Genomic DNA, 72,089 nt, shown 5'->3' with positions numbered 1-72,089 from the left:
TGATTTTTGAAAGCACCTTGAGTCGCCCATCCAAAAAAATGCGAAGCCCAAGTACGAGATGATCCCCTAGAAGTGCATGCCGTCAAATCACTATATCGTCACCATGGTGTCGATGAAAGATTTCATCTCAACAAAGAACCAGAGCAACAAAAAAGGCTTGACACAACAACATAAACTCATCAGATCTACGTGGACAAAAAACTCTTTAACCTCATGGCACCGCCAAAAGAATGAGAGGAAATTTATTCTCACAAAACTATGATGACCACTAGACGATGGCGAAAAACGTAGAGGTCTTGAAGATCCAAGGCCCCCCTCACCTCTCAGCGCAAAGATGGCAGCCGGAGGCGAGGGAACCTAAATTTCTCAGATGACGGCAGGGCCGGCACGAGAAACCATACATATGCCTTTTTTTATGAGAGCGTAGATATTTGACGCTTCTTTGAGTGAATTCAATTTATAGATGTTGCCTAAACGGTGACTTTAGTTTAACTTTTGTATTACTTTGTAAGGTCTTGTGTGAATAATAAATAAAATGGCTGCATGCATCGTCTAGATGCAGAGGCCGGGGGTCCTCCTCCATTTTTTCTAAAAAATGTATAGCATTATTGCTAGCATTCTCTATTTGGCCCCCGATGTTCAAATCCTCGCTCTGCACCAGTGTGTATCTTATATTGCATCTTGTGAGTTGATTTGTGCTTCTTATTACAAAAAAGGGTTTCCCCCGCTTTATATTATAAAGCATCCAACACCGAGACAACCGAGAGCTGATACAAACACACACCATCACTACACACACTGACAGTGTCCTGGACTAGGGGGTACTCACCATGTCGTCTCCCGATCTGTTAGATTGGGCCGAGGACCCCCATGGCTGTATAGTCATGGGCCAGTTCGGACAACTGCCGCATACATGGAAGATTCCACAAGACTTGGTGATCAAGACAAGGACTCCTCCCCACCGGAGTATTCGGCTAGGACCCTTGTTATCCTAGGCCTCTGGTGCATTATATAAACCGAGGCCAGGCTAGTCGATAGAACATACAATCATACCATAGACTAGCTTTTAGGGTTTAGCCTCTCTGATATCGTGGTAGATCAACTCTTGTAATACTCATATCCTCAAGAATAAATCAAGCAGGACGTAAGGTTTTACCTCCATCAAGAGGGCCCGAACCTGGATAAAACATCGTATCCCCTGCCTCATGTTACCATTCGCCTTAGACGCACAGTTCGGGACCCCCTACCCAAGATCCGCCAGTTTTGACACCAACATTGGTGCTTTCATTGAGAGTTCCGCTGTGTGTTCGGCAAAAGGTTGATGGCTCGCCTGCAGATCAACTGCGACTTTGACATCTTCGTTACCAGCTCGACTGGTCACCTTGGTTTGACCAAGGACTGCGCCCTACCTCCGATCGTCATGTTCGGATGAGGGCCATTATAAACATCAACTCCGATCTCTATCAAGATCATGGAGGAATCATCCAGGGAGCCCGGGGGCTCAACGTCAACATTGCCCTCGGGCGACCGTGCTGTTTTTCTGGACAGCAAACTTGTGTCCACCGCCACCGCCTGCTCAAGTGTCTTTTTAACGATCGCTTTGGTGGAATTGTGCAGAATTGAGTCTACAACAACCCTGGAAAATTTCGTCGAGTTCCGATGGAGGAATCTCTGGCAATCCACGATATACCGGAGCCCTGTCAAATCTGGACGGGATCTGGATGAGTTTAGGGCGTGGTGTCCAGCTTCTAGATCAGACGTCCTTTGGAAGATCCAACCGTTGATCAGCTGAGGAATTCCTATATCTACCACCTCTCAAAATTTCAGCTCGATTCGACCGTCCAAACTTCGGAAACCTTCCGATTAGTGCATCACTTTTCGGATCTGTTTTCTGCGCGAAAACGAATCCGAGCCGAGTTCATCTTTTTTACGAACGGGATTTCGGACATCCCTTTTGAGGGAAGTTTTGTATGGGGTATTATGTTTTGTTCCCGAACACATCCCACTAACTTTAAGATCTTTTGAACATGATCTTCAACATCATGCTGGTGTCAAACCAGCCCGACAATATTGCTCCATGGCTGCCGACTTGCGCTAGACACGTCATCACTTTGTTGAGGCGAGCTCAACTTCTTCGGATCATCATCTCGGCAAGCTGAACAAAAGGCTGGCATCGCGAAGGATAAATCATCACCAACATCGCCGCCCCATGGATTACACGGAGCGGGCATACCGGCATCGCCGCACGGTCGCTTCATCAAGCCGGCATCGACCACGTCACGACCTGCATCGGCAGGGCCGCACTATTGCTTCTTCAAGCTGGTGTCCATCACGCCGACCTACTTCGACTCATCGGCTGACATCGAGGCTTTGACATCTCGGCTGGACCGGGGGCTTCGCCATCTCTTCATCAACCTACTCCGAACACTTCGGCGTCACTAGCCGACCAGCTCTATCATGTTAGCTGGACCGAGGGCTTTGCCTCGGCGAGCCAACCTTTGCCAGCATTGCCATGCCGTTGTTTTATCGCCCATCAGGCAATGGGTGTGCGGATCGAGTCCCAATTTTGGGAATCACCTTTCTTCGGATTGCTACAACAAATAAACCAGGTGCTATTAATCCCAGTATTTTTTGCTTGTTTGGGTTTATTTTTCCCAAGGAATTATTACTCTGGTTTGTCCATCATATGTACACAGGTCTATCAAATGATGGCTGCATTAACGACGGTCGCGTGGTGGTTCGGTCAGTTTTCGTACATAGTCCGGCGAACGCCGCATCCGGAACTCGGACCGACCTGTGAATTCAGGCTTTGCCATGCCTTTACCGCATCACGCCGACGCCCTGCATCAACATTGACTTCGGTGCCAGGCCATATTTCTTTTATTACTCACTTTGCATAAATTATTTATTATGCAATGATTTTTTTAATTATTATTATTACTATTATCTCCGGTTTGCACTATTTTTTGTGCACAGGAAAATGATCCGGGGACTTCGTCATCACTCTGCCGGTCTGCATTGACCGTGCTATGTCACCACTTCGGCGTGTCGAGCTCTCCGCTCCGCCACCTCGGGACCGGCTTGGGGGATGGAAACTTGTCCCGCATCAAGCTCGGACCGCGTCATAAATGCCGAACACATTAACCAGCTAAGTCGCTTTCATGCTCAAAGTTTTAATTTTTAATTTGTGTTCGGTTCGACCAAGCATTATACTTTTTTGGAAAAAAGTTGCTTGTAAAAAATTTCCTTGTCCAAACTTTGTTTGTGACACACATATTCAAATACCCCGTTTATTTGGGGGCTTCTTTTATGAAGCTTTTCCTCTTGCATATGATTATACTTGTACGGCTTCATTCCTTGTTCGTGTATTATGCCACAATATGCACCATATTGACTTAAGCGATTTGCAAGCTGGGTTGCCTGGCTCCTGTGTTTACCCCTACGTTCCCGATTTTTCGGCTAGGGAGTAAAGGGAGCACCTCTGCGATTGTCATGACCGGGTCCTCCGAGCTCTGACCTCAGACTGGGTGAAGCCGAAAGCTAGCGCTCTTATTGTTTTCAATCATGGTCGGCACACAACGGAACTCATGAGTACAAAAAATCCATTGGACAAGTCTCATAGCAATAATGAGCACCGAAGAAAGGTATCGGTGGGGGTACTATTTTCTTCGAAGATGCTTCTTACACTTCATCTGTAATATAGCATAAGTTCCCTGAGCGCGCTTTGTCTGTTACAGTCTTATCGCCCGGTTGCCTGGTTATCGAAAACACTGTCGATATTCTCGACAGGTGGAGTACATAACACTTTTCGGTCCTTGACCGAAGAGGGAGAAGCCGACGGTCGGTTAAGACGCGTTTAAAGTTCGGTTGAACAAAGATATGATATAAGTACTTCGGTACATACAATCATTATATATAAAATTCTTTTACCCAAGTCACTTGGGGGCTCTTAAAATTTATATGAGTTATTTTATAGTAAATGTGTTTTCTTCTTGGTCGTTGCAAAGTCTTTTTCTATTGCTCCTTTTTCGACGTGAGTGTGTGGTCAATAGCTAGATAACCCATTTTCTCTCTAGTGACCGCTCGAGTTTAGTTTGCTAAACTGGTCTAACGAGAAGTACTCCGCCTTCGGGATAGGAGGCTGCAGCCGTAGGCTGACCCGCTTGAAGTCTTGAGATCGGATGTGTAATATTAATGCACGAGAAAAGCACATTTTTTCCCCAATTTTCGGATTGGCACCGAACACTTGATCTTGTTCGGACGTCAAGTTTTTACTGACATTTTTTTTGGTTTTCCAAGCTTATGGCACTTTTAAACTATTTGTGTGTTTCTAGCACAAGTCTCACAGTGCAATGCTAGAGACCTTTATAGATTCGGCAAAAACATTCTCGGATCTCACTATATATGCATTGGTTTCGAATTGTGTCTTCGGTCAATAGTTGGGTTGCCCGGCTCCTGCGCTTGCCTCCTACATTCCGCTTTGTTCGGCTAGGTGTGCAAAGGGAGAACCACTGCGATTGTGCTTCCAGCTCACATGGTTAAGCACCTCAGAGGAGAAAGCCGAAAACTGACTGTCACAATAAGCGTAAACTGGTCAGCAATCCGATGACAGTGTTAAATGACTGGCCATTCATAACATTGGCCGAAGTGTTTACGGCTTGACCTCGACTGTCGCCGAACACTACCGGGGGCTAGTAACTGGCCTCCCAAACTAAATTCTCAATATTTTGCTCTTACATTAGAGCTGAGGTTTCATGATCATGCTCAGCATGACAACCCAAAGAAAGGAACCGATAGCGGAATTATTTTCTTTGGAAGAAATTTATTATGTTAAACAGTGATATAACATATCTCTCTGCGTACCTTTGTTTATAAAACCGTATGCCAGATTGCCTTGTTTGTCGTAAATCTTTGCCCTCATAAAGGCTTTATAAAGTAGGACAAACACTCCTCGGCTATTGGCCGAGGAGGTGGAAGCCGATGGTCGGTCAACAAAGTTTTGTACAATGCGGATCCGAGCATTAATGATGTAAAGTACTTGGATACATAGAATCATTACACATAATTTATGATTTTACTCTGGATATCGATCCTTAATTCGGCCACCCGTGCCCGCATTAAGGCTCGGGGGCTACTGGGCTTCGGGCTTATCATTTACTAATATTAAAGGGGCGTATCGATCCCCTGATCTGGTGTTTCCATCCGACCAGTGTCTCGGGGGCTACTGCATTGGCAATCCAGTGCAGAAAATTTAAGTGCAATATAGTTTTCGAGGAGATTATGATCCTCAGGTTGGTCGGCCGCACCCAACCCGAGTCTCGAGGACTCTGCACACCGCTTTTTGTGTCCCGAAGTATTCTGCCGAGCTAGGAGTTAATCCTCAGACCGATTTTGCAAATCAACCTGAGTCTCAGCAGCTACTGGGATCAGCGGTCTTATGTCATCCTTCAGGTGCATCTCGGGTTTTAGACCGATACACACCTTGAGGGCTACTAGCTATATATCTCGGCAGAGAATAAATTGCACCAATAAAAAATATAGACAAAAAATCGGCCCACAGTCAGGGTGGTGCACCACCTCGGAAGCAGTCCGGCATAAAGCTCGGGCGCTAGTGGCTGGCTCCATAGAGGGCATTTCCGGCATTAAGCTCAGCTAAACTACTTCAACCTTTTTGAACCAAGGTGATTTATGACACCTCGGATATAGTCCGGCGTTGGAGCTCGGATACAGTCCGGCGTTGGAGCTTGGACATAGTCCGGCGTTGGAGCTCGGATACATTTCGGCGTTGGAGCTTAGAAGCAGTCCGACATTGGTGCACGGCTGCAAAAGATACCTCGAATGCAGTCCGGCGTTAGAGCTCGGACGCAAGAGGACACTGCCTCCCGGGAACAACTTCAAACCCGAGGTGTGGCATAAAAATAACAAGGCATTGATAATGGCCGGAAACTTAAAGGGGCTCCTCGGATACCCGACGTGTAAACTCGTCGAATGCATTTCGGCGATCCTCAAGATCGAAGATGAGAAGATTTGTTGAACCAATTTTCAAGACCGACAACTGAAGATGAAGAACAGTTCAGAAGAATCGAGGAGCATCCCTAACTTCAAGACTGGTTCAGGGGGCTACTGACTGTATCCTGGACTAGGGGGTACTCACCACGTCGTCTCCCGATCTGTTAGATTGGGCCGAGGACCCCCATGGCCGTATACTCATGGGCCAGTTCGGACAGCTGCCGCATACATGGAAGATTCCACAAGACTTGGTGATCAAGACAAGGACTCCTCCCCACCGGCGTATTCGGCTAGGACCCTTGTTATCCTAGGCCTCTGGTGCATTATATAAACCGAGGCCAGGCTAGTCGATAGAACATACAATCATACCATAGGCTAGCTTTTAGGGTTTAGCCTCTCCGATCTCGTGGTAGATCAACTCTTGTACTACCCATATCATCAATATTAATCAAGCAGGACGTAGAGTTTTACCTCCATCAAGAGGGCCCGAACCTGGGTAAAACATCGTGTCCCCTGCCTCCTATTACCATTCGCCTTAGACGCACAGTTCGGGACCCCCTACCCGAGATCCGCCGGTTTTGACACCGACACACACCAAGCACCCAAGGCAAGAAAACACACCCAGGACGAGATACAAGGGTGCCGGGCACCGAGACACCACTCCAGCGAACTACAAAGCACACTAAAGATGAGCAAAGAGGCATCGCCTTGAGCCGACGGAGATCACCATGAGCAATCACCAAGGAGAGGTGAGACGACCGACGACGGAGCAAGGACTCCAAAATGGTGCCTCCAACAAGGGTACGACCATAGCCGCCACCGTCCGATCACGCAGATCAGGTTTTCACCCGGAGTAACCCGAAGGGAAAGGAAGTGTTGGGGAACGTAGTAATTTCAAAAAATTTCCTACGCACACGCAAGATCATGGTGATGCATAGCAACGAGAGGGGAGAGTGTTGTCTACGTACCCACGCAGACCGACTGCGGAAGCGATCACACAGCGTAGAGGAAGTAGTCGTACGTCTTCCCGATCCGACCGATCCAAGCACCATTACTCTGGCACCTCCGAGTTCTTAGAACACGTTCAGCTCGATGACGATCCCCGGGCTCCGATCCAGCAAAGCGTCGGGGAAGAGTTCCGTCAGCACAACGGCGTGGTGACGATCTTCATGTACTACCGACGCAGGGCTTCGCCTAAGCACTACAACGATATGATCGAGGTGGAATATGGTGGCAGGGGGCACCGCACATGGCTAAGGAACGATCTCAAGGATCAACTTGCCTGCCTCTGTATATAAAGGAGCCAAGGGGGAGGGGGCCGCCGGCCAGGAGGAGGGCGCAGGAGGAGTCCTACTCCTACCGGGAGTAGGACTCCCCCCCCCCAATCCTAGTTGGACTAGGATTCCCCGAGGGGGAAAGAGAGAGAGGGGGGTCGGCCACCTCTCCTAGTCCTAATAGGACTAGGGGAGGGGGGAGGCGCGCAGCCCACCTTGGGCTGCCCCCTTCTCCTTTCCACTAAGGCCCACTAAGGCCCATATGGCTCCCGGGGGGTTCCGGTAACCTCCCGGTACTCCGGTAAAATCCCGATTTCATCCGGAACACTTCCGATATCCAAACATAGGCTTCCAATATATCAATCTTTATGTCTCGACCATTTCGAGACTCCTCGTCATGTCCGTGATCACATCCGGGACTCCGAACAACCTTCGGTACATCAAAATGCATAAACTCATAATAACTGTCATCGTAACGTTAAGCGTGCGGACCCTACGGTTCGAGAACAATGTAGACATGACCGAGACACGTCTCCGGTCAATAACCAATAGCGGGACCTGGATGCCCATATTGGCTCCTACATATTCTACGAAGATCTTTATCGGTCAGACCGCATAACAACATACGTTGTTCCCTTTGTCATCGGTATGTTACTTGCCCGAGATTCGATCGTCGGTATCCAATACCTAGTTCAATCTCGTTACCGGCAAGTCTCTTTACTCGTTCCGTAATACATCATCTCACAACTAACATATTAGTTGCAGTGCTTGCAAGGTTTATGTGATGTGCATTACCGAGAGGGCCCAGAGATGCCTCTCCGACAATCGGAGTGACAAATCCTAATCTCGAAATACGCCAACCCAACATCTACCTTTGGAGACACTTGTAGAGCTCCTTTATAATCACCCAGTTACATTGTGACGTTTGGTAGCACACAAAGTGTTCCTCCGGTAAACGGGAGTTGCATAATCTCATAGTCATAGGAACATGTATAAGTCATGAAGAAAGCAATAGCAACATACTAAACGATCGGGTGCTAAGCTAATGGAATGGGTCATGTCAATCAGATCATTCACCTAATGATGTGATCCCGTTAATCAAATAACAACTCTTTGTCCATGGTTAGGAAACATAACCATCTTTGATTAACGAGCTAGTCAAGTAGAGGCATACTAGTGACACTCTATTTGTCTATGTATTCACACATGTATTATGTTTCCGGTTAATACAATTCTAGCATGAATAATAAACATTTATCATGATATAAGGAAATAAATAATAACTTTATTATTGCCTCTAGGGCATATTTCCTTCAGGAAGCACCGCGACGGAGCCTGCAGGGAGGAAACGACGTCCGTGGACGCCGCCACCGTCGGCCAGTACAAGGACTGGGCAAGTGATGTACCCCGGTGCACCAACCCTTTGGCATCCCCAGCTCCACCAACCACCCACATCCATGCCGCCCGCGCGGCCATGTCTGCTCGCCCACACCCGAGTGATACGTCTCCGTCGTATCTATAATTTTTGATTGTTCCATGCCAATATTCTAAAACTTTCATATACTTTTGGCAATTTTTATACTATTTTTGGGACTAAGATATTGATCCAGTGCCCAGTGCCAGTTCCTGTTTGTTGCATATTTTTTGTTTCGTAGTAAATCCATATCAAACGGAGTCCAAACGTGATAAAAACTGATGGAGATTTTTTTAGAATATATGTGATTTTTGGGAAGAAAAATCAACGCGAGACGATGCTCGAGGGGGGCACGAGGCAGGGGGCACGCCCCAGGGGGGCAGGCGTGCCCTGGGCCCTCATGGCCATCCCGTAAGGCGGTTGATGCCCTTCTTTCGTGGAAAGAAAGCTAATATCCGGATAGAGATCATGTTAAAATTTCAGCCCAATCGGAGTTACGGATCTCCGGGAATATAAGAAACGGTGAAAGGGTAGAATCTGAGAACGCAGAAACAGGGAGAGACAGAGAGACAGATCCAATCTCGGAGGGGCTCTCGCCCCTCCCATGCCATGGAGACCAAGGCCCAGAGGGGAAACCCTTCTCCCATCTAGGGAGGAGGTCAAGGAAGAAGAAGAAGAAGGGGGGCCCCTCTCCCCCTCTCTTCCGGTGGCGCCGGAACACCGTCGGGGCCATCATCATCACCGCAATCTTCACCAACAACTTCACCGCCATCATCACCAACTCTTCCCCCCTCTATGCAGCGGTGTAACCCCTCTTTTACCCGCTGTAATCTCTACTTAAACATGGTTCTCAATGCTATATATTATTTTCCAATGATGTATGGCTATCCTATGATGTTTGAGTAGATCCATTTTGTCCTATGGGCTATTTGATGATCGTGATTGGTTTGAGTTGCATGTTTTATTATTGGTGCTGTCCTATGGTGCTCTCCGTGTCGCTCAAGTGTGAGGGATCCCCACTGTAGGGTTTGCAATATGTTCATGATTTGCTTATGATGGATGGCGTGAGTGACATAAGCACATACCCGAGTAAGTAGGTTGTTTGCATATGGGATAAAGAGGACTTGATACTTTAATGCTATGGTTGGGTTTTACCTTAATGATCTTTAGTAGTTGCGGACGCTTTCTAGAGTTCCAATCATAAGTGCATATGATCCAAGTAGAGAAAGTATGTTAGCTTATGCCTCTCCCTCAAATAAAATTGCAATAATGATTATCGGTCTAGTTATTGATTGCCTAGGGACAAATAACTTTCTCGTAACAAAAAGCTCTCTACTAAAATTAATTTAGTTGTTTCTTTATCTAAACAGCCCCTACTTTTTATTTACGTGCTCTTTATTATCTTGCAAACCTATCCAAGTACACCTATAAAGTACTTCTAGTTTCATACTTGTTCTAGGTAAAGCGAACGTCAAGCGTGCGTAGAGTTGTATCGGTGGTCAATAGAACTTGAGGGAATATTTGTTCTACCTTTAGCTCCTCGTTGGGTTCGACACTCTTACTTATCGAAAACTGTTGCGATCCCCTATACTTGTGGGTTATCAAGACCTTTTTCTGGCGCCATTGCCGGGGAGCCATAGTGTGGGGTGAATATTCTCGTGTGTGCTTGTTTGCTTTGTCACTAAGTAATTTTTATTTGCTGTTCTAAGTTGTTCTCTATCTTTAGTTATGGATATGGAACACGAAATACCAAAAAAAATTAGGTTTACTTGCTACTCATGGAGATGGGGAACCTCCTAAAACTCTCGATGCACATTATGTGAAATATATCATGTACTACTTTGATAATCTTGAGAAAACCCTATTCAATTATATAATGGGAGACACGTTGGATCAACGTGAATACTTTAGGGATTATCGCTTGACACAAAAAGGAAAACTATTATGGGATCAAGTTCATATGTTGCATTGGTATGCTCGGCAACTTTGCTTGAGATATGACTATACTTGTTGCTCTAGGATGAAGGCTCCACACCTTCCCTTTTCATGCAAATTTAATGATTATAAAACCTTGGCTTCTTATGCTAATGGTATATATGATTACTATGATGTGGAACAAATAGAAGAATTTGTTGCTTTTATGGGTGCTTATGAAATTGAATCTTTGTTTAAAGAGTGTGAAAATTTTGATGATTCATTTTATAGACCTGAAAATTTAGCTACCCTTAAATATTCCTATGAGAATTATGAATTCAATTCCGATATTGATGATTTTATTGAGAGAGTCTCCGCTGTCCAAGAAGAGACTAATATTTTGCAGGAGTCTATGGAAAAAGAAATTGATGAAACTGTGAGCTCATTGGATGAAAAAGATGCGGAGGAGAGCGAAGAACAAAAGGAGGAAGAGCGGATTGAGCACCTGTGCCCACCTTCTAATGAGAGTAACTCTTAAACTCATACATTGTTTAATTTCCCTTCATGCTTACCGAAGAATGATTGCTATGATGATTGTTATGATCCCGTTGATTCTTTTAAAATATCCCTTTTTGATGATGCTTGCTATGCTTGTGGCCAAGATGCCAATATGAATTATGCTTATGGAGATGAACTTGCTATTGTTCCTTATGTTAAACATGAAATTGTTGCTATTGCATCCACGCATGATAGTCCTATTATCTTTTTGAATTCTCCCAACTACACTATATCGGAAAAGTTTACCCTTATTAAGGATTATATTGATGGGTTGTGAAAGGGCATGTAGCCCCTAAGTGTGGTTTTGGTAATTAAATGACAATCTCTATGGACTAATGTTTTCAGTGAGATATATTTGAAGGTTTTGTCCATAGAAGGTGCCACAAGGATATTGGATGGAATCATGGATGAAGTCCATATATATGAAGATAGTGCCTCAAGGATATTGGACGGAATCAAGGATGAAGTCCATATATATGAAGATATATTTGCCCTATGCTTTGGTATTAAATGACAATTCCTATGGAGCATTAAGTGCATTGAATCTTATATAAAGATATGTTCCATAGTGATGCTTGAAGTGCATTGGGTTGTTTTGTGAAGTCTGCCATCAAAGCATCCGAAGAAGTCCTCATGGTATCCTTCTCTGGATACCCTGTGCACACGGGCTTGTACCGTGCGCATAGGGCCGAGTGTCAACTCTCTGGATACCCCGTGCTCACGGGGCCTAGGTGTTGGCTCTCGAGATCCCATATCCAGTGAGGTTTCAAGGTGGTCTTCGGGTACTTCTATTGACGCCATCAAGATTGGTTTCAATGCCTAATCTAATTATGTTCATGATGGAGTTCATTGGAGGATCTCAAAGATTGATATATTTGGGCTTCTGAGGATCAAGGCTTGAGAGAGTAATCAAAGAGAAGAATTCAAGTTATGGTTTCAAGACAAGATCATGGTGAGCTCATGTGTTGGGTTTAGGTTGATCAAGTCTTGAAGCAAACAACTAGAGTGAAGAATTCATTGTGCCTCTCAAGATATTATGATGGAGGGCCTTTAAGGATCAAGGGCTTGAGAGAATAATCAAAGAGAAGAATTCAAGTTATGGTCTCAAGACAATATCATGGTGAGCTCATGTGTTGGGTTTCGGTTGATCAAGTCTTGAAGCAAGCAACTAGAGTGACGAATTCATTATGCCTCTCAAGAGATTGTGATGGAGTTTTTTTAGAAGGGCAAGTGGTGACCAAGATGATATTCATAGTGGAACTTGATATGGTCATGGAAGAGTCTTTGGTGATATAGTCTTGAAGCAATGAAGGGAAATGAGGAGATCATTGTGGCTTTCAAGAAACCAAGATGGAGCTTGGAGTAAAGATGTTGGTTGACCAAGATGAAGCTCGAAGATTATATCTAAGTGGTCAACTCTCAAAGCACAAACATTGTACCACGTGAGACCAAGTGATCTAGTGGTATGGTAAGTAATTGTGAATTGTGCTTTGTTACCTAACCCATGCTATATGTTTGGTATGTCTATGTGGGTTAGATGTTTCTCATGGGCTTGCATCAAAAGGAAATATTTCAAGTAGCCTATGTGAGGATGACATCAAGTGGTGATGGTCGTCGGGTTCGAGGTGTCCAAGTGCAAGATGAGAAGCCGGAGGTTATATGCTTTGAAGCTTGCGGTCCACATCATGATAATGCACATGTGAAGATGGGCTTAAGTTAAGGCTTCCCTCATTGCAATATGAGGAAGCAATTCAAGTATCTTCACCAAGTGGTTGTGGACAAGAAAGGGATTCCAACTTGAGGCAAGCATTAAAGTCATCATCAAGCTCAAGTTGAATATGCAAGGCAAAGGTATAACTTAGCTAGGTTTTTCTAGTTTTGCCGATCTCATAGTGCTTGGTGGGAGACCGGATTATAGGTTTGATAGCCGTACTATCAAGAGGGACTCCCGGGCAAGTAGCTTGATCACGTCGCATGTAGAGAGCTCAAACCTTTGCATTACTTGCATCATACTTTCTTGTTGATCTTGGGTGGTTCTCTATGTGAGGACCTTGGGCTTTTCCCTAGCTTCAAAACGAGCCCAAGATCATCAAATTCGGAGTTCATATGCCAAAGTTATGCATGTTTTAGTGGGCTGCTGCAGGCTGTCCTGGGTACCCCGTGGGCACGGGGTTTTTGACCCCCGTGGGCATGGGGCCCCGTGTGCACGGGCTTGTACCCTGCGCACGGGACCCCGTGGGCACGGGGTATAAACCCCCGTGGGCACGGGGTGTCCAGGAACTGCCCGTTGAGCCCCAACGGCTAGTTTTGGGTTTTGGCTATTTAAGGGCTCCTTCCTCCCACCGGTTGGGGGGTTGTTGATTCACATTTAAAACATCATTTTGGGCCTCTTACCACCTCTCCCAAACCCCTATCTCACCTCTAAGTGAAGGGGGATTTGTGGATGGATCTTGGAGTCATTTGTTGATTTCCTCCATTGCATCCCCTCTCTTCAATCTCCCACTTTCTTGAGTTGCATCCTGTGAGATTGAGAGAGTGAGTTGAGCATTTGTTGCTTGACCTTGCATTGCATTTGTTTCATTGGTTTGAGCTCCACGCATCGATTTGTTCGAGTGAGAGCCCGTGGGTTTATTACTCTTGGAGGCTTCGCCTCCTAGACGGTTTGGTGATATCATTGAGAAGATTGTGAAGAGGCCTATGTGGCCAAGGTTCCCCCAGAAGCTTCCATTTGTGGTGTGCTCCAGGGAAGGGTGTTCAAGTGGCCTAGGTGGTCAAGTTCCTCCGGAAGCTTCCGTGGTTGTGGTGTGCTCCGAAGAAGTTTGTAAAGGTGTGGTGGTCGCCTTCAAGACCAACCCCGAGTGAACCGAGGCTCATCCGTTGGGGGTGACTCGAAAGGGAGAATACGATGAGTCACTTGGTGACGCCCCGGAGCTTCGGCTTCGGCACCGCTCTAACGGAGATTAGCACTCTCACGAGTGTGAACTTCGGGATAAATCCACGTCCCCGACTCACTTGTTGTTATCTCATACCCACACCCTTTACTTTCCGCAATTCATACTTGCTCATATTGAGATATCTTGTAATAGTTGAATTGCTTAGTTGCTCCTTCATTTCCATATCTTGTGATATAGTTTGTGCTTGCTAGTTTTCTTAAGTGCCTATCTTGTTTAGCATAGGTTGTTGGTGCACTTAGTTGAGCCTAGCATATTTAGGATTTGTGCTTGGAAAGTATGTGTTAGTTTAATTCCGCATTAGGATAAAGCCAAATCCGTAAAAGTTTTAAAACTCCTATTCACCCCCCCTCTAGTCGTCATCTAGATCATTTCAGGTTGCATTTTACTATTACACATGATGATTTTGATAGATATAATATGCATGTGCTTGCTGCACCTACTTGCAATTGTTATGAGAGAGGAACTACATCTCCGCCTCTTTATGTTTCCAACACGAAAAAATTGCAAGAAACTGTTTATACTATGCATTGGCCTTTACTATGTGTGCATGAATTGTTCTTTTATGACATGCCGATGCATAGGAAGAGTGTTAGACTTCGTCATTACATGATATATGTTACTTTGTGCTCACTATTAAATTACAAATCATTGTTAATTAAAATTGGCTTTGATATACCTTGGGATCCAGGTGGATCTATTACTTGAGCACTATATGCCTAGCTTAATGGCTTTAAAGAAAGCGCTGCCAGGAAGACAACCCGGAAGTTTTAGAGAGTCATTTATTTCTGTTGTGTGCTTTTATTTAGTTTAAAAACAAAAAAAATAAAGAGGGGAACCTAAAACTTTTCAAAAAGAAAAGTGAAAGTGAGATAGACGAGCATTGTGAAAGTGGGGGACGTCCTTGAACTTTGTTCATGCCCATGAAAACTTTGTGAATCTCAATTACAGAAAATTTTCAACAAAAATAATTATCCCCTTGTACAATTCCATTGTATTATAAAAATAATGTGCCAAGGTTTGCCTTTGGGATGTTTTAGATGCTTGTTAGTTTGTACGGTGCAGGACAGAAACTTTGGCTGTAGTGTGTGATTTTACATTTTTTTTCTGGAACGTCAAACGGTTCTGAAAATTTTTGCACTGTCTTTCTATACAAATTTTTTATTTTTCATAATTTTGGTAGAATTGTTGGAGTACCAGAGGTATGATGAATGTTCAGATTATTACAGACTGTTCTGTTTTAGACAGATTCTGTTTTTGATGCATAGTTTGCTTGTTTTGATGAAACTATCAAATTATATCAGTGGATTAATCCATGGAAAAGTTATACAACAGTAGCTATAATGCAAAAACAAAATATGAATTGGTTTGCAACAGTACTTAGAGTAGTGATTTGCTTTATTATACTAACGGATCTTACCGAGTTTTCTGTTGAAGTTTTGTGTGGATGAAGTGTTGGAAGATCGAGGAGGTCTCGATGTGAGAAGAAGGAAGAGAGGAAAGATCTCAAGCTTGGGGATGCCCGAGGCACCCCAAGTAAATATTCAAGGAGACTCAAGCGTCTAAGCTTGGGGATGCCCCGGAAGGCATCCCCTCTTTCTTCAACAAGTATCGGTATGTTTTCGGATTCGTTTCGTTCATGCGATATGTGCAATCTTGGAGCGTCTGTTGCATTTAGTTTTCATTTTTCTTATATGCACCATGCTGGTATGAGATAGTCCTTGTTTGATTTATAGAATGCTCTATGCACTTCACTTATATCTTTTGAGTATGGCTTTATAGAATGCTTCATGTGCTTCACTTATATTATTTGAAGTTTGGATTGCCTGTTTCTCTTTACATAGAAAACCGCCATTTGTAGAATGCCCTTTTGCTTCACTTATATTTGTTAGAGCGTGGGCATATCTTTTGTAGAAAGATTTAAACTCTCTTGCTTCACTTATATCTATTTAGAGAGATGACAGAAATTGGTCATTCACATGGTTAGTCATAAAATCCTACATAAACTTGTAGATCACTGAATATGATATGTTTGATTCCTTGCAATAGTTTTGCGATATAAAGATGGTGATATTAGAGTCATGCTAGTGGTTAGTTGTGGATTAGTAGAAATACTTGTGTTGAGGTTTGTGATTCCCGTAGCATGCACGTTGATACGTCTCCAACGTGTCTATAATTTTTGATTGCTCCATGGTATATTATCTACTGTTTTGGATATTATTGGGCTTTATTATCCACTTTCATATTATTTTTGGGACTAGCCTATTAACCGGAGGCCCAGCCCAGAATTGTTGTTTTTGCCTGTTTTAGGGTTCCGAAGAAAATGAATATCAAACGGAGTCCAAACGGAATGAAACCTTCGGAAACGTGATTTTATCATCAGATAAGATCCAGGAGAGTTGGACCCTCCGTCAAGAAAGCCATGAGGCGGTCACGAGGGTGGAGGGCGCGCCCCCTCTACCTCGTGGGCCCCTCGAAGCTCCACCGACGTACTTCTTCCTCCTATATATATCCACGTACCCCCAAACGATCAGATACGGAGCCAAAAACCTAATTCCACCACCGCAACTTTCTGTATCCACGAGATCCCATCTTGGGGCCTGTTCCGGAGCTCCGCCGGAGGGGGCATCGATCACGGAGGGCTTCTACATCATCATCCAAGCCTCTCCGATGATGAAGTGTGAGTAGTTTACTTCAGACCTACGGGTCCATAGTTAGTAGCTAGATGGCTCTTCTCTCTTTTTGGATCTCAATACAATGTTTCCCCCTCTCTCGTGGAGATCTATTCGATGTAATCCTTCTTTTTGGCGGTGTGTTTGTGAGACGATGAATTGTGGTTTATGATAAAGTCTATCTATGAATATATTTGAATCTTCTCTGAATTCTTTTATGTATGATTGGTTATCTTTTGCAGTCTCTTCGAATTATCAGTCAGTTTGGTTTGGCCTACTAGATTGGTTGTTCTTGCCATGGGAGAAGTGCTTAGCTTTGGGTTCGATCTTGCGGTGTCCTTTCCCAGTGACAGAAGGGGCAGCAAGGCACGTATTGTATTGTTGCCATCGAGGATAACAAGATGGTTTTTTATCATATTGCATGAAACTATCCCTCTACATCATGTCATCTTGCTTAAGGCGTCACTCTGTTTTTAACTTAATACTCTAGATGCATGCTGGATAGCGGTCGATGAGTGGAATAATAGTAGTAGATGCAGAATCGTTTCGGTCTACTTGTCTCGGACATGATGCCTATATACATGATCATACCTAGATATTCTCATAACTATGCTCAATTTTGTCAATTGCTCAACAGTAATTTGTTCACCCATCGTAGAATACTTATGCTCTTGAGAGAAGCCACTAGTGAAACCTATGCCCCCCGGGTCTCTTTCTCATCATATCAATCTCCATCACTTTACTATTGCTTTGCTTTTACTTTGCTTGTACTTTATTTACTTTGCATCTCTATACCAAAAATACCAAAAAAATATTATTTATCATCTCTATCAGATCTCACTTTCGTAAGTGACCGTGAAGGGATTGACAACCCCTAAGCGCGTTGGTTGCGTTGAGCTATTGTTTTTGTGTAGGTACGAGGGACTTGAGCGTAGCCTCCTACTGGATTGATACCTTGGTTCTCAAAAACTGAGGGAAATACTTACGCTACCTTGCTGCATCATCCCTTCCTCTTTGGGGAAATCCAATGCAGTGCTCAAGAGGTAGCAAGAAGAATTTCTGGCGTCGTTGCTGGGGAGTCTGCGCAGAAGTCAACATACCAAGTACCCATCCCAATCCCTATCTCCCACATTACATTCTTTGCCATTTTCCTCTCATTTTCCTCTCCCCCACTTCACCCTTGCCGTTTTATTCGCCCTCTCTCTCTCTATCTTCCCTCTCTATTTGCCTCTTTTGCCCGTTTGCTCTTTGTTTGCTCGTGTGTTAGTTTGCTTGCTTGTCGTTATGGCTAGTTCTTTACCTTCTGCCTCTATGTATGAAATTGGGGATACTATTGTCGATAATAATTTTTATGCTCCTACTAAAGAACCCACTATCTCACATATACAAAGATTTCGTGTTGGTAGCGGTAATATTATTGGAAAAGGAGTTATTCAAGATTTATTTACTTGTGCCGGTGCTTTACCTTCTATGGGTAGTTCTATTCTTCATAGAACTAGTAGTATTGCGGACGCTATTGCCATGCTTGTAGTTGAACTTGAGAGGCAATTCATGCACTTGCATCCTTCTATACAAAGGATTTTCCTAGAATTTTCTAATATTGAGCATTCTTCTGTTAAGCGTGCCATTACTATCTTTTTGGCTCATGAGTTTCGATTCATAATTAAAGAGGCCAAAGAAATCTTTGCGCATTATAGGGTGGATGCTTGCCGTCCTCCCATAGAGACTATCCTCTTTGATCAAGAAGAAATAATGTGTTTTCAATCTCTAGACTATGTTGCTTTCAATGAAAATCTTAGAAAAAGGGTTCCTACCAATGTTTTAGTTGATAGAATTTCTGAACTTAATGATGATTTAGCTATTCGAGATAATGAATTGGGATATTCTCTTGAATATAGGCTCACAAAGTTCTGTCAAAAGAAGGCTTATAATGATGAATTGGTTGTGCAATATGAAGGACCAAAGGAGGAACCTATACCTCCCAAGGTTGATCTTGGAGACTTTTGTCCCAACAAATTTAGCCCTTTTGATTACTTTTGCTTGCCTCAAAGAAAACTTTCTTCTGAACGTAGAGAATATGAAATGATTTTTAACAATCTATCTTATTATTATGGCAATGCCTAGATCTATTCTTGCTTGTTATGCCTAGCTAGGGGCGTTAAACGATAGCGCTTGTTGGGAGGCAACCCAATTTTATTTTTAGTTCTTGCTTTTTGCTCCTGTTTAGTAATAAATAAATTATCTAGCCTCTGTTTTGTTTGTGTTTTTTGTGTTAATTAGTGTTTGTGCCAAGTAGAACCGTTGGGAAGACTTGGGGAAAGTCTTGTTGAACTTGCTGTAAAAAACAGAAACTTTAGCGCTCACGAGAACTGCTTTAATTTTTATTTAGAAAGTGATATTTAGTTAATTCTTTTTGCAGATGATTAATAGATAAATTCCTCATGTCCAGCAATTTATTTTAGAATTTTTGGGGTTCCAGATCTTGCGCTAGCTGCAGATTAACACAGACTGTTCTGTTTTTGACAGATTCTGTTTTTCGTGTGTTGTTTGCATATTTTGATGAATCTATGGCTAGTAAAATAGTTTATAATCCATAGAGAAGTTGGAATAAATTAGGTTTAACACCCATATAAATAAAGAATGAGTTCATTACAGTACCTTGAAGTGGTCTTTTGTTTTCTTTCGCTAACGGAGCTCACGAGTTTTCTACCTTAAGTTTTGTGTTGTGAAGTTTTCAAGTTTTGGGTAAGGATTTGATGGATTATGGAACAAGGAGTGGCAAGAGCCTAAGCTTGGGGATGCCCATGGCACCCCCAAGATAATCTAAGGACACCTAAAAGCCAAAGCTTGGGGATGCCCCGGAAGGCATCCCCTCTTTCGTCTACTTCTATCGGTAACTTTACTTGGAGCTATATTTTTATTCACCACATGATATGTGTTTTGCTTGGAGCGTCTTTTATGATTTTAGTCTTTGCTTATTAGTTTACCACAATCATCCTTGCTGTACACACCTTTTGAGAGAGCCATACATGATTTGGAATTTGATAGAATACTCTATGTACTTCACTTATATCTTTTGAGCTTTATAGTTTTGCTCTAGTGCTTCACTTATATCTTTTAGAGCACGGTGGTGGATTTATTTTATAGAAACTATTGATCTCTCATGCTTCACTTAGATTATTTTGAGAGTCCTAATAGCATGGTAATTTTCTTAAAATCCTAATATGCTTGGTATGCAAGATTAATAATAAAACTTTCGTATGAGTGTGTTGAATACTAAGAAGAAATTGATGCTTGATAATTGTTTTAAGATATGAGGATGGTGATATTAGAGTCATGCTAGTTGAGTAGTTGTGAATTTGAGAAATGCTTGTGTTAAAATTTGGTGATTCCCATAGCATGCACGTATGGTGAACCGTTATGTGATGAAGTCGGAGCATAATTTATTTATTGATTGTCTTCCTTATGAGTGGCGGTCGGGGACGAGCGATGGTCTTTTCCTACCAATCTATCCCCCTAGGAGCATGCGCGTAATACTTTGCTTTGATAACTTCTAGATTTTTGCAATAAGTATATGAGTTCTTTATGACTAATGTTGAGTCCATGGATTATACGCACTTTCCTTCCTTCCACAATTGCTAGCCTCTCTAATACCGCACATTTTTCACCGGTATCATACACCCACCAAATACCTTCCCCAAAACAGCCACCATACCTACCTATCATGGCATTTCCATAGCCATTTCGAGATATATTGCCATGCAACTTTCCACTGTTCCGTTCATTATGACACGCTCCATCATTGTCATATTGCTGGCATGGTCATGTAGTTGACATCGTATTTGTGGCAAAGCCACCATTCATAATTCTTTCATACATGTCACTCTTGATTCATTGCACATCCCGGTACACCGCCGGAGGCATACATATAGTCATATTTTGTTCTAAGAATCGAGTTGTAATTCATGGGTTGTAAGTAAATAAAAGTGTGATGATCATCATTATTAGAGCATTGTCCCAGTGAGGAAAGGATGATGGAGACTATGATTCCCCCACAAGTCGGGATGAGACTCCGGACGAAAAAAAGAGGCCATAAAAAGAAAGAAGAAAGGGCCAAATAAAAAAATGAGAGAAAAAGAGAGAAGGGACAATGTTACTATCCTTTTACCACACTTGTGCTTCAAAGTAGCACCGTGATCTTCATGATAAAGAGTCTCTCATTATGTCACTTTCATATACTAGTGGGAATTTTTCATTATAGAACTTGGCTTGTATATTCCAATGATGGGCTTCCTCAAAATGCCCTAGGTCTTCGTGAGCAAGCGAGTTGGATGCACACCCACTTAGTTTCTTTTGAGCTTTCATATACTTATAGCTCTAGTGCATCCGTTGCATGGCAATCCCTACTCACTCACATTGATATCTATTGATGGGCATCTCCATAGCCCATTGATGCGCTTAGTTGATGTGGGACTATCTACTTCCTTTTTGTCTTCTCCACAACCACCATTCTATTCCACCTATAGTGCTATATCCATGGCTCACGCTCATGTATTGCGTGAAGATCGAAAAAGTTTTGAAAATGTCAAAAGTATGAAACAATTGCTTGGCTTGTCATCGGGGTTGTGCATGATTTAAATGCTTTGTGTGGTGAAGATAGAGCATAGCCAGACTATATGATTTTGTAGGGATGGCTTTCTTTGGCCATGATATTTTGAGAAGACATAATTGCTTTGTTAGTATGCTTGAAGTATTATTATTTTTATATCAATATGAATTTTTGTCTTGAATCTTTCGAATCTAAATATTCATACCACAATTAAGAAGATTTACATTGAAATTATGCCAAGTAGCACTCCGCATCAAAAATTCTGTTTTTATCATTTACCTACTCGAGGACGAGCAGGAATTAAGCTTGGGGATGCTTGATACGTCTCCAACGTATCTATAATTTTTTATTGCTCCATGCTATATTATCTACTGTTTTAGACATTATTGGGCTTTATTTTCCACTTTTATATTATTTTCGGGACTAACCTATTAACCAGAGGCCCATCCCAGAATTGTTGTTTTTTGCCTGTTTTAGGGTTTCAAAGAAAAGGAATATCAAACGGAGTCCAAACGGAATGAAACCTTCGGAAACATGATTTTCTCATTAGATAAGATCCAGGAGACTTGGACCCTCCGTCAAGAAAGCCACGAGGTGCTCACGAGGGTAGGGGACGCCCCCTTAGGGCGCGCCCCCTGCCTCGTGGGCCCCTTGAAGCTCCACCGACGTACTTCTTCCTCCTATATATATCCACGTACCCCCAAACGATCGGGGACGGAGCCAAAAACCTAATTCCACCGCCGCAACTTTCTGTATCCACGAGATCCCATCTTGGGGCCTGTTCCGGAGCTCCGCCGGAGGAGGCATCGATCACGGTGGGCTTCTACATCATCATCCAAGCCTCTCCGATGAAGTGTGAGTAGTTTACTTCAGACCTACGGGTCCATAGCTAGTAGCTAGATGGCTTCTTCTCTCTTTTTGGATCTCAATACAATGTTCTCCTCCTCTCTCGTGGAGATCTATTCGATGTAATCTTCTTTTTGCGGTGTGTTTGTTGAGACCGATGAATTGTGGGTTTATGATCAAGTCTATCTATGAATAATATTTGAATCTTCTCTGAATTCTTTTATGTATGATTGGTTATCTTTGCAAGTCTCTTCGAATTATCAGTTTGGTTTGGCCTACTAGATTGGTTGTTCTTGCATGGGAGAAGTGCTTAGCTTTGGGTTCAATCTTGCGGTGTCCTTTCCCAGTGACAGAAGGGGCAGCAAGGCACGTATTGTATTGTTGCCATCGAGGATAACAAGATGGGTTTTTTTATCATATTGCATGAAACTATCCCTCTACATCATGTCATCTTGCTTAAGGCGTTACTCTGTTTTTAACTTAATACTCTAGATGCATGCTGGATAGCGGTCGATGAGTGGAGTAATAGTAGTAGATGCAGGCAGGAGTCGGTCTACTTGTCTCGGACGTGATGCCTATATACATGATCATACCTAGATATTCTCATAACTATGCTCAATTTTGTCAATTGCTCAACAGTAATTTGTTCACCCACCGTAGAATACTTATGCTCTGGAGAGAAGCCACTAGTGAAACCTATGGCCCCCGGGTCTCTTTCTCATCATATCAATCTCCATCACTTTACTATTGCTTTGATTTTACTTTATTTACTTTGCATCTCTATACCAAAAATACCAAAAAATATTATTTATCATCTCTATCAGATCTCACTTTCGTAAGTGACCGTAAAGGGATTGACAACCCCTAAGCGTGTTGGTTGCGTTGAGCTATTGTTTTTGTGTAGGTACGAGGGACTCGAGCGTAGCCTCCTACTGGATTGATACCTTGGTTCTCCAAAACTGAGGGAAATACTTACGCTACTTTGCTGCATCATCCCTTCCTCTTTAGGGAAATCCAACGCAGTGCTCAAGAGGTAGCAGGAGCATGATTTATTTATTGATTGTCTTCCTTATCAGTGGCGATCGTGGACGAGCGATGGTCTTTTCCTACCAATGTATCCCCGTAGGAGCATGCGAAGAAGTATGTGAGTTCTTTATGACTAATGTTGAGTCCATGGATTATACGCACTCTCACCCTTCCACCATTGCTAGCCTCTCTAGTATTGCGCAACTTTCGCCGGTACCTTAAACCCACCATATACCTTCCTCAAAACAGCCACCATACCTACCTATCATGACATTTTCATAGCCACTCCGAGATATATTGCCATGCAACTTCCATCATCATCATATACATGACTTGAGCATTCATTGTCATATTGCTTTGCATGATCGTAAGATAGCTAGCATGATGTTTTCATGGCTTGTCCATTTTTATGTCATTGCTACGCTAGATCATTGCACATCCCGGTACACCGCCGGAGGCATTCATATAGAGTCATATCTTTGTTCTAGTATCGAGTCGTAAGTAAATAAAAGTGTGATGATCATCATTATTAGAGCATTGCGCCAGTGAGGAAAGTATGATGGAGACTATGATTCCCCCACAAGTTGGGATGAGACTCCGGACGAAAAAAAAAGAAAAAGTAGCACCATGTTCTTCATATAGAGAGTCTCTTGAGTTATCACTTTCATATACTAGTGGGAATTTTCATTATAGAGCTTGGCTTGTATATTCCGATGATGGGCTTCCTCAAATGCCCGAGGTCTTCATGGTCAAGCAAGGTTGATGCACACCCACTTAGTTTCTTTTTGACCTTTCATACACTTATAGTGTTGGGGAACGTAGCAGAAATTTAAAATTTTCTATGCATCACCAAGATCAATCTATGGAGTCATCTAGCAACGAGAGGGAGAGGAGTGCATCTACATACCCTTGTAGATCGCGAGCGGAAGCGTTCAAGAGAATGGGGTTGATGGAGTCGTACTCGTCGTGATCCAAATCACAGATGATCCTAGCGCCGAACGGACGGCACCTCCGCGTTCAACACACGTACGGAGCGAGGATGTCTCCCGTGCCTTGATCCAGCAAGGAGGAGGGAGAGGTTGAGGAAGAGGGCTCCAACAGCAGCACGACGGCGTGGTGGTGGTGGAGCAACAGTACTCCGGCAGGGCTTCGCCAAGCTCTCGCGGAGGAGGAGAGGTGTTGGGGAGGGGAGGGGCTGCGCCTTGGATGTGGTATGCAGCCCTCCCCTTGCCCCTCTATTTATAGGGGAAGGAGGAAGGGGGGGCGGCGGCCAAGGGGAGGGGGCTTGCCCCCCAAGCAAGGGGGGCGCCCCCCTTAGGGTTTCCCCCCAACCCTAGGCAGATGCGCCCAGCCCATGTAGGGCTGGTTCCCTTTCCTCTAAGACCCATTAGGCCCTCCGAGAGAGGTGGCCCCTCCCGGTGGACCCCCGGAACCCCTCCGGTGGCCCCGGTACAATACCGATATGCCCCCGAACCTTTCCGGTGACCGTATGACAACTTCCTACATATAAATCTTCACCTCCGGACCATTCCGGAACTCCTCGTGACGTCCGGGATCTCATCCAGGACTCCGAACAACATTCAGTAATCACATACAAGTCTTCCTAATAACCCTAGCATCATCAAACCTTAAGTGTGTAGACCCTACGGGTTCGGGAACCATGCAGACATGACCGAGACAACTCTCAGGCCAATAACAACAGCGGGATTTGGATACCCATGTTGGCTCCCACATGTTCCACGATGATCTCATCAGATGAACCACGATGTCGAGGATTCAAGCAATCCCGTATACAATTCCCTTTGTCAATCGGTACGTTACTTGCCCGAGATTCGATCGTCGGTATCCCAATACCTCATTCAATCTCGTTACCGGCAAGTCACTTTACTCGTTACGTAATGCATGATCCCATGACCAACTACTTAGTCACACTGAGCTCATTATGATGATGCATTACCGAGTGGGCCCAGAGATACCTCTCCATTATACGGAGTGACAAATCCCAGTCTCGATTCATGCCCACCCAACAGACACTTTCGGAGATACCTGTGGTGCACCTTTATAGCCACCCAATTACATTGTGACGTTTGGTACACCCAAAGCACTCCTACGGTATCCGGGAGTTGCACAATCTCATGGTCTAAGGAAATGATACTTGACATTCAGAAAAGCTCTAGCAGACGAACTACATGATCTTGTGCTATGCTTAGTATTGGGTCTTGTCCATCACATCATTCTCCTAATGATGTGATCCCGTTATCAATGACATCCAATGTCCATGGTCAGGAAACCGTAACCATCTATTGATCAACGAGCTAGTCAACTAGAGGCTCACTAGGGACATGTTGTGGTCTATATATTCACACATGTATTACGATTTCCGGATAACACAATTATAGCATGAACAATAGACAATTATCATGAACAAGGAAATATAATAACAACCATTTTATTATTGCCTCTAGGGCATATTTCCAACAGTCTCCCACTTGCACTAGAGTCAATAATCTAGTTAATTACATTGTGATAAATCGAACACCCATAGAGTTCTGGTGTTGATCATGTTTTGCTCGAGGGAGAGGTTTAGTCAACGGATCTGCGACATTCAGGTCCGTATGCACTTTACAAATATCTATGTCTCTATTTTGAACATTTTCACGTATGGAGTTGAAGCGACGCTTGATATGCTTGGTCTTCCTGTGAAATCTGGGCTCCTTGGTAAGGGCAATAGCTCCAGTGTTGTCACAGAAGAGAGTCATCGGGCCCGACGCATTGGGAATAACTCCTAGGTCGGTAATGAACTCCTTCACCCAGATTGCTTCTTGTTCTGCCTCCGAGGCTGCCATGTACTCCGCTTCACATGTAGATTCCGCCACGACGCTTTGCTTGCAACTGCACCAGCTGACTGCCCCACCATTCAAAATATACATGTATCCGGTTTGTGACTTAGAGTCATCCAGATCTATGTCGAAGCTAGCATCAACGTAACCCTTTGCGACGAGCTCTTCGTCACCTCCATAAACAAGAAACATATCCTTAGTCCTTTTCAGGTACTTCAGGATATTCTTGACCGCTGTCCAGTGTTCCATGCCGGGATTACTTTGGTACCTTCCTACCAAACTTACGGCAAGGTTTACATCAGGTCTGGTACACAGCATGGCATACATAATAGACCCTATGGCTGAGGCATAGGGGACGACACTCATCTTTTCTCTACCTTCTGTCGTGGTCGGGCATTGAGCCGTGCTCAATCTCGTACCTTGCAACACAGGCAAGAACCCCTTCTTTGACTGATCCATATTAAACTTCTTCAATATCTTGTCAAGGTACGTACTCTGTGAAAGACCAATGAGGTGTCTCGATCTATCTCTATAGATCTTGATGCCTAATATATAAGCAGCTTCTCCAAGATCCTTCATTGAAAAACACTTGTTCAAGTAGGCCTTTATGCTTTCCAAGAATTCTATACCATTTCCCATCAATAGTATGTCATCCACATATAATATGAGAAATGCTACAGAGCTCCCACTCACTTTCTTGTAAACACAGGCTTCTCCATAAGTCTGCGTAAACCCAAACACTTTGATCATCTCATCAAATCGAATGTTCCAACTCCGAGATGCTTGCACCAGCCCATAGATTGAGCGTTGGAGCTTGCACACCTTGTCAGCATTCTTAGGATCGACAAAACCTTACGGCTGCATCATATACAATTCTTCCTTAAGGAAACCATTAAGGAATGCCGTTTTGACGTCCATTTGCCATATCTCATAATCATAGAATGCGGCAATTGCTAACATGATTCAGACGGACTTCAACTTCGCTACGGGTGAGAAAGTATCATCGTAGTCAACCCCTTAAACTTGTCGATAACCCTTAGCAACAAGCCGAGCCTTATAGATGGTCACATTACCATCTGCGTGTGTCTTCTTTTTAAAGATCCATTTATTTTCTATGGCTCGCCGATCAACGGGAAAGTCAGTCAAAGTCCATACTTCGTTTTCATACATGGATCATATCTCGGATTTCATGGCTTCCAGCCATTTGTCGGAATCTGGGCCCACCATCGCTTCTTCATAGTTCGAAGGTTCACCATTGTCCAACAACATGATTTCCAGGATAGGGTTGCCGTACCACTCTGGTGCGGAACGTGTCCTTGTGGACCTACGAAGTTCAGTAGCAACTTGATCTGAAGTTTCATGATCATCATCATTAACTTCCTCTCTAGTCGGTGCAGGCACCTCAGGAACATTTTCCTGAGCTGCGCCACTCTCCGGTTCAAGAGGCAATACTTCATCAAGTTCTACTTTCCTCCCACTTACTTCTTTCGAGAGAAACTCTTTCTCTAGAAAGGATCCATTCTTGGCAACAAAGATCTTGCCTTCGGATCTGAGGTAGAAGGTATACCCAATAGTTTCTTTAGGGTATCCTATGAAGACGCATTTTTCCGATTTGGGTTCAAGCTTTTCAGGTTGAAGTTTCTTCACATAAGCATCGCATCCCCAAACTTTTAGAAATGACAGCTTAGGTTTCTTCCCAAACCATAATTCATATGGTGTCGTCTCAACGGATTTCGACGGAGCCCTATTTAAAGTGAATGCGGCAGTCTCTAAAGCATAGCCCCAAATGACAGCGGTAGATCGGTAAGAGACATCATAGATCGCACCATATCCAATAGAGTGCGATTACGACGTTCGGACACACCATTACGCCGAGGTGTTCCAGGCGGCGTGAGTTGTGAAACTACTCCACATTTCCTTAAGTGCGTGCCAAATTCGTGACTCAAATATTCTCCCCCACGATCTGATCGTAAGAACTTGATTTTCCTGTCACGTTGATTCTCAACCTCACTCTGAAATTCCTTGAACTTTTCAAAGGTCTCAGACTTGTGTTTCATTAAGTAGACATACCCATATCTACTCAAGTCATCAGTGAGGGTGAGAACATAACGATAGCCACCGCGAGCCTCAACACTCATTGGACCGCACACATCAGTATGTATGATTTTCAATAAGTTGGTTGCTCGCTCCATTGTTCCGGAGAACGGAGTCTTGGTCATTTTGCCCATGAGGCATGGTTCGCACGTGTCAAATGATTCATAATCAAGAGACTCCAAAAGTCCATCTGCATGGAGTTTCTTCATGCGTTTGACACCAATGTGACCAAGGCAGTAGTGCCACAAGTATGTGGGACTATCATTATCAACCTTACATCTTTTGGTATTCACACTATGAATATGTATAACATCACGTTCGAGATTAAATAAGAATAAACCATTGACCAGCGGTGCATGACCATAAAACACATCTCTCATATAAATAGAACAACCATTATTCTCGGATTTAAATGAGTAGCCATCTCGTATTAAACGAGATCCTGATACAATGTTCATGCTCAAAGCGGGCACTAAATAACAATTATTGAGGTTTAACACTAATCCCATAGGTAAATGTAGAGGTAGCGTGCCGACGGCGATCACATCGACCTTGGAACCATTCCCGACGCGCATCGTCACCTCGTCCTTCGCCAGTCTCCGCTTATTCCGCAGCTCCTGTTTTGAGTTACAAATATGAGCAACCGCACCGGTATCAAATACCCAGGAGATACTGCGAGTACTGGTAAGGTACACATCAATAAAATGTATATCACATATACCTTTGGTGTTGCCGGCCTTCTTATCCGCTAAGTACTTGGGCCAGTTCCGCTTCCAGTGACCACTTCCCTTGCAATAAAAACACTCAGTCTCGGGCTTGGGTCCATTCTTTGGCTTCTTCCCGGCAGCTTGCTTACCGGGCGCGGCAACTCCCTTGCCGTCCTCCTTGAAGTTCTTTTTACCCTTGCCTTTGTTGAACTTAGTGGTTTTATTCACCATCAACACTTGACGTTCCTTTTTGATTTCCACCTCCGCTGATTTCAGCATTGAATATACCTCAGGAATGGTCTTCTCCATCCCCTGCATATTGAAGTTCATCACAAAGCTCTTGTAGCTAGGTGGGAGCGACTGAAGGATTCTGTCAACGACCGCATCATCCAGGAGATTAACTCCCAGCTGAGACAAGAGGTTGTGCAACCCAGACATTTTGAGTATGTGCTCGCTGACGGAACTATTCTCCTCCATCTTACAACTGTAGAACTTGTCGGAGACATCATATCTCTCGACCCGGGCATGAGTTTGGAAAACCATTTTCAGCTCTTGGAACATCTCATATGCTCCGTGTTGCTCAAAACACTTCTGGAGCCCCGGTTCTAAGCTGTAAAGCATGCCGCACTGAACCAGGGAGTAATCATCAACATAGGACTGCCAAGTGTTCATAACGTCTTGGTTTGCTGGGGGTGGTGCTTCACCTAGCGGTGCTTCAAGGACATATGCTTTCTTGGCAGCTATGAGGATGATCCTCAAGTTCCGGACCCAGTCCGTATAGTTTCCACCATCGTCTTTCAACTTGGTTTTCTCTAGGAACGCATTGAAGTTGAGGACAACATTAGCATGGGCCATTTGATCTACAAGACATATTGTAAAGATTTTAGACTAAGTTCATGATAATTAAGTTCATCTAATCAAATTATTTAATGAACTCCCACTCAGATAGACATCCCTCTAGTCATCTAAGTGATACATGATCCGATTCAACTAGGCCGTGTCCGATCATCACGTGAGACGGACTAGTCATCATCGGTGAACATCTTCATGTTGATCGTATCTTCTATACGACTCATGTTCGACCTTTCGGTCTTCCGTGTTCCGAGGCCATGTCTGTACATGCTAGGCTCGTCAAGTCAACCTAAGTGTTTTGCATGTGTAAATCTGGCTTACACCCGTTGTATGCAAACGTTAGAACCTATCACACCCGATCATCGCGTGGTGCTTCGGAACAACGGACCTTAGCAACGGTGCACAGTTAGGGGGAACACTTTCCTGAAATTATTGCGAGGGGTCATCTTATTTATGCTACCGCCGTTCTAAGCAAATAAGATGTAAAACATGGTAAACATCACATGCAATCAAATAGTGACATGACATGGCCAATATCATTTTGCTCCTTTTGATCTCCATCTTCGGGGCGCCATGATCATCATCGTCACCGGCATGACACCATGATCTCCATCATCATGATCTCCATCATCGTGTCTTCATGAAGTTGTCTCGTCAACTATTACTTCTACTACTATGGCTAACGGTTAGCGATAAAGTAAAGTAATTACATGACGTATAAGTTGACACGTAGGTCATAAATAAATTAAGACAACTCCTATGGCTCCTGTCGGTTGTCATACTCGTCGACATGCAAGTCGTGATTCCTATTACAAGAACATGATCAATCCCATACATCACATATATCATTCATCACATCCTTTTGGCCATATCACATCACACGGCATATGCTGCAAAAACAAGTTAGACGTCCTCTAATTATTGTTGCAAGTTTTTACGTGGCTGCTATAGGTTTCTAGCAAGACATTTCTTACCTACGCCAAAAACCACAACGTGATATGCCAATTTCTATTTACCCTTCATAAGGACCCTTTTCATCGAATCCGATCCGACTAAAGTGGGAGAGACAGACACCCGCTAGCCACCTTATGCAACTAGTGCATGTCAGTCGGTGGAACCAGTCTCTCGTAAGCGTACGTGTAAGGTCGGTCCGGGCCGCTTCATCCCACGATGCCGCCGAATCAAGATAATACTAGTAACGGCAAGTAAATTGACAAAATCGACGCCCACAACAACTTGTGTTCTACTCGTGCATAGAAACTACGCATAGACCTAGCTCATGATGCCACTGTTGGGGATCGTAGAAGAAATTTAAAATTTTCTACGCATCACCAAGATCAATCTATGGAGTCATCTAGCAATGAGAGGGAGAGGAGTGCATCTACATACCCTTGTAGATCGCGAGCGGAAGCGTTCAAGAGAACGGGGTTGATGGAGTCGTACTCGTCGTGATCCAAATCACCGATGATCCTAGCGCCGAACGGACGGCACCTCCGCGTTCAACACACGTACGGAGAGAGGACGTCTCCCGCGCCTTGATCCAGCAAGGAGGAGGGAGAGGTTGAGGAAGAGGACTCCAACAGCAGCACGACGGCGTGGTGGTGGTGGAGCAGCAGTACTCCGGCAGGGCTTCGCCAAGCTCTTGCGGAGGAGGAGAGGTGTTGGGGAGCGGAGGGGCTGCGCCTTGGATGTGGTATGCAGCCATCCCCTTGCCCCTCTATTTATAGGGGAAGGAGGAAGGGGGCCGGCCCCCCAAGCAAGGGGGGCGCCCCCCTTAGGGTTTCCCCCCAACCCTAGGCGCATGGGCCCAAGGGGGGATGCTCCCAGCCCATGTAGGGCTGGTTCCCTTTTCTCTACGGCCCATTAGGCCCTCCGAGAGAGGTGGCCCCTCCCGGTGGACCCCCGGAACCCCTCCGGTGGCCCCGGTACAATACCGATATGCCCCCGAACCCTTCCGGTGACCGTATGACAACTTCCTACATATAAATCTTCACCTCCGGACCATTCCGGAACTCCTCGTTACGTCTGGGATCTCATCCGGGACTCCGAACAACATTCGGTAATCACATACATGTCTTCCTAATAACCCTAGCGTCATCGAACCTTAAGTGTGTAGACCCTACGGGTTCGGGAACCATGCAGACATGACCGAGACAACTCTCCGGCCAATAACCAACAGCGGGATCTGGATACCCATGTTGGCTCCCACATGTTCCACGATGATCTCATCGGATGAACCACGATGTCGAGGATTCAAGCAATCTCGTATACAATTCCCTTTGTCAATCGGTACGTTACTTGCCCGAGATTCGATCGTCGATATCCCAATACCTCGTTCAATCTCGTTACTGGCAAGTCACTTTACTCGTTCTGTAATGCATGATCCCGTGACCAACTACTTAGTCACACTGAGCTCATTATGATGATGCATTATCGAGTGGGCCCAGAGATACCTCTCCGTCATACGGAGTGACAAATCCCAGTCTCGATTCATGCCCACCCAACAGACACTTTCGGAGATACCTGTAGTGCACCTTTATAGCCACCCAGTTACGTTGTGATGTTTGGTACACCCAAAGCACTCCTACGGTATCCGGGAGTTGCACAATCTCATGGTCTAAGGAAATGATACTTGACATTCAGAAAAGCTCTAGCAGACGAACTACACGATCTTGTGCTATGCTTAGGATTGGGTCTTGTCCATCACATCATTCTCCTAATGATGTGATCCCGTTATCAATGACATCCAATGTCCATGGTCAGGAAACCGTAACCATCTATTGATCAACGAGCTAGTCAACTAGAGGCTCACTAGGGACATGTTGTGGTCTATGTATTCACACATGTATTACGATTTCCGGATAACACAATTATAGCATGAACAATGGACAATTATCATGAACAAGGAAATATAATAATAACCATTTTATTATTGCCTCTAGGGCATATTTCCAACATATAGCTCTAGTGCATCCGTTGCATGGCAATCCATACTCACTCATAATGATATCTATTAATGGGCATCTCCATAGCCCATTGATACGCCTAGTTGATGTGAGACTTTCTCCCTTTTTGTCTTCTCCACACAACCTCCACCATCATATTCTATTCCACCTATAATGTTATATCCACGGCTCACTCTCATGTATTGCGTGAAAGTTGAAAAGGTTTGAGAACATCAAAAGTATGAAACAATTGCTTGGCTTGTCATCGGGGTTGTGCATGATTTGAATATTTTGTGTGGTGAAGATGGAGCATAGCCAGACTATATGATTTTGTAGGGATAACTTTCTTTAGCCATGTTATTTTGAAAATACATGATTGCTTTATTAGTATGCTTGAAGTATTATTATCTTAATGTCAAATGATAGACTATTGCTTTGAATCACTCGTGTCTTAATATTCATGCCATGATTAGATTACATGATCAAGATTATGCTAGGTAGCATTCCACATCAAAAATTATCTTTTTTATCATTTACCTACTCGAGGACGAGCAGGAATTAAGCTTGGGGATGCTGATATGTCTCCGTCGTATCTATAATTTTTTATTGTTCCATGCCAATATTCTACAACTTTCATATACTTTTGGCAACTTTTTATACTATTTTTGGGACTAACATATTGATCCAGTGCCCAGTGCCAGTTCCTGTTTATTGCATGTTTTTTGTTTCGCAGTAAATCCATATCAAACGGAGTCCAAATGGGATAAAAACTGATGAAGATTTTTTTGGAATATATGTCATTTTTGGGAAGAAAAATCAATGCGAGACGATGCCTGAGGGGGCCACGAGGTAGGGGCACGCCCCAGGGGGGCAGGCGCGCCCTGGGCCCTCGTGGCCACCCCATAAGGCGGTTGATGCCCTTATTTCGCCGCAAAAAGCTAATATCCGGATAGAGATCGTGTTAAAATTTCAGCCCAATCGGAGTTACGGATCTCCGAGAATATAAGAAACGGTGAAAGGGCAGAATCTGAGAACGCAGAAACAGACAGAGACAGAGAGACATATCCAATCTCGGAGGGGCTCTCGCCCCTCCCATGCCATGGAGACCAAGGACCAGAGGGGAAACCCTTCTCCCATCTAGGGAGGAGGTCAAGGAAGAATAAGAAGAAGGGGGCCCCTCTCCCCCTCTCTTTCGGTGGCGCTGGAACACCGCCGGCGCCATCATCATCACCGCAATCTTCACCAACAACTTCACCGCCATCATCACCAACTCTTCCCCCCCTCTATGCAGCGGTGTAACCCCTCTTTTACCCGCTGTAGTCTCTACTTAAACATGGTGCTCAATGCTATATATTATTTCCCAATGATGTATGGCTATCCTATGATATTTGAGTTGATCCGTTTTGTCCTATGTGCTATTTGATGATCGTGATTGGTTTGAGTTGCATGTTTTATTATTGGTGTTGTCCTATGGTGCTCTCCGTGTTGCGCAAGCATGAGGGATCCCCGCTGTAGGGTTTGCAATATGTTCATGATTTGCTTATGGTGGGTGGCGTGAGTGACAGAAGCACATACCCGAGTAAGTAGGTTGTTGCGTATGGGATAAAGATGGCTTGATACTTTAATGCTATGGTTGGGTTTTATCTTAATGATCTTTAGTAGTTGCGGACGCTTGCTAGAGTTCCAATCATAAGTGCATATGATCCAAGTAGAGAAAGTATGTTAGCTTATGCCTCACCCTCAAATAAAATTGCAATAATGATTACCGGTCTAGTTATCGATTGCTTAGGGACAAATAACTTTCTCGTAACAAAAAGCTCTTTACTAAAACTAACCTAGTTGTGTCTTTATCTAAACAGCCCCTACTTTTTATTTACTTGCTCTTTATTATCTTGCAAACCTATCCAAAAACACCTACAAAGTACTTCTAGTTTCATACTTGTTCTAGGTAAAGCAAATGTCAAGCGTGCATAGAGTTGTATAGGTGGTCGATAGAACTTGAGGGAATATTTGTTCTATCTTTAGCTCCTCGTTGGGTTCGACACTCTTACTTATCGAAAACTGTTGCCATCCCCTATACTTGTGGGTTATCACCGAGTTGCGCAATCTGCCCAAGATCCACGCATCTCCCACCGCCAGGGCCGCCGCCCAGCATCCAGACCGTCCCGGTACCCTCAAAGGAGGCGGCTTTGGACGGAGCCAACTCCCACCATCGCTGCAACCTGCAAACCGTCCCGCCTCGGACATCGCATGGGACAGCAGCCACGAAGCCTCAGGCAGGGGAAAGGGGAAGGGGAGGTGCGCCACACGGCCACTCCCGGCACCCACGGTGCCGGTGACGGCGGCTCGACCACGTCGAAGCCCCATCCCTCCAACCACCCCCCCCCCCGAAGCACCTGCTTCGCCTCGGCCCTGCTATTGGCACAACCCAACGCGAGGCCACCGACGGCCGCTCGTCCGATGAAGGAGGGAGAAGATCCACCGCCGCCGCCGCCAGGGAGAGATCCAGGGACAGCCCGCCCACGCCGCGCGCCGCCGACCATAGCCGAGAAGGACGCCCAACTGTACTCGGAGCCCGCACGCGTCGCCGCCACCAACCGTCACGCCACCGGCTCCACCACCCCTATGCATGGCGGCGCCGGCCGCCCGCGGCCCTGCTGCACCCAGCCCGCGCCGCCGAAAGAGGCGCCGGAGGCAGATCCGGCCGGATCTGACCGGAGCCCACTCGCTCGCACCACCTGAAGGACCAGCCAACGCGAGATCCCAAGAGCCCGCAGCCGCCACGCCGCAAGCCACCGCCCAGACCGCCGGCGCGCCACGAGAGGACGCGCCCGCCGCCGCTAGACCGGTTGCCGCCGCGCCGCCGCCCCCGCGCAAGGCCGGGGCATGCGCCCGATCCAGCCGTCCTGCGCCGGCCCACCATGGAAGAGCGCAGGGGAGAGGAGAGCCCCCCCCCCCCCCCGTTGCCACGCCGCCGCCGCCAACGCCGGCCGGGCTTTGCCCGGCGGCGCTTGCTAGCGGCGACGGGGGAGGAGGGACGGGGAGGGGAGGGAGTTTGGGTGGCGGCTAGGGTTGCCCCCCGGGTTGCTCGCGGGAGCGACCGGGAGGGGAGAGGGGAAAAGTATCGCTCCGAGGACCGAAGGATTCTCGAAGAGGCGGAAGAAGAAAGCAATGGCTGTTAGTTTGTGCTTCTTTCCCGTGTGTTGCCAGTTGTTTTACTCCGTTCTTTATCAAATTCCCCTATCATTCGTGACGATCGGACCACCCTACGGCTTGCCCCATATCATCTTTGTTTCGCTTTGTTGGTCTTTGTGGATGTCTCTCAATAATTTTACTATTGAACATTTCGTCCCTTACTGGCCCGCTGATTGCCTATTGAAAATGCTTGGCAATTTGCAGTTGTGGAGACCGCTCGTTGTAGCCGCGGACGACAGCTCCGTTGACCTGATAATATCCCTCTGTTTTGTTTGAATGATTTTGTTATTATGGCACTATTTATAAAGTAAGGCATAACGAAAGAAAAGTCAATTACTCCAAGAGTGAGCGCTGACCAAGAGTAGTTTACTTGGCCGGGCAATTGAATACTTAGGTCATCTTAGCAGGCAGAGCGTGTTATTTTGTTGTTTTGCCAGCAGAGTACTGCCTTTTATATTAAAAAAAAGCACCTTGTCCCGGTTGGACCGGGCTCTAACTTTGGAAGATACTACTACCTGTTGCAGTACACTAGATGACCCGGTTGCGCCAATGGCGCAAGAAGCTAGTTAGAAGCAATGTAAGTAGTGAGAAGAAAGTGATGTTAGTAATCCATACGCAAAGATAAACTAATGTGGAGATAGCATAAGACCATTATAAACATAAGTCTGGTACACAAGGCATATAGGTGACACTGAAGGTTTATGATGATGTCCTCATAGGCGGACACACTTTGCCTTGTGCCTGAAGGTGAAGGCATGCATCGTTCATTGGGAAGCTGAGATAGCATTATATACAACAGTAGCAAATAATTCTGCAATATGGATTCCAAATTCATACATAGCTGACATAGGGTTTATAGTGCCTGGACTTATTAGAGTCGTAGTGTATCATCATATAGAATGCAGCATGCAATAAAACCAAAGGATTAGCCAACAATAAAAGAAGACGCTTAATTAGTTCATTACATTTAGTTAAAACTGCTTCTATGAAGCGCGGGACTAAACCATTTAGTTAACACACCAAGAAGTGCCAATAAGGATTAGCGCAGGACTTTGTCATTTATGTGGGTTAGCATAGTATACTACTGGACATGTAGTAAAAGCACCAAGAAGCACCAAGAATCTTCTGGACCAACAACAGCAACAACCAAGAAGCACTCATTTTTCAATTCACAGGGCTAAAAATATATTTATCTGAATGGCACTGACATCAACCTCTTTATCTATCATTACAAGGTCAGTATGCTTGATAGGCCCATTATGAGTCACCCCACGCCCCACGGTAATGCCACAGATGAGACAAAGGACGCACACATCGCTGTAGACATTGGCAAGGCAGGAACCAACAAAATGGTGCTTGCCATCTGCAAGGAGAAAGCAGAATACCAAAAAGGTTAGGAAAAAATATAGAATGATAAAACAAAGAAGAGATGCACCCACTCATTAGAGAAGTGGCATACCCAAAAAATGTGAAGCAAAATAGGCTATCAAGAAAGCATATTGCTGTAGACATTGGCAAGATAGGAACCAACAAAATGCAACAGACTAAAACCAAACTTTATACAGCAGGGAATGATTTACAATAACCTAAAGATTTTGCACAACAAGCAGTAAATAGGTAGTAGATATTAACACCCGTGACATAGGACCAGCATGAAGAAAGAGCATCAGGGTAGAACAGGCGTATAGTCAGTGTAGTCAGCAAAAGATAGGGGGAAGAGAAATTGAAGAACCCAAAAAGAGCATTCATATATGAGGCACTAAGCTGTATGAACCAAAAGACTATTGACATCAGCTAGCAAAGAAATGGCAGTTGGCACCACACATATCGGACGACCACATGAATCAGCTAGAACAGACTGGCCGGCCATAGCGAACAGGGTAAATGGAATAATGCATGTATTGTAAAAGACACCACCAGCATGGATTATAAGAAATGGAGTGGAAGTGCTCAGGAAACACAATGTTCCTGGTCTGAGAATCAGTAGTACCATCTTCATGTTCAATCAGGATTTTCAAAGCCTTTTTTGATGTCACACGCGACACTGCTACATAAAGCTGGCCATGCGTGAACACAGGTGCATTAAAGTATAGACCAACACTGCATAACACAATGGTCAGTACGTCCAGACAACAACTTCTGTCCAAAGGAAGTGGTGAGTGTAACCAAATAATCAGTTTCAGTAGGCTTTCATAAACCTCTCCCCATATGTAATAATAACACTAACCTTAGGTATATCATCGTCACAAGCTAGATCTTCAGTTGAGGTATATCTTCAGTGGCAGTAATACAGACACAACATGCAGGAAGATCCGTGAAGCAACAGAAGAATTACCCAACTGTTTTTACCAGAAACATAAAAGGAATCATGGCATTAGTAAGCAAAGGGAAATTAGTGTGTTGCCTAATAAACAGCAAAATAACGTAGCAAACCAAAAAGGGACCTGCCACCAATTGGTAAAATTTTCTCTGCCTAATTTTAAAAGCGTATGCAACAGATTTGTAGCTATCCCGAGATGCCTAATCTTTAAAACATATGCAGCAGATTTGTAGCTATCCCAAGATGAAAGACAACAAAAAATGGCAGAAATTCTTGCTTCTTGAACAATAAAGGCACATTTATACAATACTTCATGTGTGGCACATATAATCACCACAGAACACAACAACTACTATTAATGCAATTAACAAGCACCAACCATTGGTTCTTTCTAACCAGATCAAGTTAATTGCATGTGAGAATAGCACATCAGTTATGAAAGTAGGATCTTCTGTGTAAAGAGATAACACTAATGAACTAAGGATTCATAAACTGATTGAAGAGAAATAATATTAAAAGAAGCAAGAACTTGTCAATTGATTGAAGGAAAGACAATACAACTGAAATATAGCAGACATACGAATAAAATCCATTTTGTAGCCTAAATTACAAATATAAATATGCCGTCTCCCCAAGAACTATCTAAAGAGGGACATATAAGCACAACCCTGCTAATATATAATTTAGAAGGGGTAAGTGTTCTGAAATAATTAATTCCAGTAGGCCTTCATAAACCTCTCCGCACTAAACCGTCCTTCTATGTGTACGGAGTAACTACCACTTAATACGTGTGTCAACCATGGCTGTAGGCACAATATTCATAATGAGCAGCTACAACTACTACTTGCTGCACACATTTCGCCCACAGCACTAATCCGAAGATGTACTGCCGAAAACAGGGGACACACATGTTTGCCCAAGCAGCAAACAGAAAGCAAATCACCAGGGTAAACATAATCAAACAAGAACATGCTGCAAGAAGCAATCAAGCGTGGCAATGAGAGCACATCTAACCTTGCTGGCTAACGACACAGAAGACGAACAACTTGAACAGGAAGGGAAACAAACAAACAAGAACCTTTCAGCTCACAAGCATTTGATTGGAGATGAGCAAGAAAGACCATACCTCAACAACAACAATAAAAGAAAGAACAACAGTTAGCAAACCCACATGGCTAATCAGTGTATCGTAGATAGCCATGAGGCCACTCTGGCCGACGGCAGCGCATGCCTTCCCATCCAGGTCGAACTATGGGTTCTGCAGATCGGCGAAACTGCAAGCAAGGAGAATTATCAGCACACAAGCACTGACGATAACCAGAGGCAATGACCGTCAGTAAATTGCTGTGAGAAAAAATGGTCTGCAACCTGCTGTTGATGAGCTTTCCGTACTTGAGCCTCTGCCTCGACGCCGACGGCGCGGGAGGCGACCAGAATCACCTCATACCCCTGGAAATTAAGCTCCTTCACCTGAAACAGTTCCACATATTTACCGGTCAACAACTGTCAGAATGATTTTTTTACAGGTTTAGAAAGCTCCTTGGTCAGAAAATTCAGTTACCTGCTCGCAGAGGACTCCGAGCCTGCCGATGGCCAGTCGGCCATTCTGCCGGTGACAACAGCGGTGCCGACCTGGATGCACGAGAAAGTGATTAGATGGACCCGACGAACAAAACACTGATTTACTTAGGGAATAAGCAAACTATTTACTTGTTTTTTTACTTTGCAAGACAACCAAAATTGGCTAAGAAGTTGTAAACTAACTTTAGAAATCTCGTGCTGCCTAAACATATGAAGTAATTCCTCCTCTCCTCTTCACCTCCATTTTTTCACTCAGGAGAAATTCACATGTTTGTCAAGAAACCAAAAGGAATCTAACCCAAGGCAGAAAATAGTTTGCAGCCACACAAGCATTTTATCGAGCAGGTAAGAGCATGGGAAAAGGAGAGAGGCTCACCTAGGAACAAACACAGTGAGCAAACGAACAGCACCCAGATCCTTACCCAAATCACACGCAGAAATTACCCTCTAGACAGGGTGGATCACATCACGACCCTGCATCAAGAAGAGAAAGAGAAGTGAGAACAGGAGGGGTGGATGGAATCAACCACAGAATTAAGCCCTCCCAGCGACCAGAGCCACTACATGGCCACCGAGATGCCGGATGCGCTCCCAAGTCGACCTGTGCCACGCCCCCGTCGCGCCATCCAGCTCGATCTGAGAAACGCCACCGTGGCCGCAAGAAACCAACGGGACGGGAGAGCGGCTAGCAAGAGCCCCACCCTCTCGCCCATGCGCCTCCCCTCGCCGCACCGCTTGCTGCCGCCCAACTCTCCCACCGGCCACGGCGAAGACGGTCCCGCCGCCGGGCAAGCGCCGGTGCCGGGTCGCCGGCCGCAGCTCCGCCTTGTGCCCGGCCTCGTCCGGACGCCGTCGCAAGGGTCCGTGCTCGAGCAACCAGCGGGACGGCTCGGCTAGTCACCACCACACGCTCCCGCGCCAGATGCAGGATGCGGCACGGGCGGCCATAGCTAGGCCTCGTCCGAGAGGGAGAGGAAGGGGCATAGAGGAGGCCGGCGGTGAGGCGAGAGAGGAGGCGGCGGTGGATGGGGAATCAAAGAGAGGGGAGTGAAGTGGGGAACGTGCACTCATGGACCCACCCACCCCGGTACAGAGAACGTGGGGAGAGGAGGACCATCTTTCCTGGAAAGAAACGTCTCTACGACTCTCCCTCACCCGAAACGAGCCACCCATTACACTTACATGTGGGACCAAAAGAGAAGAGAGACAACAACGCAGCGGGGTAAGTGAAGAGCGAGTAGAAAAGCAAAATTACACCCCCACATGACCCACCCCACGCCGCGTCACACGGTACCTGCAGGCAACACAAGCAAGCACACGCCTCCCACACACCCAACACGCTGCCATGCGGGACCATCCTAAAGCAGGGGCCATCAACGCAGCTGGGTATAGACACAACGGATAAAAAAGCAGCGACGTACCATCCACCCACCCATGTCGCGTCGCCTGGTCCGTAGGCACGCACGAGGCGCGCGACCCCAGCCTATCACGCTGTGCGGAAGGAACGGTAAAAAATATTCATCACACCCGGCGCCCCACGCCTTGCCACCCACGTTCACCACTGGCGCACGCGCGCGACAGCTACTGCAGCCGCATTACCCGCTGAATTGGTGGCCCCGCGCACAAGGGTGGCTCAGCCGTCATTCAGTCCAATTCAAGCAACCGACGTATGAAAAAATGGACGTAGGGATGTTTGCCAGCGAGATTAAAAGGACAACCAGATACAGCACAGGGTAAAATGTGCGCGCCGGATTCATCCGAGACCGCGATGGCGCTAGAACGGCGGGTACCCTAGGAGGCTTTATATGTTAGATAGATATCTTGTCTTCATATGCTCGTCCCTTGTGCTTCTCCCCTCGTTGACTCACACCAAGAACATCTGCAGCCGTGGTATCCTGCAAGCTGAAGGCCGCATCCTTGATTGCAGGCTGAAAAACTGCAGATCTCCTCTATTACCAACGAACAGGTAACCGTTCCTTATTTGCTCTTGATGGGATTATGTATGTACCCTTGCTATCCACACTCACTATTTCGGGGTGGTGGTTCCTCGATGAATTGCCTCTTTTCCGTTGTGGAGTAGATTTGCTTCTCTGAGAAGCAGACGATGGATTCGGGCCACTTTTTCTTATATAAAACTAAAATCCGGAAACTTTAGGCCTTTGCCCCAAATTTTCATCTCACCTCAGCTCTGATGCAATTGCTCGCGTGGCTTGATTCGTTGTATTCCGCCCAAAACCAGTGTTTTTTCAGGGAAAAAATCCATTGTAAACCCTGAATTTGTAGATGTTAGATGAAATGAACCCTCAAATCAAAATCCTTATTGATTGCATCCTAAATTATGCAATTCCGGTCTAAATCGAACCCTTCCAACCGTGATTTGTCTAGCTGGTGTGCTCAAGGCGCGCACCCGTCCTCCTCATTGGGCTGGACCATTCGCTTTTTTTGTCTGCTCAATTTATTTTGTCTTTTTTTTTTCTGTTACACTGCTAAAAAAAGTTGCGCACAAGGTGATTCAAACTCGTGCCCTCCTTTTTATTCTATTTCTTTTTCTTCTTTATTTTATTCATGGAAGCTACTTATACATATTTTTTTTCTTTTTATTTAACGCTTGAACCTTTTTTCAGTTCTGTTTTTTTTTCAAATTGGGAACTTTTTTTACAAAACTCGTGGAATTTTTTGAATCCGTGAACTTTTTTCAAATCCATAAACTCTTTTTCAATTATATATTTTTTCCAAACCGCGAACTTTTTCCAAATAGGTGGACTTTTCTTCCGAAAATCCGTGAACTTCTTTTCAAAATCGTTTAACATTTTCTAAATCCGTGTTTTTTAAAAAAAAAATTGTGAACGTTTTCTCTTTTGAAAATCTGGTCCATGAGGTTCTTCTCTTTTTGTTTACTATTTAATATTAATATTTTTTTTTGAAAGGAGGCTTGCCCTCAGCCTCTGCATCGGAACGATGCATGCAACCATCTTATTAAAAAGTCTTGAAGTAGCACAAAGTCATAAAAGTATTACAGCTCACGAACGGAGCAAAAAGGAAAAGAAATGTGAATGCTCCATACCACAACCGGTATGACAATGTAAAGGACAAGCTTCCTAGACTCCTATCCTGTTATGCGACCGTCATCCAAACCGGTTGAATATTGCCCGTACTATCATCTCCCACTGGTTGCACCCAGTAACCAATGGCTCCCAGGAGTCCGTAGGAGTGAGGAAGGACCACGTATGGATCCATGCGGTAGCTCTGAAAATGACCTGCAAGAAAGTTAAAATATGTTATCTGTTACAAATCATATCATTCCTACAATTCCATATAGCCCATATATGCGCACATATTCCAATCCGAATACGAGCCGCAGTAATATGATCAACCCAGCTAACCACGTCCCAAATAACATTTAGTTTAACTGGAGGAGTAATGTTAAAGGCTATATGGATCGTTCTCCAAAGCAATTTCGCGAGTAGGCACTCTATGAACAAGTGTTGTATTGTTTCATCATGATCACAAAAACAACAACGTGAACTACCTACCCACCGCCTATTTAATAAGTTATCGTGGCGAGGATCACTTGCTTGTGTACAAACCACATAAATTTTTTAATACACATGGGAACCTTAACCTTCCAAATATGTAACGATCTCGAGATTGAGCCAGAATTAATTAGATCCATGTAAAAAGATTTCACCGTAAACACCCCATTTCTAGCTAACTTCGAGTGCATCGAATCGGGTTGGTCGGATAATTGAACATCTATCAATCTCTGTACCAAGTGCATTCAGGCATTCCATCGCTCACCAGCAAACATTCGTCTGAACTGAATATTCAAGGGAATCAATTGAAATACTGTGCCTACGTAATCCTCCTTACGTTGCACAATGTTATATACAATGGGGTATTGTATGGCTAGTGGCGTCTCCCCTAACCACGTATCCTCCCAAAACTTTGTTGACATCCCATTGCCAACCAAGAATTTGATCCTACAAAAGAACAAAACTTTCGTTCGCATGAGTCCCTTTCAGAATGGCGAGTTAGTTGGTCTCGTGGTGACCTAGGCTAGCGTTTTCGATTCTAGATACTTATTGTGTAGTATCTATGCCCACATACCCTCCACCTCTGTCTCTAACCTGAAGAGCCATTTACTCATAAGACATTTATTCTTAATTTCCAGGTTTTCAATACCGAGACCCCCCTGGTCCTTGGGTCGGCATAAAATATCGCATCGTGTGAGAGGTGTTTCTTCTTGGCCTCATCTGACTACCAGAAGAATCAAAATCGAAAGAAATCTAGTCTCTTCCGCACCCCTTTTGGTACCTCGAAGAAAGATAGTAGGAATATCGGCATACTAGTAAGTACTGAGTTGATCAACACTAGCCGACCTCCATACAACATTAGCTTGCCCTTTCAGCAACTAAGCTTTTTTCCAATTCGATCTTCGATGCACTTTCATTCTTTATTAGATAGCTTACGGTGATGAATCGGTATGTCCAAATAATTGAAGGGCAAAGAACCTAATTTACAACCAAACAATTGTCTATATGTGTCTTGCTCTTCTTTGGCCTTACCAAAGCAGAATAACTTGCGCTTGTGAAAGTTTATTTTTAAACCAGACAATTATTCGAAGAGACATAATATGAGTTTCATATTCCGCGCTTTTGCAATGTCATGTTCCATGAAAAGGATAGTGTCATTAGCATACTATAAAATGGAGACTCCCCCATCGACCAGATGAGGTACAAGCCCATCCACTTGACCGTTTTCCTTGGCCCTTCCTATAAGAATGGTCAACATATCGGCCACTATACGAAATAGGAGAGGAGACATTGAATCTCCTTGTCTCAATCCCTTGTGTGTCTGAAAATAGTGACCGATATCATCATTAACCTTGATTCCGACACTATCTTTTTGGACTAGAGAACCCACTTGGTTCCGTCATGCCTCATTAAAACTTTTCATGCGCATTGCCTGCTGAAGGAAAGGCCATTTAACTTGATCATATGCCTTCTTGAAATCCACTTTAAAAATAACCCCATCTACTCCCTCCGTTCCAAATTACTCGTCGCAGAAACGGATGTATCTAGAACTAAAATACATCTAGATACATCCATACATGCGACAAGTAATTTGGAACGGAGGGAGTAGCTTCTTCGAATGAAGATCATGCAGCGTCTCATGCAGGACGACGACCCCTTCAAGAATGTGTCTCCCAAGCATGAAAGTTGTCTGGCTCGGTTGCACCACCGAATGGGCAATCCATGTCAATCTATTGGTGCCCACTTCCGTGAATATTTTGAAACTCATGTTGAGAAGACATATTGGCCTGAATTGCTCGATCCGAACTGCCTCTTCTTTCTTTGGCAACAACGTAGTCATGCCAAAGTTAAGATGAAACAGTTCTAAATGACCGTTAAAAAAACTTGAAAAATAGGCATAAGATCATCCTTAATAATATGCCAACATTTCCTATAGAATTCCGCGGGAAACCCATCCGGTCCCGGTGCTTTATTCGGTTTCATTTGTGAAATTGCATCTAGAACCTTTTTCTCAGTAAACGGTGCAGATAGAATATCATTTTAAGTTGAGAAATATCTCCAATAACAGACTCATTAAGGGACACCGTGCTCGCTTCCAGAGGCCGAAAAGTTGTTTATAATAATTAGAGATATAAGCTTTCAGATTCTCATGAGCCACAATTGTCCCTGTTCAAGCTGTATTATTTTCTTCTTCCTATGTTTCTCATTCGCAATCATGTGAAAGAATTGGGTATTGTCATCCCCTTCGACAACCTTAAGCACCTTAGCATGCAATGCCTAGTTGAGCTCCTCTTCTCTAAGAAGAGCTCGTAAGCATTGCCCGGCTTCAGATTTCGAGCTCCGCTCGACTAAATTAAGAATGTTTACTTCTGCTTTTAAATCCAGAGCATCTATTAACTGGGTGAGTCGCTCTTTTTCTTGTTTGTATATCCCACTCTCGTTTCTGGCTCAACCCCGTAAGAATTGTCTCAGATGTCTAATTTTGTTTTGCCATATCTCAATACTTGATCGTCCACTAACAGGCTTCGCCCATTCTCGTGCAATGATCTTCATGAAGTTTTCTTTCTCGAGCCAACCTAGTTTGAAAAAGAAAGTGTTCTTGTTCCCAATATGGGCTGCGTCTTCTGAGTCCACTAGTAATGGTGTGTGGTCTGAAATCGCCCTCTGCATTGTATGCACCGACACTAATGGGTACTTTTATTCCCATTCCACACTAACAAGCACCCTGCCAACTTCTCATATGTTGACCATCGGTTTTTATATAGTTTAAAATAATTTGACAACACACACGCCAAGTGCCCGGTTATCTTGTCATTTCCCTCACACGACAACTAAAGAAGAAGTTCGACACATGGTAATTTACCATGCACTCGTGGCAGTGCTTCTCTGAACGCGGCTGTATTTTAAACTCAGTGAGCGCTTCCGTGGCGAGGACGGCAGAAAGAGCAGAAACAAGTACATATCCAAATCCAACCACTCGGAGTAACAGTACCGTACAAGCTTAACAATAATCAAACTGTTTTTCGGCACCATTAATAATAATCAAACTATTTTGCCTTGCGTTGATCGACAACAAGACTCCGAGTCACCCCGCGCTTTTACTTTAAACGAAAAAAGGAAAGTAAAGCGAGCCGGCCCAAAAGGGAGCAGGGTGTGCCCTGTTTGCGCTTATTTTTAGCGTTCTAATGCAAAAAAAAAAGCGGGCTGGCCCAGCGGGGAGCAGGCCGTGCGCCATTTGTGAAAAGGAAAAAGTCCAAAACAAACCTTGAATTTACAGGCGAAAGCTAAATCAAACCCCGAACTCTCAATCCCGGAAATCGGCACACCAAACTTTCTAATCCCGGTCTATTTTAAACCCTGAGAGGACTTCGCCGGTATTTGCTGAATTAGGCCGGCCCAGTAGCACAGTCGCTCATGCGCGCGCACTAATTTGTTTTTTTCTTAGTGTTTTTCTTTTACATTTTCTTTTTTTTTCATTTTTACACATGTGTAATCTTTCTCAGTACCCAATATACATTTTTAACGCACACATTAAATATTTGATAAACTTTTGATATTTTCAAATACATGATGGAGATTTTTAAATTAAACGTTTTCAAAACTTTTTTGAGTACATGGTCATATTTTTCCAAATACCTGTTTTACATTTTCTTATTGACAATAAACATTCTATAAAACTACACGAACACTCTTTTACATGGTTCAACATTTTAAAATTTGCATGCACTTCTTTCAAAACACATGTCACGTATATTCTGTTAAGGTTATGATACATTTTTTTACAACACGTAAACATTTTTTTACATTGTACAAAAAGTGTCCACACATTAAAATTTTGTTCCGGTTTCAGAAAAAAATTATGTTTCAAAAAGTGTTTGCACTCTAAAATTTTGTTCAGGTTTAAGAAAATGTTTATGTTTCAAAATGTGTTCTCTTTTTGAAAGTTGTTGGTTTTTTAAAAGTATTCAAAATTTTCAAAAACGCACTTTATAACGTTCGAAGATTTCAGAAATAAATACGTGTTCAATACTTTTTTGCCCCTAAAAAAGTTTTCAAAGTTTGACACTTTGGTTTCTAATTAAATATTTCCAGCCTCTTATTGTGTAAGTCATAGTCGTCTGCTGTAGTGGCTAGCAAAATCAGGTCAACTCTGCCAGGTCCAAAGTTCGACTCCACAACATGTTTTTCTCTTTCGGATTTATTACGTCGCGCGTTAAGAAAAAGAAAGAAGGAATTTTTATGGCGCGTGATAAGAAAAAACACTCACTTTATGTCTGTTGGGCCGGCCCAGTCGAGTCCGCAGCCAACAATCCGAAACATTTTTCAAAAACATTATTTACGAGATAATTTATGAAATTCCAAAACATATATTCAACAAATGCGACACAATTCTGAAAATCCGAAAGAAAATTCATAGGATGTGAAAAACTGTTGTAATTCTGAACATGTTTTGACAAATGTGATTTTCTTAAATAGCGAACAGTTTTTTAAAATGCGAACAAAATTTCAGAATTCCAAATATTTTTCAGAAAACACAAAGTGAATTGAATTCTTGCCAAAAATATAAAACAGGAACATTGTTTTAACTTCTGAAAAAATTTAGAAATGTGCGAACATTTTTTAAACTTCATGAATTCTTGTTGTGTTATAGTGGGCCGGCCCAAATTCTGGTCCGTTAGAGTAGCTGGTCATCCCGGCCGGGATTGTTTTATTCCCGGTGTGCCAAATAGGTCTAGTGTCTAAAATAGACCGGGATTACAAGTTCAGAGTGTCAATTTCCGGGATTCAAAGTTCAGGGTTTGATTTAGCTTTTGTCTACAAGTTTATGGTTTATTTTGGACTTTTTCCTTGTGAAAATGTCACCAATCCCGGTCATCCTTTGCCACATCGACAATCTCCATTTGTCAAATGACCCCAGGATTTAGACCGGGATTGTATAGTTTAGGTTCAATCGATAGGAATTTTTACTTGAGGGTTCATTTCGCCTAATCTCTACAAGTTCAAGGTTTAACATAGACTTTTTTCCTTTTACGGAGACATAAATTTTTTCACCTGACACCCAAAACAACGCTTGTTTCGGCTCGGAGCAAAGGAGGCCCTACTTCATTCGCGAGCAAAACAAGGCACTCGGTGTGCCGCCTGCCGGAGAAGGAGACCCGCCGCCCATTTCGCACATCTCGCTTGCTTTCCTCCTCCAGCCAGCCGAGCAAGACAAGGTACCAGACTAGCTCCTAGCGGCGCGGCGCATACGTGGTTGCTATACTTGTCTTAGATCCATGATCCATCCATCCAAGCTTCACGGCGATGGTGGCAACATAAGTGTTGTTGCCTCTCTCATCCTCGTTCATCGGTTCTTTGGTTGGTTTCTTGAATCAGAGACGGAGGTAGAATGAAATTGCTCTGTTCTTCACTTCTTCTGCTCTAATATCCAAACACCAATTTACGAGGGAATGAAATTGCAGCAGGGTCACTCCAGAATTTTTATGCGAAGGCCTCGCAGATTGGGCTACTCTCTCCTCTATGGCCGAGGGTTGAGAACTTTCGAAGCAAGACAGGAACCGGCTAACGTGGTTTTCTCCTTGAGTAGGCCTTCAGGGCTGCTTCGCGCGAGGGATAGCCCTGGTTTTTTCACGTTTCTTAATTATTCTTACCTTTCTGTGCTATACGTCTTCGGTTTAGCTTTTTCTGTAGGCTGTGTTAGCTGATGTGCAGTTTTTCCCTCTACTTGAAGAAAAAGCAGAGCACCTGCTGGTTTGGGTCAAAAACAAAATGCAGCTGTATTTAGGCGGTATATTACAGGATACAAAAAGTAAATCTATAGCTCTTCCTAGCTGCAAAATTCAAAATAATCATGTTTTTTTTACACTTTTTATATGGAAAAATGAATCGCTTACACATATTTGGAAGATGAAGCTATTTTGTAATGCCAGTGACAGCCACTTATTCAGTTACATATGTAAAATTCCTTCTTGCAATAAGTAACGATAGATTTTAATCTCAAGGACACTGATATTAGTTGGCATATCATGATGCAGGCAAGCTGCCACTACCTGTTCTACAAATCTTGTCTTCATATGCTGCTTGCACATGGATTACCAAGGAAACAATCTTAGTGATTTCTTTCAAGCTAATGGGCATTTGGTACTTAAAAGAGTGGACAACAACTATAAACTGCGGCCCTTCACTGAAAAGGAGATAGAGCACATTACAGACAGATATAGCACTTCGCTTGGTAGTGGCTCGTTCGGTGATGTCTACAAAGGAAGATTAGACGATCAACGTCCAGTCGCAGTAAAGAGGTACAAAAATGGAACCAAGAAAGAGGAGTTCGCCAAGGAGGTGATAGTGCATTCCCAGATAAACCACAAGAATGTTGTCAGATTGTTAGGCTGCTGCACGGAGGAAAATGCCCTTATGATTGTTATGGAGTTTGTCTGTAATGGAAACCTCTACAACATCCTTCACTGTAGCAATGCTGATGGTCCTATACTCTTCCCTTTGGACAAACGTTTGGACATCGCTATTGAATCAGCTGAAGCACTATCATGCATGCATTCAATGTACAGTCCTGTCCTTCATGGTGATATTAAACCTGCCAATATACTGTTAGATGAAAAGTGTTAGAATAAGTATATGTATCGGACATGGAGTTCTAGTTGTATACAGGCAATTGACTTGTACGTCAATTGTCCCAGCCGTGTCCTACTCTGTAACGATCTCTGATCGATCTATTGTGATATAAATATAAGGCAGGTGATCCCAGGAGATCATCACGCCTCAACCAATCGATCCTTGATTTATTACATGGTAACAGAGCCTTCTCTTCTATATCGCATCTAGATGTCTCTCGTTCCCTTCGGCGGTTCCCCAGGAGCTTCTTCCTCGATCAGCCAGCCCATGGCGACGCTTGGCGACACCTCCCGCGAGAAGCTTGGCCGTGACAACTTCCTCCTGTGGAAGGCGACGGTCCTACCTCCGATCCGAGGCGCACAGCTTGATGGATACCTGGATGGCTCAATTCAAGCTCCGGCCAAGACCCTTGATGTTCAGAAGGCCGACAAATCAGGCACCGAGACGGTGCCAAATCCCGAGTACGCTCGCTGGATAGCCCAAGATCAGCAAGTTCTTGGATCGCTGCTGACCTCTCTTTCGCGTGAAGTTCTAACTCAAGTCGTCTCCATGAAGACGTCCGCGCAGGTCTGGACAGCTCTTGAGGAGATGTACTCCTCCGTCTCTCGGTCACGAGTTATTCAACTTCGGACCCTGTTCGCCGGCACTCGGAAGAACGAGATGACCGCCACCGCATACTTCACGAAGATGCGGGGCATTGCGGACGAACTCACAGCAGCAGGGAAGAAGATAGAAGACGATGATCTCATCTCTCAGATCCTTGCTGGATTGGATGCAGAATATAATCCGTTTGTCTCATCCATTGGTGCCAGAACCGATGCCTATTCCTTGAGCGAAATTTATGCTCAGTTTCTTGCGTTTGAAGCACGCTTGGAGTCACAAAATTCTGGGTTGCAACAATATAACTCGTCAGTGAATCTTGCTGCACGAGGAGGACATGGCAAAGGAAATTGTGGAGGCAAAAACAGTAGTGGTGGCAACCGCGGTGGCTACGGCAACAACAATCGTGGAGGCTACAACAACTACGGCAATAATTACAGCCAGGGGAACAACTATAACCATGGGAACAACAGTTACTCCAACAATAATCGCCGCGGAGGACGACCAGGACCAGGAAGTGGAACGAATCTTCCTCGCGGTGAGAGGCCTACTTGCCAGATTTGTGGTAAGATTGGGCATCCAGCTCATAAGTGCTGGTATCGGTTTGACCCAAATTATGTCACCGAAGAGAGATATGGTGGAGCAGCCACTACTTCATATGGAGTTGATTCCAATTGGTACTTTGATACTGGAGCAACTGATCATATTACAGGGGAGCTCGACAAACTGACAACACATGCTCGCTACAACGGTCCTGAACAGGTTCATGCAGCTAATGGTGCAGGTATGGCTATTAGTCACATCGGTCATGCAATCATTAATTCTTTTGATCATACTCGAAATTTCCATCTTAATGACATACTTCATGTTCCCCAAGCCACCAAAAGTCTAGTTTCTGCTAGTCGTTTTGCTTTTGATAACAATACTATTGTGGAAGTTCACCCTCATGCTTTTTTCGTTAAGGATCCAACAACGAAGGAAATTCTTCTGCACGGCCCATGTGAGCGTGGCCTTTATCCGTTGAAATCACCATGCTCGTCTCCTTCCTCCGGTATTCAAGTTTTTGGTGCTTCAAGGCCATCACTAACAAGGTGGCACGATCGTCTTGGTCATCCGGCCTCTCCAATAGTCAAACAAGTCCTTAGAAAGTATAATTTACCATGTTCCGTTGAGTCCACTAGTGAGTCCGTGTGTGATTCTTGCCAAAAGGCTAAAAGTCATCAGCTTCCGTATCCTAGGTCTTCGAGTATATCTAGTGCTCCTTTAGAGCTAGTCTTCTCTGATGTTTGGGGTCAAGCACCCGAGTCTGTTGGTCGAAATAAATATTATATAAGCTTCATTGATGATTATAGTAAATTTACTTGGATATACCTCTTACAAAACAAATCTGATGTGTTTCAATGTTTTCATGATTTTCAACATTTAGTTGAGCGCCTATTTAACACAAAACTCATAGCTATGCAAACTGACTGGGGTGGAGAGTATCACAAACTCAACTCCTTTTTTCAGCGTATTGGCATTACTCATCATGTTTCATGTCCTCATGCACATCAACAAAACGGATCCGCCGAGAGAAAGCATCGCCATATTGTTGAGGTTGGACTTGCATTGCTTGCTCATGCCTCTATGCCTCTTAAGTTCTGGGATGAAGCGTTTCTTTCCGCTGTATATCTTATTAATCGTGTTCCTAGTCGAGTCATCAATATGCTTTCTCCACTTGAACGTCTCTTTGATGAAAAACCTGATTATTCTTCGCTTCGCGTTTTTGGTTGTGCATGTTGGCCAAATCTTAGACCATATAATACTCGAAAATTAGCTTTTCGCTCCATTCGGTGTGCTTTCCTAGGCTATAGTAACAAACACAAGGGATACAAGTGTCTTGATATTTCATCCGGTCGTATATATATCTCCCGTGATGTTGTTTTTGATGAATCTGTTTTCCCTTTTGCCCAACTTCATCCCAATGCCGGAGCCCGTCTTAGAGCCGAGATCCTCCTTTTGCCCCCCAACCTTCAGAATCCTACGAGTAATGATCAAGGGGATGATGATTTGCATGATTATGTAACTAATCCTACTAATGAACCTGATGCTTGTGTTGACAGTACTCAGGAACAGGAAAAACTGCAGCAGAATTTGGTGCATAATAGCTCCGGTGGCAATGATTTTATGTGTATAGAGGATGGCACGGAGAGCGAGGCAGACTGCAGTGGATTGCGTGCGTCTACGGGACCTGCAGCATCGGGATCCTATCCATCAGGGTCGCCCACGTCCAGTCACCAGCCGTCGCATGATGCGTGTGGGACCTCCCTGCCGGGTGAAACACGCAGGGCCCCTTCTTTTTGCGCCGAACCAAGCACGCCCACGCGTGGGCATCGCGTGACTGGTGTTGTACCAGACTCACCCGCGTCCAGATCTCCTGGTACTGTCAAAATGGGTGCACATCCTGTACGTACACCCTCTACTGTTCACTCCTCGGGACTGCACACCAATGAGTCTTTCTCAGGTGAAGATGGCACTGAATCTTCTATGGCTTCTCCCGTTCAAGAAACTCAGTCAATACAGCAGCCGTCAATTGCAGATCGTGTCATGACGCGTTCGCGTAATAATATTTTCAGACCAAAGGTTATCACAGATGGACGAGTTCGCTGGTGCAACGTGTGCACGACAGGTGAACCAGATAATCTCGACGAAGCTCTTGCGGACAAAAATTGGAAAGAAGCCATGGACGAGGAATATTCGGCATTGATGAAAAATAATACATGGCATCTTGTGCCTGCTAAGAAGGGTACAAATATTATAGATTGCAAGTGGGTCTATAAAATTAAACAGAAATCTGATGGAGAGATTGACAGGTACAAAGCACGGCTTGTTGCAAAGGGATTCAAGCAGATATATGGAATTGATTATGAAGACACATTTAGTCCAGTTGTGAAAGCAGCAACAATTCGGTTAATTCTTGCCATAGCTGTGTCCAACAATTGGAGTCTTCGCCAGCTAGATGTGAAGAACGCGTTCCTTCACGGTGTTCTAGAAGAGAATGTGTATATGAGGCAGCCTCCAGGGTATGAAGATCCAACCAAGAGGCAGTATGTATGTAAATTGGATAAAGCTTTATATGGGCTGAAACAAGCTCCTCGTGCATGGTTTTCTAAACTCAGCTCGAAGCTACTAAATCTGGGATTTTCCTCTTCACGGGCGGACATGTCGTTGTTCTTCTTTAAGCGAGGTGGAATTACAATGTATCTTCTCGTCTATGTGGATGACATCATAGTGGTGAGCTCATCTGATTCTGCGGTTGACGCATTGCTCAAAGATCTACAATGTGATTTTGCTCTCAAGGATTTGGGAAATCTTCACTATTTTCTTGGTATTGAGGTGAAGAGGAAAAATGATGGAATATTGCTGACACAGGAGAAATATGCTAATGATCTTCTCAAACGAGTTGCGATGCAACATTGCAAGCCATCGGATACACCACTTTCAGTTTCAGAAAAACTGTCAATTGAGGATGGTGATCGGCTGAGTGATGAGGATGGAACCAGATACAGGAGCATAGTAGGAGCATTGCAATACTTGACATTGACAAGACCAGATATTGCTTTTGCCGTGAACAAGGTTTGTCAGTTTCTTCATTCGCCCACTAGCATACACTGGACTGCAGTTAAGCGAATTTTGCGATACATCAAGGGTACACTTGGAGTAGGACTAAAAATTACAAAATCAAAGTCTACCCTTGTGAGTGCATTCTCAGATGCTGATTGGGCGGGTAGTCCCGATGATCGTAGATCCACAGGTGGTTTTGCTGTATATTTTGGCGACAATCTTGTTTCTTGGAGTGCTCGAAAGCAGACAACAGTATCAAGGTCAAGCACTGAAGCAGAGTACAAATCCCTAGCTAATGCAACAGCTGAGATCATTTGGATCCAAACACTTCTCAAGGAGCTCGGAGTCAATCAACCTAGAACAGCATGTCTATGGTGTGACAATCTTGGAGCAACGTATCTCTCGGTTAACCCAATATTTCATGCTCGGACCAAACACATTGAGGTTGATTATCACTTTGTCAGAGAGAGAGTTGCAGAGAAGCTTCTTGAGATTAGATTCATTCCCTCTGGTGATCAGGTAGCGGATGGTTTCACGAAAGCACTTGCTACTAGACAATTAGAATTGTTCAAACGCAATCTTAACTTAGACAAGTTATGATTGAGGGGGTGTGTTAGAATAAGTATATGTATCGGACATGGAGTTCTAGTTGTATACAGGCAATTGACTTGTACGTCAATTGTCCCAGCCGTGTCCTACTCTGTAACGATCTCTGATCGATCTATTGTGATATAAATATAAGGCAGGTGATCCCAGGAGATCATCACGCCTCAACCAATCGATCCTTGATTTATTACAAAGTACTTGCCAAAGCTATCTGATTTCGGAATAGCAAGGCTGCTTTCTACTGATGAGGCCCAGCGTACCAAAACTGTTATTGGTTGCATAGGTTATGTAGACCCTTTGTTTTGTCAGAGTGGGATTCTAACTACAAAGAGTGATGTATACAGTTTTGGAGTTGTTCTATTGGAAATGATTACCCGAAAGAAAGCGACGGACGGGACTACTAGTCTTACTCAATGTTTCGCCGAGGCAGTGGGAAGTGGGAAGAAGGTGAGACAACTGTTTGATGTGGAAATTACCTATGACAAGAAGAAGATGAAATTGGTCGAAGAAATTGTGAAGCTAGCAATTACATGCTTGAGACTGGATGATAAAATGCGTCCGACAATGGTTGAGGTAGCAGATAGACTTAGGAGGATTAGAAAAGCTCTCCCGAAGCACAAGGGTGAAAGCTCTACAGGTAATTAAGAATGTACGCTGCTATACTTCAAAGTTTACATGGCTTAATTTTTACTCTTTTTTTCGCGAATAGGCTTAATTTTTACTTAGATACTATCGACAAACACGGATAAGAAAGAAGGCATATGTTGTAGGGTGGGATGCGAAATACACAAACCTTAGCTTCTTCTTTTGTAACACTTTATGTGTAGGATTACACATAAGTAATTTCAGTACTTGTTTGGGTGAAAGGCAAAACACACAAACTTTAGTTTCTACTTTTAAGCACTTAAGTATCTAAATACTCCCTCTGTTCCAAAATACTTGTCGTGGTTTTAGTTTGAAGTAAAACCACGCCAAGTATTTTGGAATGGAGGGAGTACATGATTATTGATTATTTAAGAAATTCTCCTTTTCCTGTTAGCATGGCCATCATGAAATTCTTTTTTCTTTCAATTATGTTAGGTCTCTAGTCTCATTTGTTGTTTCAGTATGTATTAAGTCTTTTTAGAGTAAAGTGCATGGAATGCATTAGAACCTCAGTTTCAGTTCAAAGACGTGGAGTTTGAAGGCACCTAATGCATTTTACTTTTCTTTGAATATTATGCATATTTAGGTTAAAGATGCACCATGTTTGCCAAAATAAAAGGAGAGAATTTCTTATTTGACCCACTCTTAAAATTTAGTTCCCTTTTTGGCCCAGAAAACCGTTTTCTTCCCTATTTAACACTCAAACTTTATTTTGTGCCTTATGTGACACTTTCATCCTTTTTTCCATCCAGAGATGTTAACTGACACGTGCAAAGACAATTTTGCCCCTGGTGATAGTATGTCATTAGAAAAGGGTAGAGCAGGGGCGTGAACAAACAAAAAATATGACGAAGTGCACCTGTGTTATGTCCGGTTAGATACATGTGTATATGTGTACGTTCGTGCGGCCATCAAACCAGCTAACTTTTATTTTTATTTTTTGAGGGTATCAAACCAACACCACACGGCAAGTGTGGTAAATGCAATCTCAAATTGACACAAAGAGGGTATCAAACCAGCTAGCTATTGCGTGCGTTTCCTGTGTGTGCAGCTAGCCGGATCGATCAAGCAAGGATCGATTAGTCTGCTGTTTTATACGTGCGCTTCTGTCTACGGCCGGTGTACGTACGTGTGTGGCGTACATGCTAGCTTTGGTAGTCTCGGTCGGAAGTCTGTTGCTTCGTCCGTCATCGTCATCCTCGCGCGCTGCCGTCGCCGAAGTACTCGCGTAGTCTGTATTGGACCAACACAACCTGCCACGTATTGCAGCTCTATCCCTGAGAGCCAATCGATCTGTATCGCAATGGCCTGTGCGTGTGCAGCACTTGTGGCATGAACACATCTATGCGACATGACCCATTAACTTGTCACACGCTAGATTAATGTGTACAAATTTATATGCTACAGTAGAGGCTAAATGGGGTCGTCACTGTTCCACTCATTGTATTATTATTATTAGTATTAGTATTAGTATTAGTATTAGTCATATAAATAAGTTTGTTTTCTTATTCAAATATGACAAAATATTTCACATTACCTTTGTGTTGCATGTAAATAATATGTTCACACACTACATTAGGGGTAAAACAGTCTTTTTAGGTCAGACTTAACACCGTTAATAGCCAAAACTGACGGAAGTGTCACATAGGGAACAAATGAAGTTTGGGTGTCAAAAAGGGGACAAAACAAAATTTTGGGCCAAAAAGGAACCAAACTTTAAAAATGGGCCAAATAAGGAATTCTCTCAAATAAAAGGGCGGGAAGTGATGAGGAGTAATAAAAGACAATCCCTTCGTCTCGTCCGCTCCCGCAAGCGGCGAGGCGAACCCTAGCGTTCTCCTCCAGCCCTCCCGTTCCTCCCCCCTTGCCGGTGCCGGCTTGCGCCGCCGTGCAAAGCCCGGCCAGCGTCAGTGGCGGCGGGGCATCTTCCCACTCTTCGCGGCGGGCTAGCGCGGGACAGCGTCACAGCATGGAGGCACGCCGTTCTGCAGGACGACGTGGCGTGGCAGCGGCCGGGGCAAAGCAGCAGAGGCATCCTGGGTTGGCGGCGCAGGCGGCTGCTCGTCAAGGGCGCGGTGGGGCGTGCCAGCTCGGGCGGCGGCGGTGGGCGTCTCGGCCCAGATCGGGATCGGGCGGGTGCTCGGGACGGCTGCCGGCAGGCGACGCGGGCCGAGACGACAAGGGCCGGCCGGCGGCGTGCGGGGCTGAGTGGTACCTCTGGCCGCTTCGGGAGCTGTCCTGGTTCCGGCTGGCTCGCGGCGTCGCTCCGGCGGGCGGGTGGCGGTAGCGCTCGGCGTGTGTAGGCGGCGTGGCTCCTGTGCGCAGTCGGTGGCGTGGTGGGCTTCGTGGTGGTGGCCCCGTGGTGGCGGGGGCCTGCGGGGAGTTTGGGCATCTCCATCTCCGACCTGGATCGGCCATGTTCGGGGACCTCGGTGGTGCCCCTCCCCTTCGGTGCCTCGACGTGTGGGTGCGTGCCCGGCGGCTCTGACGATTGGAGCTCGGCGGGCGGCGCGGGTGGGGCAATGGCCGGGGTGGCCGCTGCTTTGACCGTGGATGGCTCCATGGTGGCTTGGCAAGTCGGCTTCGGCGACGGCTGGCACGTCCTGGCGTCGGTTCATTCGTAGGCGGCTTGTATCGGCCTTTGGCCCCCCCTCCTCGCTGTCCGGTCGCTATGTTCGACGAAGGGCTGGCCTTCTCCCAGCTGCGGTCCATCGTTTGTCTCGCACCCGCTGCGCATGTCCGAGCTCGTCTCGCGCCTAGTGCCGCTGGACTAAGCTCGTCTCGCGCACGGTGCAATAGGACTCTTACTGACCTTGTCTCGCGCACGGTGGTGCGGGACCAAGCTCGCCTTGCGCCCGATTCTGCAGGACGGGGCGATGGAGGCCAGGTGGCCGGCCTATTGGGTCTCGGCGCTGGGGGTCGCCCAGGGGTGCGAAAGGTGGGACCTTTCCACTCGTCTCTTTGGTTGGGTTAGCGACAGGGCTCGGGTGAGGTGGTGTCAAGGTCTTGAATGCGGGGGCAGCGGCCCGGTGGTGGTTGCACGGTACTCTCGGGCGGAGGCCGTGGCTTGGTGCTGCCCGGTGGCCATGGCCGTGTGGGCGGCATGGTCGCCGGGGTGTGGCGTTCGGTGGCGGTGAGTTTTGGCTGGGGTGAAAACTTGTTCTATCTTCGGATGGACCGGCGGTGGCGAAACTCGTTCCCTTCTTGAAGGCGTCGGCGCGGCTCTCATTGCCCGTCGTGCGGCTCCGGGGGAGACTCTGATCCTCGGATTGGGTGGTGTCGGTGCTCCGGTGTCGTGTCCTTCCTGAAGGCGCCGTCTTGGTGCCCACGGTTCGTCATATGCAGCTTCATCTCTTCGCGGTGATAGTGCTAGGGGTGGTGTTGTCGCGCTCAGCGCCTATGTATCATGCCTTGCGTGTGTGCGTGTGTTATGGTGGCGTGCGTTTGTACTGGGTTGTTAGGATCGTGCTTTATATATAAAGTGGGGTGAAAACCTTTTCCGGTAATAAAAGGGCTGGTATAGAAGGGTACATGACACCGTAGTTTTGTCATTCCCATTCATGTGTGCTAAGCACAATTTACTCTAAGCGTGTCTCACAACTCACAAGTAATGAAACTTTACCTCCTCATACAATACTGTTGTTTATTTAAGGCCCCCCCTATGCGGAAATCAATAATTGGCACATAAGAAGAGGAAATGCACAGGATGTACCAACTATTTCCCTTGATGAAATGAAGAAAATAACAAGGAACTTCAGTAATGGTGCTCTAATAGGAGAGAGTTCGCAAGGCAGAGTTTTCTTCAAAGTGTTAAAATATGGACCGGAATCTGCATTCAAGTCTTCTCAAGAAATTGATTTGAAGGTTATGGTTCCGAGCCTTGTCTTTTCACCATTTCAATTGACACTCTTCATTTATTAGTACAGCAAGGCCTTGCCTTTAACTGGCATATTTCTGTGGCAGATTGAAGCAATTTCGAGACTGAAACACGAGAACGTTGTCCAACTTCTCGGATGTTGGGTCGAAGGAGACGAATATGTTCTTGCATATGAGTATACATTGGGTGGCACCTTGCATGATATCCTTCACAGCAAGGGTGAGGAATTGTATATAAATTTTCAGTTTGTTATAAAAACATGCAATATGCAGCACACCTTTCTTTTATTGAAGGGAAAAATAGTATGTCAATTCAACACCAGCTATGTAAGGAACAGAGCAACACTCAAAAGAACTCACCCTCTACGAAACCTTCAATTTTAAAAGACTTAGTGTGGTGTGTCTAGTATGTGATACGAGTGACATGTCTGTCGATATTCTTCTGGTTTATGGTCACAGGTAAAAAGGGTGTCAGGGGAGCCAAGTCAAGGGCAGCTCTATCATGGATGCAGCGAGTGAAGATTGCCTTAAGTGCAGCAGAAGGGCTGGAGTTCCTCCATCACAAGGCAGAGCCTCAGGTCACCCATGGTAACATCATATCCAGCAAGATACTTCTCTTTGACAACGACATCGCAAAGGTTGGCGACGCTGGTATCTCCAATGTGTTGGTCAGTGACAACATGAGTAGATGTCATAGTTTTAGATGTGGCCTTGACCTGGATCGTATGGATGGTCATGGTTATCACGAGGATGATTACCATGTCGATTTATATTCTGCTACTGGACAGTGCAACACAAAGAGTGATGTATATGCCTTCGGGGTTGTGCTGCTGGAACTTTTAACCGGTCGTAAGGCAGTTGATCATACACTACCCCGCGGCAGGCAGAGCCTCGTGACATGGGTATGCACCCTTGGCGAGAAGGGCCTATGCACCCATTGTGACAAGAACCCCTTTATATGGGTATGCCTTGACATGTGTATAATGTCTTGATAAGGTGCATTAGCTAAACTGTTGTTGACTCTGATGCACAGGCATACATCAATTCTATGGAAGATAATGTGTTGACAGAAACAAGTCTTAGTGAAGATAAGGTGCAGCGATGCGTGGATCCAAGGCTTGAAGGAGATTACCCTCACAATGCTGTTACCAAGGTATGTATTTTTTTTAGGGGACCAATGTATGCATTTTATCCTGAACTCTACCATGTTTAACCGAGTAAACTAGCGGTGAATCCTAGGCAATGGCGCAAGGAGATGTCATTTTCAAACCGCTGTAGTCTATTCCACCAAATAAACGATAGGATTTAATCTCCATTGCTATAAGAGTTAATTCAACGTTCTAGCCCAAAGTTTATCAAGGTACCCCCTGTTCCAATCCCGACCATCTTGTACCCCCAAGTTTCAAATTTGTTCGCCACCTGCGAAGGGAAGAGGTAGCACCCCACACGATCCTATCATTGGCCCTCTTCATCATGGCTCCTCCGATCCCATCATGGCCGTCGCTTCGCACGTTCGCTGCACTTCCCATGTCAGTCTGGCTATGTGGCAGCGAGTTGGCACGCCACCTCAGCCTAATAGCGGGTCTGGGCTATAAGAAGCGTGGGAAATTTCTCCTGGGGTAAATACTGGTACAAATTTGAAAATTGAGGATAAATCTTCTGGGTATGAAGATAAACCCGCTCGTGTCAAGAGCATCCAGTGAGGCAAAGAAAACCGGTAATCTATTGCACAAAAAGCTTCTCAGGAAGCAACGAAAATCAATCCAGGTAACATGTTAAGATCTGATGCAGGAGGCAAAAAAAAAAAGACACCGACTTTGTACAAACAGCTCAGGAAGCCTATTCATCAGCAACTGCTCCAGAACCCCCATCTTGATTAATAGCGTACAGTGCATTAGGCCTTGAAAGCAACCTTGACCACCCTGCTTTGGCTTGAGATTGTCTTTGTGAGTTTCACCAGCCATGCTGCTCCTTATTTCATATCCTTCTGCATTACGGAAATTAACACGTTATAATCTTGATTGAATGACAAGCTAGGGGGTAAAAAGGTGAAACTGATTTTTGGCATAATCTTTGTGTTCTTGAGGTATGAGGGACCAAGTGACTGCTCTCCTGATTACTTTCTTTTTTTGGCAAGCAGATAGGTGCGATCGCAGCGCTATGTGTGCATTATAATCCAGATCTCCGACCAAACATGAGCACTGTCGTCAAGGGTCTGAGACAATTGCTGCACAGCGAGCCATGTGACTTGGTGTCATGAAATATACACATTGCGGGGGCTTTTATGTCCGTGACATTGTCTCTAGCCGAGCTGCACAAGATCTCGAATTTTTCATGGCCCTGTTATATGCCTCTCTCTGAAGAACAAAATACAAATATATATGTTGATCATGTATCCATTTGTTTTGCAGCTGATGGATGCATAATACTATATGTTTTGTCACTTTTGGAATGAGGAATGTAGCATATGTTTGCACTGGATTTGGTGTAACATCGACAGATTATCTGCTGTCCGTACCTATCTGTAAGACTAACTGCTTCTCCTGCCATGTCGATCCACGGACTGAAGTTCAGAAGGTCTTCAGTTTATGAGAAGGGGAAATTGTTCTCTGGCGCCTGAAGTCCCGGATGAGATATTTCTCTAGAAATACCTGTAACTATTTAAATACGACCATCACAGATTCACAGGTATAATGCTTTGGATTAAAGATCCAAAAAATCACAAAAGCAACTCTGAAAACTAAGAGTTACCATGAAATCTCTCATATAAATAGCAAACAGGCGATCACTCAAAATCTGGGATCTCCCTTGCCAAAGCCTTAGCGTCATCTAGGTGTTAAAATGATTGTAGAACAAATCGTGGCATCAGATGGGCCTTAAATTGGCCATACAACCAAACTGTCTCTTAAATATCTTTCTTAGAAGAAAAGAAAAAAAGATGCATGGTGCTATTCTGATTTTTACCTTCATAAAGGGCAGTATATTAATACCAAGCTGATCTCTGCAATGACACTACGTTAAGAGCTAGTCAAGACATATGCATACAACCAAATTATTAGAAGAAAAAAGGAAAAAAAAGAAAAGATGGTTGACATAGATGTTTTTTAGGTAATTAAATGATTAGATTGCAATTACACAAAAGATGCTAAGGAGAATTACCACTATCTGTGTAGATTCAGATGTTAATTGGCTATGGATGCCATGGAAAACAAGCTGGGTCCTGTAGTTAAGGTTAATTATTCATTTGTTGCAGGGTGTTGCCACAAAATGAAATGGTCTTTCCCCTATTACGTGTCGGTTGAGATGGCGCGTGAGAATCGCCTGAAGCGTCGGATTTGGTATATGCCATATTTGTTCAGTAATTAGTTATCTCTACTATGTGTTTTGCTGGCACATCTTTTTAAACTTATTGCATTACTTTTTCTACTCGGTTCTTTTTTCAGGCGAGGGTTCCACTTAGTGTTTAACGAAGAAATAAGGAAATGAGTGCACTTGGAAGAACAAAGTCGAAATGGTATCTCGTTGGGAAAATTTCTAACGAAGGCATCGAAGTCTTTCAACAAATTGACATTTCACAGTACAAGCATGCACATGTTGGGTAGAAGAATGCATATTTGAGAAAAAAAGAAAAGAAACTAGTGGCAAAAGGAGTGTAGGAGTTCATGGGAAGAACAATTACATAAAGTTGTGAAGCAGCACGGCAGTTCAAACTGATGAGTTCATACCAAGAACGATGACATTTTTTTTTGAGGAAACCAAGAACGATGACATGAACCTGCGAAAAACCAAGGCAGTACAATCTGAGAAGTTCCTCGGACCTGCGTGCTATAAATCATATCCGCTAAGTCCAAAGAAGGAAAAGAGTAGAGAAAGAGCAGCGTGATACAATACCGGAATAGAGAAAGAATCAAGGAAGAAGAAGGTGAACAGTAGAGTGAAGTCGTCGACCAAGGTATCCAGGAGGACTCTAGCGGGAAATCATTGGGAAGCTTGGCTCCACTTAGTGTGTAGATTGATGGAGGTCCATCTTTCTCAACAACCCAATCAGCTGAGCTGGAAACTAACAAAGAATGGAGAGTTCTTGGTTAAATTCATGTATTTGGATGTTATCAACTCTAGTGCTATTCCTCGTTTGAAACATGAGTGGGATGTAAAAGTGCCTTCGAAAATAAAAGTGTTTATGTGGTTTGTACATAAACAAGTCATTCTAACCAAGGACAATTTGACAAAACACAATTGGATAGGATCTACAAGATGTAGTTTCTGTGATAAGAACGAATCCATCAAACACCTCTTTCTCGATTGTCCCTTGGCAAAAATTTTGTGAAACATTGCACTTAGCTTTTAATATTACTCCTCCGAATACCATCAACATGTTATTTGGGACGTGATTAGATGGATTAGATTCCGACACTGCGAGACATATCCGTGTAGGAGTATATGCTTTATTATGGGCAGTCTGAAATTGTAGAAACGATTTGGTTTTTTAACAGAACAACAAAAATTCATTTCTTGCAGGTTATCTTCCGGTCCACTATACTCATCCGTATGTGGTCGTTACTCACTCCGACGGAGGTTAGTGAGCGTTTGGTTACTGGATCTATCCGTTCGGAGACGATAGCTCGGGATATCTTCAACCGGTTTGGATGACGGCCATTTAATAGGATAGGTGTTTAGTTTCCTATCTTATATTTTTGCCTGCCGGTTGTGGCTATCTTGTCATAATGTTTTTGCTCTTTTCTGAGCTTCTTTATTTTTGAGACCGGAAGACTTTTGTAGAACATTTTGTTATTTATTAATAATTTGGTTGTATGCATCGTTCTGATGCAAAGGCCGGCGCCTGTCTCGTTTTCGAAGAAAAATGTATGTAATAGGATGGGGGATGTGGCATACGTACAGGTTGGAGGACGTATAACAACTCCGGACGAAAGTATCTTGACAGAATAGATGCGTATATTGTCTCGTATTTAGAGGGAGCTAATTTCAATTGCTGCCAACTTGTGTTCAGATCTCGGCGCAAAATCGACGGCCGGAGGCGTTTTCGCAGGTGCGTACCCCCGCACCTGCATGCCCTAGGAATTTCTGCAATTGCGTATATAGTGTCTAGTACAGGTGAGCCAGCCATCCGCCTCTCCCTATGAATAAGAGAACATGATCTTATTTATCTTACTAATGGAAGTCCTGGAGTCTATGAGGGTGTTGTTCACGCGCACGCAGGTCCCTGATCGTCACCACACCCTAGCCGGCGACACCGAGGGATACATCCACATGGGCGGCGAATAGACCCTGCGCAGCGGGCGATCCACACATGGGAGATCTTCGAGCATTTTCAAGGGCTCAATGTGACTATTGTCACTTCGGCCAATACAAAAGACGAGACTTTACTGCTGTGGAGCGGCTTTTTGCTAAAAGATGAGTCATCGGGGCAAACACGACCAGTGCCATGATTATCACGGTGTTGTCGTGCCGGCACTTTGTCGGCGGAGGGCAGGCCGGGACCGGCATGGTGGGCGCAAACCACTTGGCTGTCGGCTCCTCGTCGCCGAACAAGGTAAGCCTGGCAACCGTCATGTAGAGAAGCACCACTACAGCTCCGTGCATGGCTCTTTTTTACTCACCTCCTTTGCCTTCTTCATCTCTTCTCTCTTCTCTCTTCTCTCTTCTTTCCTTTCTCAGCTTCGCAAGTGGTGCAATTTTTTGGAAATGAAGGCATGCCTCGGCCTCTACATCATGATAATGCATGCAATCATCTTATTAAAAATCCAAAAAGTATCGTCATAAAATGCAAGTGCAGTCCTCTGTTTCGCAAGGCCAGGATTTTATGGGCATGTTATGGTGCAACCACTAACTATTACACATGACGCCTTTAATTGCTGTGTTTTGTGAGGGAACTGCAGTTTTGTTTCTGGTGGCAGTTTATTTTAAAGGCCGGTGGACACTTTGTTGGCAGAGGATAGACCAGGACCGGCGCAGTGTGCGTTGGCCACTTGGTGACCGACTCGTCGCCGCCGATGAGGGCAAGCCCAGCAACCACAATGCACAGAAGAACCCTCCCTCTTCTTCATCTCTTCTCTCCTTTCTCTCCTACGCAAGTGATGCACTGCATGTACAGTCGTATGCGGTTCTCTGCTTCACAAGGACATAATTTCTTTTCTGCGAATCACAAAGACACAATTTTATAGGCATGGTCTGCTGCATTCACCAAGTAATAAGAACAGCGCGTTTAATCACCGTGTTATGTTGGGCAACTGGTAGTTTTGTTTCTGGTGGTAATATAAAGGATTTTTCTTCTCTCGTATAGACGTTCTTTTACCAGATCAATAATCTAGGAGAAATTTCAAATCCAACTTATTCCTTTTGCCCCGGGGGTGTGTGTGTGTGTGGGGGGGGGGGGGGGGGGGGGGGGGGGGGGGGGGGGGGGGGTCATTGCCCCCCAATACTACCATAATTAATAAAATGGGCTATTGTTACTGCAAAATATTTTCTGAATAATTAGTATGACAATTCTAATATCCAAATATTTAGAAATATGTTCTTCCGTTCCTAAAAAAAAGTACAAAGATTCCGAAAAATGTGTGCCACATATTTAAAAATTATTTGTACTCTGAGAAAATAACCTTCCCATGTTAGAAAAAAGTTCATAATTCTTGGGATAATATTCTTACTTTTTTGGGGAAATGGTCATTATGGGCTATTAAATATTCATATATTTTTTAAACAATGGATCAGATATGACAAATATGGTCTTATGTTAATTAAATGTAGTTGTTTTTAAAAAATGAGTTAAAGTAATATGTTATCCCCGAAGAAATAATGGCATCCGAGCTATTCTGCGACTGATTCCTGAATAAGCTATTCGGAACCTTTCCTAACTACCGAGAACAGAGAACTAACTGCGGGACCTATACTAGACAGGCCAACCTGACACAAGGACGGGATGTGTTTCCCTGGAGCCTCGCTACATCTGGGTCGTTCACTGCTGACTATATGTACCATGCGCTCATGCATTCAGAGGTCCTGGTGGAAAATAACAAGAAAATTTGGAGGTCTAAGATTCCACTCGTAGTCAAAATATTTATGTGGTATCTTGGAAGGAGATTTGTACTTACCAAAGACAACCTCGCCCATCGCAATTCTCGAGGAAATAAGAAGTGTGGCTTGTGTACTCACGACGACACAATGAAGGACCTCTTTTTCCGATGCACGTTTGTGTGTTCTATGTGGTCAGTCATACAAATAGCGTCCAATTTGTATCCTCTCACAAGTGTTGCCAATATTTTTTGGTCACTGATTGGACGGTATTTCAAATAGGTTTAAAACGCTAATAAGGGTGGTAGTGTATGCCTTATTATGGTCGCTCTGACTATGTAGAAATGATTTGATTTTTAATGACAAAAACTCATCCCCTATGCAGGTTATTTTCCAATGTATGCATTCGCTTCTTACTTGGTGTATGCTACACAGAACGGAGTACCAACCGTTGTTTAAGGCAGTGTGTATGCGGTTGAAGCAAGTGGCCAAGGAGGTTTTTACCCAACATGGGTGGCAACATAATCTCCGGATCGGTTCACCATCTTCTTCGACATAGGCAACCGTTGTTTAAGGCGGTGTGTATGCGGTTGAAGCAAGTGGCCAAGGAGGTTTTTACCCAACATGGGTGGCAACATAATCTCCGGATCGGTTCACCATCTTCTTCGACATAGGCATAGTGTCGGTCCTATATGACTCACTATTGTCGATATGTCGGTTTCTTATTTTATTTTTGTTAGACTTCTGGTATTTTGTCAGACTCACTGTTGACTCACCGATATCGGCGTTCGTCGTCCTCCTCCTCGTTGGTTAGGAAGACGAAGATCGGCGTCGGGCTCTACGGAAACGCCTCCTTGAATGCCGTCGGGCTTGTTTCTACGCCGCCGCCTGTTGGCCGCATCTTGGTGTGCCACCTGCTGAGCATCATCCCGCTGTACCGCAACCTCCATAGTGTGCCTCTCGTCCATGAGCACGCCTGACCCCAACAGCGGCCATGGCTTCTCCTTCCCAGGCTCGGGCGCGGGCAGAGGCGGTGGAGGCACATTGGCCTCCACTTGGTCCATCGATTTGGCTAGTGCCCATGAAAGGCCACATCAGCTGGCGAGCTGCTCGAGCTCAGACTCTTCTATGGCCCTCCGCTTGGCCTCCCCGAGGGCCACAATGTAGGCCTTCTAGCCCTCCTCCACTACCAGAGGTGGTGGCCGAGCGGCGACCGTGCGCAGTGCACAGGGTGTTGGGGAACATAGTAATTTCAAAAAAATTCTTACGCACACGCAAGATCATGGTGATGCATAGCAACGAGAGGGGAGAGTGTCGTCCACGTACCCTCCACTAGTGCAGAACAGGGCAATAGCACCGGTTCGTAAGGCCCTTTAGTGCCGGTTTCGGAACCGACACTAACATTTCGGCACTAAAGGCCCCCCCTTTAGTACCGGTTCAGCACGAACCGGTGCTAAACGGCAACCACGTGGCACGAGCCAGCTCCGGGGGCCGGGAGCCCTTTAGTACCGGTTGGTAACACCAACCGGTACTAAAATGTTTGGGGGATTTTTGGTTTTATGATTTCTTTTTCATTTAATTTTGTGTTTTCCATTTTAATTCTTTTTCGTTTGCTGGTATTTTACGGTACTACACATTGTACACGTTATGCATATATATATATATATAAATAGAATTTCTAGTAGAACCAATCATATATATATATATCATCAATGTCTCACAAACCACCATATTAATTTACACATACACACATGTATAGCTATATACAATTTCTCCTACATATGCATGTTGCCTTCGGAGCCAGTGGCATTAGCCTAATTGGTGCATTCGGAGCACGATGACAATTGGAAGTGGTTCATGACATGTTCGATGGGGGCGGTAGCGGGTAATAGTATTCTCCCTTTGGATTTATGACCTGGTCGAGCAAAAATCCCGCTATTTCCTCTTGAAGTGCTTCTACGCGCTCCGTTTCTAGGAGCTTGTCCCGCACCTCTTTGAACTGTTAAGGAGATCAATATGCATGTGTATTAGTTGTGTGACTAGATATCGATAATGGTGTAAAAATTGTGAATAGTGTTCTGACAAGCGTACCCATTCCTGTCTTTGAGATCTGCTCCTTTCGGACGCCATCATGCGAATGTTCTCGCAAACGCAGTATGCACACAGATTAGTCCCCTGCGCCTGCTTCAGGGCCTTTATTACGAGAATGGAATTTAATTTGATCAGATAATAATTAATCAAACATGATAATTAAAGAGATGGCAGCTAGCTAGCTAGCTAGTACTACTTAATTACTTACCTTGGATCGAAACCATTTCAGCTGTGGTTTCCATTCGCCTTCCGTGACGCTGATGAACCTTGCCCAAGCCCTGCCCGCCGACAAAGAAAATGAATAAAGGGGTTATTAAATAGTTCATATCATGAAATTACGAACTAAATAGGCCGAGATATATAGTTAATAATGATTGAAATTACCTGTTGACTATCCCATACAAGATGTTGTAGTCACTATTTGCTTTGAGTAGCGAGTCCAGTATTTCAACTATTCCGGCGTCAACTTTAATGATACACAAGATCCAGTGAAATCTGCATGCACACACGTTTGCATGTCTTAATTAAGCGGGCATATGTAAGCAAAAACATGTAGCTAGCTAGTAGGCTAAAACAGAGAATTTGTAGTACAAGAAAGTGTGACTCACTCGAAGTTGTAAGGAAGTAGTATATCTTCATTGTATTTGAGGCGCTTCAAGAACTCTAGCATGATGTCCTCTACCCGCTTTTCATAATACTTGCTCATTTTCCATGTGTATTGACTAACGGTGTTTGGGTCAATGAACCCAATGCCATAGCGTCCACCTTTTCTCATTTCATACATCTTCATCCTGCATAATACCACAGAAAAGAATATAGTGAGGATAATTACAGGTAATGATTGATCAAAAGGATCACTACAGCTAGCTTGAGACTTAAATTACAGAAAGAAATCACTTACAGACAATAGCAACTGACGATAGATTTGTCGAGTGCGTCTTGATTGTATAACTGAAACAGTTCAGAATACTCAACGACCACAGCTTTCTCATGGTAGTAATGATCCTTCTTGACATACACCATGAGGGACTCTCGATCGGATCTCTTGGTAATGTCCATGTACCATTGATGCAATTCATACATTCTCGTTGGGAGCTTCTTGACATCTTCTGGCTTGACCAAAGGTTGGCCCCGGACATATTTCCGTTTTATTTCCTCCTCTGTAATCACAGGCATGTCCTCGATCTCGAGGAGTTGTCCAACAGTGATCTTGAGTTTTTCAGCCTGCATTATATGCTCCTGAGTTATTACCACATCGCCCACCTCGGGAACGTAAACTGTTTGGCCACAATAATATTGGGCGCGCGTACTGTCACGTGTTGTCAGCACAACAAGCGGGGGGTCGATTGCGCCGCCTGTTCTCCCAGCTGGGCAACGGTTTTCCCGCATTTTTCGACAGCTGCTTGTTGTTTGCTCGAGCTCGAGCTCGCCTCCTTCTGTAGACGTTGTCGATGTAACTTCCTGATGTGGCGCTCATAGTCTGTGTCAACAGGCTTAGGAGCTGGTGGTTGAGCCATACGAATGAAGTGGTTAACTACTTCCACAGGCACTTTCTCCCTTGGCGGCGGTGGCGGTTTCAGTCCAAAATGGGCGTCGACTTCTGCCCGCACTATGGCATTGGTTTGCTCCTCGGTCCTGTCGTAAGCCCTCACAGGAAGAGGAGTAGTGAGGTTTGGACCATATTTATATCGCTTGCCTCCGCCTGTACTTCCTGTACTATGACCTCGACTGGTACCGCTATGCACCATAGCTGCGGGGTGTCTCTTCTGCGATTGCTGAGGCGGCGGAGACGGCTGACGGGGCTGAGTTGGACGAGGAGGAGTGGCCTGAAGCTGTGCCGGACTTGGAGGAGGAGTGGCCTGAGGTTGTGCCGGACTTGGAGGAGGAGTGGACGTCTGACGCTGTGTCGGACTTGGAGGAGGAGTGGCTTGACACTTTGCCGGACTTGGAGGAGGAGGAGTGGCCTCACGCGTTGGTGGACTTGGAGGAGCGGGAGTCTGCTGACTCGGTGGCGGACTTCGACGAGGAGTCGGGTGACGCGGTGTCGGTGGCCTTCGAAAAATGATGCAATCCTTTCTCCATAGGATGATACGATGTTTGGCATCTCCGAGTGTGTGCTCCTCATCACCTCCAGGAATGTCAAGCTCTAGCCCCGAATATCGGTCCACCACCTCATCAACCAAGACACGAGCATAGCCCGCTGGAATCGGGTTGCAATGGAAGGTTGTCTCGGGGGAATTTGAAAAAGCAACGGCGTCCGCCACCTTCATGGATATGTTCTTCATTTTGAAGTGTAGCTCGCAGTTAGTGTTCTCCGTGATGTCATCCACGGGGTATCTATCCAGCACTACTGCGTCGCCCGGGGCGGAACCCACGCTGCTTCTCGGCATGGATGGGGCGGTGGTATCCAATGCTGGATCATCCGCTAGCTGCTGCAGCTGCTGAGGCCCCCTTTGCTGGCTAAGTGAGTCGATCTGTTCCTGCTGCCGCTGGAATTTAGCTGCCAATTCCGCTTGACTTGCTTCTAGGCCTTGAAGGCGTTCATAGTCGAGCTTCCTTTGCTCCTCCTCCATCTTCCTCTTCTTCTCCTCCGCAATCTTCTTTCTCGCACGGGTTCTGTAGTCGGCGTTCCAGTCCGAAAACCCCTCATACCACGGAATAGCGCCCTTGCCTCATGTTCTTCCCGGGTGTTCAGGATTTCCCAGGGCACGCGTAAGCTCGTCGTTCTCTCTGTTGGGCTGGAACACCCCCGATCGAGCCTCTTCTATTGCAACAAGCAGCGCATCGTCGGCTCCGTTCAGACATGCCTTCATCGAAACATTGCCTGTCTTCGGGTCCAACTCCCCCCATGCGCATAGAACCAAGTCCTGCACCTGGGGGGCCAGCTCTTACTAACCGGAGTGACACATGCATCCTCCATCTCTTTCTCAGACTTATCCCACTTAGGCATTGCCACCGCGTAGCCACCTGGCCCCAGCTTATGGAACTTATCCTTTTTTTCGGCATTCTTCTTGTTTATTCTCGACCGTTCCTTAGCTAATTCTGAATCCTTGAATTTCACGAAATCGTCCCAATGAGCACTTTGATTCTCTAGTATCCCCTCGAATACTGGAGTCTTCCTTCCTCCCTTGACGTACTTCTCCCACGTCATTCTCTTGTGGTTCTTGAATGCAACCGCCATCTTCCTAAAAGCAGCATCCTTGACTTTCCGCACGTCTGCTTCTGTGAAATTATCTGGTAAGGTGAAATGTTCCATGAGAGTATCCCAAAGCAGATTTTTTTGATTCTCGTCGACAAAAGTAACATCCGGACGTGGATTTGCTGGCTTTCTCCATTCTTGAAGGGAGATCGGGAGTTGGTCCTTCACAATAACTCCGCACTGACGAACGAACTTGTCCGCAATCTTCTTAGGCGCTAATGGTTCGCCATTAGGTCTGATTGCCTCGATATTGTACTTTACGCCCTCCTTCAACTTTTTGTTCGGGCCTCGTTTCGTCCTTTTGCCTGAAGATTTGCTCGATCTGGATGGCTGAAAGAAGAAAGATCGATTCGTTAATATATCTTCAACTCATTTAAAACATGCGATGATCACCAGTTTCCTGCTTATATAAATATATATACCTCGCCGGTGTTTGTTGTTTCAGGATCAACATGTTCTTCGTCGTAGTT

The 72,089-nt window shown here is 44.7% G+C and overlaps 1 long non-coding RNA gene and 2 pseudogenes across 6 annotated transcripts; 2 read left to right on the top strand and 1 right to left on the bottom strand.

Annotated features, from left to right (window-relative positions):
• Positions 1 to 36,997: 36,997 nt before the first annotated feature.
• LOC125545731 lies at positions 36,998 to 40,889 on the bottom strand. 6 transcript variants are annotated; one of them, XR_007300200.1, is made up of 7 exons: positions 40,409 to 40,889; positions 40,184 to 40,281; positions 39,788 to 39,858; positions 39,595 to 39,696; positions 38,134 to 39,500; positions 37,897 to 38,006; positions 36,998 to 37,269 (listed from the first exon to the last, which is right to left on the bottom strand). It is a non-coding gene; the product is annotated as an uncharacterized LOC125545731 (long non-coding RNA). The 6 variants fall into 6 exon arrangements; XR_007300197.1 differs by having other exon boundaries at positions 37,897 to 39,500; XR_007300199.1 differs by having other exon boundaries at positions 36,998 to 38,006.
• Positions 40,890 to 50,696: 9,807 nt separating this feature from the next.
• LOC125533296 lies at positions 50,697 to 50,835 on the top strand (annotated as a pseudogene).
• Positions 50,836 to 58,297: 7,462 nt separating this feature from the next.
• Positions 58,298 to 61,079, top strand: LOC125545721 (annotated as a pseudogene).
• The last annotated feature ends 11,010 nt before the right edge of the window (positions 61,080 to 72,089 follow it).

Source organism: Triticum urartu, chromosome 1 (genome assembly GCF_003073215.2).
Source record: "Triticum urartu cultivar G1812 chromosome 1, Tu2.1, whole genome shotgun sequence".
NCBI classification, from domain to species: Eukaryota; Viridiplantae; Streptophyta; class Magnoliopsida; order Poales; family Poaceae; genus Triticum; species Triticum urartu.
The sequence above is the reverse complement of the archived record's forward strand: the minus strand, read 5'-3'. Positions and strand labels throughout refer to the sequence as shown.